Source organism: Barbatula barbatula, assembly GCF_947034865.1.
Source record: "Barbatula barbatula genome assembly, chromosome: 4".
Lineage (NCBI taxonomy): Eukaryota > Metazoa > Chordata > Actinopteri > Cypriniformes > Nemacheilidae > Barbatula > Barbatula barbatula.
The window spans coordinates 26,225,638-26,297,726 of NC_136768.1; the positions used below are offsets into that span (position 1 = coordinate 26,225,638).

The window sequence follows — 72,089 nt, forward strand, 5'->3', positions numbered from 1 at the left end:
TGAAAATTCCCCCTTGTCTAAAGTGGGGAATGACCAAAAAAGTTTGAGAACCACTGGATTAAGTTAACTGTGAATTAGCTCAAACTTGATTGTATGGCCAGTCACATATGCTTTGAAACAGAAGAGCTTACTCAGATATGTATGGCTGCTCCATTAGCGCAAATGGTGTAACACACTGTTGTGGGAATTAAGATCAATATAGATCGATATAAAAATGGATGATTAATTTTGTTTTAATCAAATGTATTTTCCTACGTGACATGATTCAAGTTTAATAGATATGTTTTAATCATATAACCATTTGTGTGCTATATAACCAAATGATGTTTTGTTTAATTACATTGATATAGAAGGCAAGGAAACTTGCAAACATAGGTTAGTTTCTGAGAGTTCCCCAGTTGCCAGATGTTGTTTTGCAGAGAATGGAATGTGGTCAGCGAGAGTTCAACAGGACCTGATTGATTGCTAAGAGAGGCTACCTGGAGACGGAGGGGGGAGCACAAGACATGAACGACGTCACATTCTGTATATAATGTGTGTGTGTAAAACTTCCTGGGTTGTTGGCTCGTTGTAGAGAGGCAACCCAGCGCTGTGAAACTTTTTACATCTGATAATAAACTTCACTTATTTTTGTGACGTTAGACGGACTATCAATTTGTTCGAAAACTAACTAAACGTGGCATTTACCGGAAAAAAGAGTTTATCGATTGTATAGCCGTTTACTAGTTAAGTTTCGCTGCCTGTCATCGGTGACGATCAAACAGTTCCCCTCAGGCTAAGAGAGAAAAATGAACAATTACCCTCTGTCCTGAAATTAAATCACTTCATCATTTACAGTCTTGGTATCTTTAGATGTCATTTTAGTGGACTTGAGTTTAAAAAAAATCTAAGTAAAACTGTAAACGTTAAGTTTAAAAGAACTTACCTCAACAACACTTGCAGTACTGGGGATGTCCACTCAGTCAGTCCGTGCACGATCTGCAAGGTTTCGCGGGCATTTGTCAAAGTACATTTGTATATTTTAAAAAGTACACTTATATACACTTTCTTTCAACCTAAGCATTAATCTAACACATACTCAATTATTATTTAAAAATAGGTTTTTTTTTAATGTTATATTTGCCATTAGATGTCTGTTCTGTCGCATAATTTTCTGTACTAGTTTTGCACGTCCACAGACCCTCAGCTATACGTAAATATTGAACTTAATATCTACGTCCAAGAGGGGTCGTTGTCCGACGTCCAGATACTGACCAGATTTGCACGTCGTGTAGACGTGCAGATATGGTCCTGGACCGACCACCTTAATATAGACATGATCTGCACGTCTGGCAGACGTCACCTGTTTGTTGGGCTTTAATGGGCTGAAAGTATCCTTACTACAATGTGAATCACAATAAAAAAGAAATTCTAATGGTTTCATTACAAACAACATAATGAACCAACAGTTTCCAGTTTAGCATTTTAACCATTACAAAACGCGTGTGTTAAGGGCATAACAATTTAGTGCAGTGGTTCCCAAACTGGGGGGCGCGACCCCTATGGGGGGGCATGGAGTTATGATAAGGGGGCGCGGCAAGGCTGTGTACATACAATCAGCCGATATTTATAGGGATGCACCGAAATTAGTGCTGCACGATTAATCATATCGCAATCACGATATCAGGCTTTGCGATTACATGGCGGCAAAATGTTGCGATTATATTAAAGAAACAAGTGCATTCGTGGACGTGAAAAGACATCCATTAGAGATATAAGCCCATATATGCTATGTGAGGAAAAATACGAGTCGTCTTCTCTGGCGGTGGCGTGTGTGATTGGTCAAGTGACTTGCGGGGCTTGCACAGACCGAAACTGAACCAGTGCCCTGAAAAAATGCTTCCTCTGTTATTTGGCGATATTTTTGTTTCAGGATATCAGACACTGAGCAGAGAGGTAATGCGCAGAATTAGCTCAACTAAAGTTGTAAATTTTAAGTTTTACAGAGTGAACCACATATTTATATCCAGTTCATACAAGTATATGTTACAATCTGCTTAAATGTCTGTTTGTTAGGATTATTTTCCTAAAAATGTGTACATCCGTATTTATGTTCTATTTGTTTTATTTACCTGTACTGTTGAGAATATATATTAAGTTAATTTAATTCAGAAATGCAAAGATGTTACTGCCAGTGGCGTTGCTAGGCCCTTTTTAGGGGAGCTAAAGCCCCCCCAAAATATTGTAAGTACAAGTCTGTACAAGTAGTCCCCTTTAAAACTCTTATTATGAAATCAGAATGAATGGCAGGGAAACATATCAATATCATATCAAGTTATTTCTTTCAGCAGTTGATTGTGACATTTATTATGTGGATTTGTGACTGTTGTTGTCACTTTGAATTATAAATGTTGCAAATCGATCGATTAATGTGATATTAATTTAAATAACTTGTCTTTAATCTGCATATTCTTTCTAAATAATTTATTTTAGTAATGTAAACAGTATGTGGTGCTAAAAGAGTGGCTATGTACAGTATTATTTATTATATATCTTCATTGGAGACTGAGCCCTCCTAACATTGAAGACCTAGAAACGCCCCTGGTTACTGCTATTTAATTTTATAACATTTTATTTTAATTTGAAAACTTGGTGCAATTCTAGTTCTTGTTGCTAGTTTGAACTGTATATCTCAGTTGAGAAATAAAAATTTCAGCATTTTCAGTTATCTGTGTGTGCATTTTCCTTGATAGCAACCAAGTTGACTCATTATACCCAGTTTATCGAATCGCACATCGCAATTTTTACCTCAATAATCGCAATGTGACATTTTGCTCAAATCGTGCAGCCCTAACCGGAATTTCAAAAGAGAAAAATTGTCCAATGAGCCGAAAATATCTGCTGTGCCGGCCGGTGGCAGTATTCAGTGCACTCTCGCTTACTCACTGCTGTCGTGACGCTCCGCTGAATATTCCACTCTAACAATGGACATGTTTTTGAAAAGACAACAAGTGCCAGGAAAACGTAAAGTATATGATGATTGTTCCTTTTTTCCCAGTAAGTTGTCACACACTGAATTTGTGTTAATTACCTATAATGAATTACAATGTTTCAAATAAATCCTCCTGAAAGAGTGTTTGTGTGTATTTGTGGGGGTTGGGGTTGGGGGGGCTTACATTGATACACTGATTTAGTGTGTTCTATTGGGCCTCATCCTCCAGATAACATCTCTCCAACAAAATCTAACACAATACCAATATAGTTTCCATTAAAAACAATATGATTCTTATTGCAACCGTTAAATGAAAAAAATCTGCGATGGTTTCTGTAGTTTATTTCAGTATGATTCCACATTGTCTACATCTACATGTTCTGTAAAATTGGCACAAATTAAGAGGGACAATAATAAGATATCATATAAAAGGGGTATAATATGTTACAAGACATTTGTATATGTTTCTGTATGGATATATTCCCTCAAATAATACTGGGGTAAAGTTATATCATTACATGAAAGTATACATAAATATGAAACTAAAGCTATTTCAGTTCTGTGATTATTTTGGAGTCTGTAAGTGAGTTATTTGAAAAGCTGTGTGTGTGTATGAACACCCCTCAGCGGGTTTGCTGTAAGAGCCGGTATCAATGCTGATAGTGAATGAAGTCATCTCAGAAGCTTCAGTTACATTGTTGCAATGTTTTCTTGATTGTATCAGTTTGAATCACGCCAAGAATGATCTGGTTTAATGTTTCTATTTATAATGTTAAAGCACCTGTTGTTTCGTGTTGGTTTTCCTCGTGTGGTTGAGAATATGTGCCCCGACCAGTTTCCTCTTTTCAATAAAGTTTTTGATTCCTGTAAGAGCCGCCTGCCTCTGGGTGTTGTCTACACAACATATAACAGCTTTTTATTGACACCGTGAAAGCCTAAAAATGTCCCCTTAATAGACCTTTAACCTATTTGACATCAGCTGCGTGTACGAAGTTAATGTCTCGAACAACCTTAGCATGTCAGACCAAGGCACCAGTTTGGTAATTCACAAAATCCAGGATCTACTCTTTTCCCATGTTGAAGACACAAGGTTATGTGTATCACAAGACACAATAGTTATTTATGTTTTTAAATGCTTTTATCCAACGTAACGTATTTGACACATTTAATGCATTTTTAGTAATAAACTTAGGTTTGAGTAAAAGCGAGCTTTGCAATTTCCAGTAAAATAGAGAAAGAGGGGAGGGGGACGAGAGATAAAGAGAGAGAGAGAAACAAACGGTGAAAAGCTGTTTACTTCTTTTCTTCTGGAATGTTACGGTTCAGCCCTTGTCCCCATTTGACTTTTGCAACACAGGTTAAATATATTCACCCTCCTACAATAACCCCAAACAACACTAAAAGAAAGTTTAACAAACTTAACAAGTGCTTTGTTTGTAGATGAGAGAGTAAAAATAAACAAGTAAATAATTTTGAATATAAATGAGAAGTATATAAAGACATAGAAAACATGTTGCAGATGCTGATTTAAAAGTAAAACCAAGCGTTAAACAGCACAAACCTGTTTGCTCAGTCATACAGAACAATTAAAGAGAAACTGAGAGACCACAGAGATTCCCTAGAATAAGGTGGGCTGGATCTTAAAGACTGTTTAAGATATACAGGTAATAATACAGTTCAGTCCACCACTTGTACAACTCGGAGCTCCTGAAGTAAAATAAAGGTAAGTTGCATTTCTTTATTCTGTCTATTTATACAGTTCTGGGTCAGAAGGATGATTTTCTAGCAGTTTACAGTCAACTAATTATTACTATTGTTATTGTTTTTTTATTATAACTGTTATGATTATTATAAAAATGACAATAGTTTTCTATGAGATTTATATTGATTGGTGGTTCTAGATAATATTATGAGCTCAATGTGAAAGCCATTAGTGCGCTTTAATCATTTGTAGTGAATATGTTTATGTGTCCATTGTACAAGTTCTGACGAATATGCACAGACATTTGTTTTTCTTGAAGCTTGTAAATACTACCCATGCAAATCAGTTAAAATGTACTTAAATATATTAGGTAGCAAAGTAAACTATACTCTCCAAAAAATAGCTCACTGGATGAACTCGATATATTTCAGTGAAAATTTTTCATCCAATAAATATGTGTCGCTTCTACTCATAAAAACAGGCTCATTCAATTAATTTTATTAAGTTGAATTTTATTAATTTTATTAAGTCGTCATTTTATTAAATACAATTTAGATCAAACTCAAAGTCTATTAAAAAAAATAGACACATGCAACATCGCTCTCGTAGTTGTGCAGTGAAGAAAGTTAAACTTTGGACCAACTTAAAATATGTCAACTTGTTACAAGTAATTTTATAATTTTATCTCAAATTCTATTTTTGGCTAGGTTCAAATCTAAATGTAAACGTTTCAACACACCACCATTATTGCGATCAATTTTTGCTTTAGTTGGGCTTTTAACGCTTACATTTTAATAATAGGTTTTTATTGTATTTTTTAGACAAGATTCAACTTTATTGTCATTACACATATACAAGTACAGTGTAACAAAATGTAGTTTAGGTCTAACCAGAAGTGCAATTAGCAAGTGCAGGATATACAGTGTGCATAAATACAGAATACAATAATAGAAAAATACTATACAGTGGGCATGGACGAAGATAATACTTTACAGTAGGTATGTTCTATGAAAAATTGAAAGTTTGTACTTTGAATAATAATTTTGTGACAGTGTGTGATAATACATTTGTTGAGGCAATGCAAAATAAGATCCATTGGGATCATGTGATTGGTGACTGTAATCATTGTGTGGTTATTGAAATATTGCACATGGATGTGTTATTAATGTGTTAGATTTAGACAATGGTACAAAAACTATTTTTTTAAAACTGTTAATTAAACATCAAGAACTGTGACAACCAACAAAATAAATCTGCATTGCAGTTGATCTGTTTATCTGAATTAGTTTGATGTTTGTCACCATTGTTGAGGTTTGTATGATCTCCTCTTGTCTTATTTATGCACAAGTGTTCTTATTGAAACACTGTAGTAAACACTTAATGATGGTTTGTTGACGTGTATAAATTCAGATTTGAACCGAGACACATAGTTTACTTTGTGTGGCAAAGCAGAAAGCAGACAATACAGAGGAGGTTATGGTCTAGGTTCAAAAAATCACAACTTGTAAAGGATTGTAATAAAATGGGATTAAAAACAATTGAATTTGAATCTATGGTTGGAGTTTTTAGAGTTAACTGGGTAAAAGCTTTTTTAGATAAACCTGTTTCTATATGGTATCATATTCCCAAAAATATGTTTGATAAAGTGGGAGGCTTAGAATTTCTTTTAAAGTGTGGTTTCGAGGTATCCAAACTGCCCGTTAAACTGTCTGAATATCATCAACAAGTTCTTCATTACTGGAAGATGGTATTTACTCATAATTCTACACCACATGGCTCCACCTTGTGGAACAACAGAGTGATAACAATATTAATATACAAAGTTCAATAAGGTATGTAAAGCAATACCAATAGACTTATTAAATTTGTTACAAAACTATTTACATTTTTCCAAAAGTCAAATAAACTTGCCTAAACTGCAATTAAACCAAGTTCCCCTAAATAGCAAAAATTTTAATAATAATTGTATTAGCAAAATATTTAAAGGTAAACTATTTCATGATTTTGACCTAAATTTAAAAATAAGGCATTATGACGACAAAAATAACAAAAAAGTACATCAAATTCATGAAATGGCCTATACCTCCTAAAGTCAAAGAAATGCAAATCAAAATTTTTAATGGATATTACCCAGCAGCAGCAATGCTTAAAAGAGTGAAACGGACACAAACACAAACCCCTTCAGCTGCATTCAAACAGTTTAAAATACTGGCCCACATAAAACTGGAGGCTCACACATTCGACCGTGATTGCCCAGTGGCCGTGAAGGCAGAACGGGCAGACAGCGGTCAGTAGCATTCCATGTCTCAATGTTCAAAACCTGTGTGACCCGGAAGTATGACACACTTCCGTCACCAGCGAGCAAGCGGGCAGTCATCTTCTTCTTCTGTAAGTTTTATGGCGGATCGCAACCAACTTATTCAGGTGCATACCGCCACCTACTGTACCGGAGTGTGTAAATCAAGTCTCTAAGGAGGGCAGTCAGAAGGACTACTACCTGTATTCATGGGAGAGGCCTATGGCATAATATATATTTAAGTTAATTTTAACTGATTTGCATGTGTAGTGTTTACTACCCTCAAGAATATTTTATTTCAGTGTGTTAAAAAGTGTATTTTCCCAAAACTGAAAAAGACAAAGTTGCACAGCTGCACTATTGAATTACTGGAATATTTCTCATGTAATCTAAGCTCAACAGAAATCCAAATTTAATAATCTTCTCATTTGCCTCCAGTGAACATGGACAAACCGGTTTGCATCATTGACACGACGTCAGATGGGAAGCTGTGTGTGCAGCAGTCGGCACTGCAGATCCTGCAGAAGATTGAGCAGCCGGTGGTGGTGGTCGCTGTGGTGGGTCTCTACCGCACGGGGAAGTCCTACCTGATGAACCGTCTTGCTGGGAAACAAACAGGTTGGACCCTCACATGCAGCACCGATAGCATTTTACACAAGAGAAACAACATTTATTATTTATTGATGGTGTGCTATTATCAGGGTTTGCACTGGGCAGCACAATTGAGTCCAAGACGAAGGGAATCTGGATGTGGTGTGTGCCCCACCCCACTAAAAAAGAGACCACTCTGGTCCTGCTGGACACTGAGGGACTTGGAGACGTGGACAAGGTGAAAGAGCACCCACACTACCAAAACACAAGAATCGTCAAAGTTTGAAGGGTTGACCATGCATCCAACTGACTAACAAGAGATGATAAAAATGTGGAACTGACCTCACCAAATACTTATTTGCAATAACAAGAAGGACCATACACTGTCATCAGTTGCATTAGACAATTACTCTATTAACAAAACCCATTACTTCTTTTAAACATCTTGTAGTCCATAAACAACCTTTGATCTTTAATTGACTATCCAGCCCAATGATTGTCTCTTTGACAGGGGGACTCAAAGCATGACACCAATATCTTCAGTCTGGCTGTGTTACTGAGCAGCACTCTTGTTTACAACAGTCGAGGGACGATTGACAACAAGGCTATTGAGGATCTGCAGTATCCTTCTGACAATCCACATTCCGGTCAAATCATTTGTATATATTTTACAAATTTGTGCAAATACAACATCAGTTTGTAGTCACAGCAAGAGAAGTCCCTTTTTGTAACTTTAGTGCTGTTTATGTTTTAATGATGTTAAATTAACAAAGTTTGGGAGGAGCAGGAGCAGATAATCAGCTTGGCTGATTCGCTATCAGATATCACAGCATCCCTCCACCTGCTCCATCTTCTCTCCTCGAGCCCACTTCTCCCACAGGAACACGGGGGTGCGCTCAGAGCCCGCTCCCCGGACAGCATGCCAAATACGCATACCTTTTTCTACCCCTGCTCGATTGTTATTATCTGCATAGGCAAACTCGTGAACCTGCAGTGTGGCATGAGAGGGAGTCAAGGGTTGACCTTTCACATTTTCTTTCAATAATGAGACATACAAATGTGTTATAAAGTAAATTGATTAAAATCACACATATTAATATTTTTATCAAGGCACAATACATTAAGTTTTGTATTAAAATATTAAAGCATTGGTGTAACGGTCACCAGCTGGAGTGCCCTTGAAAACCACCAGAGGGCACTCCACATCAAACTTATCATTCACTCACAGACTACATTTCCCATAACTCACTACCCGGACTCATCAGCACTGATTTCACACACACCTGCATATCATTCTTAGGGTGACCAGACGTCCCGTTTTTCCCGGGACAGTCCCGTATGTCAACTCTAATTTTAGTGTCCCGACTTATTACGAAAAAAGCATAATTTGTCCCGTATTTCATTGTTAATATATATATATATATTGTTCCTGAGTGATAGCGTGCGTGACTAGCCTACTCCTCTCATACGGAATAGCCTAATAAAACTAGCAAATCACCTCACAGTATATTTTCGAGAAAAAAAATTCATCCAATAAGAGAAGGCAGAAGGACAATTCAATTCCATCCAATCACAATTCCCCCAATCATTCTCAACTTGCAGTTAGTTAGTGAAGGCGGAATCCGACATCAAGTGTAATGTATACGAGACGAGACCACGGATAAGCTTAATTGACTCACTCAAGTTCAAAGATGTCAAAGAAGCGTTCCTGTACATTCAACGACGATCTTCAGAAAGAGTTAAAATTTCTCAAAAGAGAGTCACAATCAGAGGCAAGCAAATTAAGATGCGACATTTGCGGGGCTCGCTTTTCTATTGCTCACGGAGGCCGAGCCGACATTACGCAGCATATGCACACAAAAAAGCACATGGACGCTGCTAAAAGTAAGTGTGCTACTCCAAGTGTCAGCGAATTTTTTGTGAAGCAAAGTTGCGAATCTGATAAAGTACATGCAAGTGAAGGACTTTTTGCATACCATTCTGTTATTCATGGCCATAGTTTTCGGTCAGCTCACTGCACTGCAAAATTGATAAAGTAATTGTATGATCCAAAATTTTCTACATTTTTTTTTTACATAGCTAACAATATTATTAAGTGTAAATACTTGTATGTGTGCAGTAGGTGTTGTGGGTCTGTGGGTTCTGTGACTGTCCCGTATTCCACTCTGAGAAATCTGGTCACCCTAATCATTCAGATTCACTCTATATATACCATGTGCACTTATTCACTCACGGCGAAGTCTTGTTTTGTTTTATACTGCATTTCTGAGCGTTTCCCTGGTTTATGGTTCTTTGGCTTTTGGATCTCTTGCCTTGCTTCCCGTTTACGCTTTTGCCTCTGGTCCCTGCCTGTTTTGTTTGTTTGTTGTTTTCTTTGTTTCTTTGTTTGGACTGCCTGCATGTGTATGACCCTTGCCCGTTATCTGGATTACGCCTTTGGATTACCCTTTTAATAAAGCTGCATCTGGATCTCACCCTCAAGTCTCAGAGCAGTTCATGACAATTGGGTTGCCTGTTAATAGCATCATGTACCATAGGTGTGTTCGATTTCATGCAGACTGAGTGGCATTTGACATACGACAAAAAAAATGTTACATGGTGTGCCTTTGTCGTGGAATTTTCTTATTGCTTAAACTAAGATGAGTCAGCTCAGACAAACGTAGCGCACAGAGAGGCATGAGGTACTTTGCAAAGTATTTTATTGTCGTTTAATCTGCATCACAAACAATGAAATGGTGCAGAGAAAAGGCGCTCTTCCCTTCTGCACACAGAGTATATATTTGATTCAAACATGACACCCTTTCCCCTCGAGCAAGATCGCTTCTGTGGTCCACAAAAGTTGAGGACCCCTTATCTTACTTGTGCTTTGCTCGAGGACAAACGCAGAGTGCAATGACGCGTATACACAAAGACATGATAAACAATAAGGAAAACAAAGATAAACACTTCATAAACAAAGAGACAAACACGTCATGAAGTGAGGTTAGAAATATTTCCACTACACCTTTAATTGCCTTTTTCTAAAGTCATGGTTTCCTACGTAGCTAGGCTTTGTAAGTTATAGTAACTGTTAAAATGTATTTACCTTAAGGAGTAACACATTTTCTTCAATGCATCTTGAGTTGTTGTTTGACAGTTGCTTTGTTTTCATGCCTTAACAAACTCTCAGATATGTTACTGAACTTACAGAGTGCATTAAGGTCAAATCATCAGGAGAGGATGCCGATGATTCAAGCGAGTTTGTGAAGTTCTTCCCTAGATTCATCTGGGCTGTGAGAGACTTTACCCTTGAGCTTAAGATCGATGGCAAAGATGCAACAGAGAATGAGTACCTAGAGTTTGCACTAAAGCTAAAACATGGTAATTAAAAATATCCCTCAAATTATTTGCACAGTAGTCTCAGCCTCAGACCTCACGCCCACGATCCGTTGGCTGAACGTCTGATGCATATGGCACACTTTTTTGGGAACACTTCAGCACATTCGAAGTCGTCATCTGATTGGTTACATTTTGCAGGATTTCCGGTAGACATGCGTGTCACATTCTTTAACGGACTGCCTGGAAACAACTCCAAGCCGTCTGATCTAAGAAGTAAGCTGTCGTGTTTACAATAGTTGCTATAAGAAATTAATCACGATCAACTAAACGTTTAATTCTTTAAAGTATGCGAGGTTCACGGCATTAACTCTTAATAATTTACACATTTCCATTGGCCAAAAAAAGTGGCGATCTTCGTTCTAGACCTTCAGTATGAAGGCTACGCGAGACTTTTTGCGAAGTGACTATGTGAGAGTAGATTTGGTCAATATATTTCCCAAAAGATTTGTTGCATTACTCAAAGTAATCATTTATGGAGGTGGTACTTTAAGACTCATAATATATGAATTCTAAGGGTCTACAGCAGCGTTTCTCAAAGTGTGGGGCGGGTGGGGAATAGAGACATGACAAGTGGGGCGAAACAAACTAGAGGAAATGTGGTCATTTTTGTGCCAATTTCTATTAATTCCTTTATTTCTTGACCATACACTCAAAACAACAACACATTTAAATGTAAGTCTTACCTAGAACAACACCAGACTGCGAAGAAAATGTCACATGGAACCATCGTAGCCTACAAGAATGATTTCATGTCAGAATGTTAATTGAAGCGGAACAAAAACTTGAATGTGGAGAGGCGGTATCGGGTATAAAGGTTATCAATGGATTAGTTTGTGACATGGAATGAAAAGAACACTGGAAATTTGGCACCAGCAGACAAAACCAAGACAGACAGTGGACCTAAAGTTTTTACCATTTTGTTGGGGCGATTGGGGACAGGTGGGGCTTGTCAGCTGGAGTGCCCATGAAATCGAGTAGAGGGCACTCCACTCAGGACTCCATTTCCCATAATCCCATGCTTAGTGCTAATCACCACCAGGTGTTCCCCGTTACCACTCCCCTATATATACTGATCCGAACGTCTCTGACTCCTTGTTACTGCCATGGGGAATGGCAGAAAAAGTGAAACTGGTCTACAGTATGTGTTCATGTTTTCTAGGCACTTCGAAAAAAGTAATGGAGCACAATCTGCCGAGGGAGTGCATCAAAAAATTCTTCCCTTCCAGGACATGCTTCACTTTCCCGTTTCCAACTGCTCCGGAGAAAGTGTCTCGTCTGGAGAGTTTGAATCCTTCTGACCTTGATACGAAATTCTTGGAGGTTACAGATTGTTTCTGCAAGTTTGTCTTTAAGGACAGCCAAGTGAAGACGCTGAAAGATGGATACACTGTCACTGGCAGGGGTAAGTAAAGAGAGAAAATATCTACTATCAACTGTTCATAGTTCAGTGGAGATTCTCTTTTCTTTATCAATGTTTTTCTGGTCTTCTTTCCTTCTCTTTAGTTTTGGTTAATCTGGCAAAAATGTATGTGGACACAATCTCTAGTGGGGCCGTTCCATGTCTGGAGAACGCTGTGATTGCTATGGCAATGATTGAGAATGAAGCTGCAGTAAAGGAGGGGCTTGAGGTCTACAAGAGTGGAATGGAAAAACTGAAGACGTCCTTCCCCCTGGAACTGAAGGATGTGTCCACTGAACACCAACATCTCAGCAGAATGGCAACACAAACCTTCATGAAACGCTCTTTCAGAGACACTGAGGGAAAGTACCAAAAATCTCTAGAGGTAGGCCAGATCTCGTTGCAGTACAATGGCATGAAGAGATGTCAGAGTTTGGTTTTATTAAATGTCCTCTGTAAATGTTATGATTGTAGGAAAACATCAATAATCTCTTTGATGAATACCTTAGCCACAATGAGCAAGCTTCAAAGAGAAGATGTGAGAATCTTCTGTCATCCCTTTCTGAAACAATGACAGAAAAACTCAAGCAAGGGTTCTTTGCCAAACCTGGTGGCTATGATATCTTCTGCAAGGATCTGAAGGACATTGTAGAGGAATACAAGAGCCAGACCAATAAGGACGTCAAGGTTCTAAATTCAATATCTATACACATGACAGAAATATGAAGACTTTCATCACTGCTGTCATAATTATCAATTGTTTATGTGTGTACATCAACAGGCTGAAGAGGTCCTAAAGGAGTTTCTGATACAGAAGTCTGTGGATTCTAAAGCCATTCTGCAGGCTGACAAAAATCTGACTGAGAATGAAAAATGTATTAAGGGTGAGTCTCGAAGCTTTCAAATCCTAATATCCCAGTTTTGTAAATTTGTATAAGGTTCCTTGTGCTGTTGAATGACGAAGGACATGTAGACATTGACAAGATGATTTAACAGCTTATACGGTTGAAAATGCTACTAAGTCATATAGCGCTGTTGCACTCCGGGCGACCCGAGTTCGAGTCCCGGCTTGAAGTCCTTTCCCAATCCCACCCCCTCTCTCTCGCCCACTTCACTTCCTGTCCTCGCTACATCTCAGCTGTCCAAATACAGGCAAATAAACACCCCAAAAACAAATCTTTAAAAAAAATTTGCTTCTAACAGTAAGACCAAATCGCCACCTTAAATTATGTGGTTCTATCTGAGAAGTTTTCAGATATTGAGCTTCAAAGTTTTTCTTAAAAAACTCCAAAATGTCCAAAACTTTAAACAACATCACATAGTCATCCAGTTGACGCAAATTAAGAATGTGAATTTTGACAAAAAACAGATAGAACTATATAATTCCAAGATGACGAAATGGTAAAGTTTGTTTCAAGGGTCAAAGGTTTGCACCCATTAGTTTAGGGTGGCTATTTATGCCATTATTAGAACAGTATCAATGTGGTCAAGATCAGTACTGCTATATTCTTATTGATTCAAAATCACTTCAATATGTAACTATTTGTAAACCATGTTTTCTATCTGTATCGTTAATAAATGACAAGAGCAACAAGAGCAAGCAGCCCTCTTGAACCAGGAGATCAAAGCTAAAGAGGAGGAGCAGCGGCAACTAGAAGAGAAGATGGAAGTAGAGAGACAAAGTAATGAAGAGAGGATGAGACAGATAAAGGAGAAGATGGATGAAGAGATTAGGCTTCAAAAAGAGGAGGCTCAGCGTGCCATGGTAAGTAAACTGAAGGAGCAAGCTGCTCTGCAGGAAAGGGGCTTTAAGGAGAAGGCAGACATGATGACACAAGAGATGGAAGAGTTCAAGAGACAGAGCGCTGAAGCTGAGAGTAACAGAGCTAAAGAGTTTGCAGAGATGATAGAGAACTCCAACAGGAGACATGAGAAGTCTGTTGCTATGATAATGCAACAACAAAGAGAACAGATGAAAGCCATACAGGAGAAGATAAATGCACGCTCAGGCATCTTGGATCTTGTGAAATCCTTAGTTTCTACTTTAGTTTCTAACATATCAGGAAAAGAGTGAAATATTTGGAAACTTTGCACCAACTTCTCAAGTTATATTTTTGCTTTTGTTCAAACTTGAAGTCTTAATTTTATATCTAAATGCCAAAAAGGTAAAACGATTTTCATTTTGAAATATCCTAATATTTAACATATATTTACCAGAGGTGGGGACAAGTCACATATGGTCAAGTCCAAGCAAGTTTCAAGTCTTAACCATCAAGTCTCCAATCAAATCTCAAGTCACAGTTTAGACAAATCAGGCAAGTCAAGTCAAGAGTTCACCCTAACCAAGTCAAGTCGAGTCAAGTTGCAGTTCTAAATAAAATACATTAATTATATATTATCTTAGAATTTAAGGAACTAATTATATATTAATTTTAAGTGATTATCACTTTATGTATGTGCTAAAAGTTTGGTTCCAGCAGTCACACATGTTCATATGTTTACATAGAGGCAGAAATGGAAATTTTTGTATCTGACAGAATGTAAGATTTAATCATTTATACAGTCTATGAACCTTATTATCTAAGTATTGTGACTCAAAAATCTGTCTATTATATGTTTTATATACACTGCTCAAAAAAATTAAGGGAACACCTAAATCACACTACATTAGATTTCAATGAACAAAATATCCAGGTTAAATCTCTTCACTTACATACTTTGCATAACTTGCGAGAACAAAATAATGTGACAATGGTCAATGAAAGCCAAAATTATAAAGACATTCAGGGCAGTAATTACAGTAAAATCACTGTAAAAAATTTAAATATTGGCTCATTCAACTTTTACCACAGTAACTCATAATGTTAGTCAGTAATGTGCATGGCCCTATGTGCCCGTATGAACTCCCCGCAATGTCTGGGCATACTCCTGATGAGATGGCACATGGTCTCCTGTGAAATCTCCTCTTAGACCGGAATCAGAGCATATGTGAGCTCCTGGGCAGTCTATGGTGCTACTTGAAGGCTTTGGATACATGAGATCCCAGAGGTTCTCAACTGGATTTAGGTCTGGGGAACATGAGGGGCCAGTCAATGTCAAGAGCACAGTGACCTTGACATTATGAATAAGGAACCGACTAACATTTATATCTGTACCCTAGATAAGGATTACTAAATATAGTATATTGTGACTTTCTGTTGACTGTATATTCTGGATCTGTGCGTACTCTCATATCCTCATTTATGCATATGTATATTGGACCCATCCCTAATAAACTGTGACTTTGAGTGAACTGCACTTCTGTGTCTGTGTCATTCTTGGTCCCCGGATCCGGATCGGCTGAGTGTTCCATCGACTAGACTTGTCAACTCTTTACCTAGACAAAGTAATTATCTTACAATTTGGGGGCTCGTCCGTGAAAGGGGGAAAACCTCTTTGAACTAAGAGACCAAAGCAGAGCTGAGGCAGGCGCGCCAACGATCGGGCACAGAAATACAATTAAAGGAGTAAGTGCTGGGAAATATTTCTTTGGCAAATTTTATTGAACGGAAATATTGCACTTGTTTCTTTTTCCACTCTAATGTTCCAATTATTCCTGCCCACTAAAAGGTGCACATTTACACTCACTGGCCACTTTATTATGTACACCTTACTAGTACCGGGTTGGACCCCCTTTTGCCTTTAGAACTGCCTTAATCCTTCGTGGCATAGATTCAACAAGGTACTGGAAACATTTCTAAGATATTTTGGTCCATATTGACATGATTGACACGCAGTTGCTGCACATCCATGATGCAAATCTCCCGTTCCACCACATCCCAAAGGTGCTCTATTGAATTGAGATCTGGTGACTGTGGAGGCCATTTGAATACAGTGAACTTATTGTCATGTTCAAGAAACTAGTCGGAGATGATTCGCACTTTATGACATGGCGCATTATCCTGCTGGAAGTAGCCATCAGAAGATGGGTACACTGTGGTCATAAAGGGATGGACATGGTCAGCAACAATACTCAGCTAGGCTGTGGCATTGACACGATGCTCAATTGGTACTACTAAATATCCCCCACACCATTACACACCCACCTGCCTGCACAGTGGTAACAAGGGAGTGCCCCTGTAGGGAGGAATCGGTCGTTACCACGACGCGCCATGGGGACGCCAGTCCGTAAGAAGGCCACTGATGACCACGGGGTTAGGATACGACGGCAGAGAGGCGTAATAACGATCCGCCTCCTGCCTGTGTGCCACGCTCTCCAGGGAACTCGTCTCTGTAGCCAGTGCAGAAGTCGTCTCATGTGCATCAACCCGAGGGGAATTACCCCTGCGGAGGACGCCATGTGTCCCAGGAGCCTTTTCAGGGGGTTTCAGGGGGACCGCTGGTTGCCGCCTGAAGAGGTTCAGGCAGTTCAGCACTGACTGTGCGCGCTCTGAAGTGAGCCGCGCCGTCATGGAGACAGAGTCGAGTTCCATACCGAGAATAAAGGAGCTCTGCGCAGAGGAAAGCAGGCTCTTTTCTCGGTTGACCCGTAACCCCAGACGGGATTGGTGCCGGAGCACCATATCCCTGTGTGTACACAACAGATCTCGCGAGTGCGCCAAATTAAGCCAGTCGTCGAGATAGTTGAGTCCCCGCACACCTCTCTCTCTGAGGGGAGTGAGGGCGGCTTCCACGACCTTCGTAAAGGCCCGTGTGGACAGGGACAGACCGAATGGCCCCTGTACTTATATGCCCGCCCCTCGAAAGCGAACCGTAGGTACGGCCGGTGACGAGGGAGTATCAAGAGTACGCGTCCTTCAGGTCGATAGCCACGAACCAATCCTGACACCTGAAGGACGTCAAGAAGCGCCTATGCGTGAGCATCCTGAACGGCAGCTTTTGAAGGTGCTTGTTCAGGGTACGCAGATCTAGAATGGGACGCAACCCTCCACCTTTCTTGGGGACGATGAAATATAAAAATAAACACATTTATGTGTGTTTTCTTCCTCAAACACACCAAAATAGACCAAATAACTGTGTGAGCAATTTTTGTTGAGTGCATTTAAACCAGTTTTGCTATTGTGGCATGCCCTTACACCTCAACATTGAACACACAAACCATGGTAACAACCAAAAGCCATAATTCATTAAAAACATTCTAAACACAACCGATAACTAACAGTAACAACGATATTATAAGTAAGAGTTTAAGTAACTGATAAAGGTTTTCTTCTTGGCTGTTAGAGCCCCCTTAGAGCACTTCCCTGTCAAGCTAAAAATGGCACAGAACCTACAAATTTCACGAGACACGTTTTTGCCTCTCTCATTTGCTTGTTTTTCCAATAAATATTTTCCTTTGTAAGTGGTTTAAGACAGCAATTTTGTGTGATTGCCTGCTTTGGTGAGCTTTGAATTTCCTAATCCCTTTTTTCTAGTTCTGCTGCTGTGATGAAAGCCTGGTCTGTGTTTTTAGCAAGTGCTGACCCTGCAAGCAAGCTAGCACAAGCAATTTACGTGCCCCCAGCAAGCTGTCAGCGCAGGGCCCCCGGGAATTTGCTCACTGTCCACCATCCAGGGGCCAGACATGGAGGTTCCAGAGGTCTGGTCTTAGGTACCAAACGGTGCCCTTCCTCAGGGGAATTGGCAGGGGGGAGTGGCCGTCAGAGCGTGAGCTCCGAGAATCAAGTCTGGTTGGGGAAATTGGGTGCAACTAGTAGACTTAGATGCTCCACTTCCCTGGGTCTGCACAGTACTTGTGCGGGGAGGCTCACTAAGGGGAAGAAGTACTTCCGCTTGTCCCGTGGCCAACTGTGCACAAAGGTATCCGTGCCGAGGAGGCCTCGGTCAGGCAGCATCCATGTTGGCAATTGGAGGTGTGCAGGGAGGCGAACAGTACCACCTGCGTCTGCCCACACTGCTCCCAATGAGCTGGATTGCAGGGGGATGGAGTCGCCATCTTTCGCGGAGCGACATGTCGAGAGAGCGTGTTGGCTGTCTGATCGAAATCGTCCGGGATATGAATGGCCCGCTGGGACACCACCCACTGCTGACTCCAGAGGAGGAGGCGTCGGCGAGTTATGTCATCTGCTGTGAATGAACGCCACCTGACGGTTGACGTATGCTACGGCAGCCATGCTGTCTGCAACACGTGCTTGCCCCGAATGAGAGGCAGGGGCCTCTTCATCGCAAGGCAAGCAGCCAGCAACTCCAGGCAATTGGAATGCCACAGCAGGTGGGGGCCCGTCCCACGGCGCAACTTACCTCTAACAGGACTCCAGCCCGGAGAAGGACATGTCTGTCCAAGGGGCTAGGTTGGAGGAATACCTCTTGTGCCCATGTGTACGCTCTCCAGGGAACCAGACGCTGAAGCCAATGCTGAAGTGATCTCATATGCATCAACCTGAGCGGCATGGCTGCCGACCAGGACGGCATATGTCCCAGGAGGCTCTGAATGTTTCAGGGGGACCACTGACTGCTACCTTAGACATCTCGGCCAGAGGGTCGGGTTCGATTGACCCCTTCTCCCGAAGAGTGGCGACCTCGGCCTGAAGCACAGGAGCGATCTTGCCTCTGCTGAGGTAAGAGAATGTCCCGAACTCTTTAAAACCACACATCATAATCACCAGTGTTAAATTACCATGCCTGTGTGTCATACATCTACACTTCCTTATACCAGGCATATGGATTTAAACATCTCAGAGGTCAAGTCTCTATTTGGTTTCTGAGTCATATGTGACCCTGGACAACAAAACCAGTCAAATGGGGCAATTTTTCGAAATTGCGATTTATACAGCTAAATAATTAAACTTTCTACTGATATATGGGTTGTTAGGATAGGACAATATCTAGCAGAGATACAACCCTTTAAGTCTCCGGAATGTGCAAAATAATCAAAATATGGAGAAAATTGCCTTTGAAGTTGTTAATCAGAGGTACTGTATCAGGCCATCCACTCACAAAAAAGTATTTAAGGGTAGGAAGTATCTTCATGGAATATGATCTTTACTTTATATCCTAATAATTTTGGCCATAAAAGAAAAATAGATCATTCTGGCGCATACAATGTATTTTTGGTTTTTACAAAAAAAAATTCGGTGCTACTTAAGACTGGTTTTGTGATCCAGGGTCACATATTAGAGTAAGATTAAGCAAGAAAATACAAGTTACCCCATAATTTACTCAACCTCATGCAATTCCAGGTGTGACTTCCTTAAGTTAAACCAGTCTGAATATTAATAATACTGTGGGGTTTCCGTTTGTATACCTCCAAAAAGCATTGTCTATCATAAAAGTAAACAATGGAGCCCCAGTGGGTTATTAGGGCTGCATTGCAGGTGTTGATGCCCAGATAAGATTTTTCTATGATGACCAGCCTACGTAATATTTTTAAGGTGACCAGCATTATCACTTGACACAACAATTCAAGGTCGATGTACCTACCCGGAAAAGCTTAAGCCACCAAGGAAGCAAAAAGTGCACAATATGCACAAAATTATTATTTTGCTTTCCACATTATCTTTGAATGGTCAGTAAAACATGGCCCGAAGAAATGAAAATAGTCATGAAAAACGTCATGTGATCGTGGTTGTTATCGCGTGACTTACATTAACGGGTTATTTCCGAACTTTCCCGTTACAAGGCAAACACAAATGCATGTTTGTGATTAAAATATGATTTATTTTCACTTATGAATGAGGCATTTAACAACTTCTGTGCTTTTTCCTTATTACACCTTTGTCAAATGGGTCTCATCCGATCTGCGCTACATGAAAAAACAGAATTGGGCCACTTGAAGAATGTGGTGTAAATATGGCCTAAAAGTCTGTGAGAGGAAACATTTAATATTTTAAGATTATTAAGTGGACATAGCACTTTTTTTGACACATCTAGCACATAAATGAAAACATTTACACTGTCTGTGAAAACATTTTAATGTTTATAAAGGGTTGATTTAAGCGTTTCATGCATTCTGACTTCTTTACAATGTTAAACGTGCTAGCTTCTCATGCTTAACATGGTCAACTTGGGCAATTTTACCGGAAAAACACACCCAGTGCGAAAGAAATAGCACGCCCATGCTCCAACACCATGCCACTCCTCGTGTTTTAAATATACGTTTTCTTTTGAATTATAGACACTGGTACGTGTCAATATATACAGTTAAGGTTTGAAAAAAAATGATCCTTAAACTCAGTAATTTCATTTTGTCATATCAATTCATGTATAATATGAATGTACAGAGCCTGACTCTGTCAAAAGCACCAAGTAAGGACAGAAAACACAAGAAACCTTCAACCACGCCATTGGATTCCGTCATAGGGCCAGTGAGTGGCTCTTACAAACACACACACACACACACACACACACACACATTTCTTTTCAGGCAAATAGTTGTGTTTATTTGATGCCCACATGTAATGCAATGCCAGATTTTTGATAAATAATTTTCATTTAAGCATCATGTCACTGCTTAAAATAAATGAGGAATGTCAAATAAACTTGTAGTTTTCATGTACATTACACAACAATATGCCTTTGAAATCTATTATGAATAAAGACTGTTTTACTGTTTCTGCTGTTTATTTGTAGATATATACAGCTTATTTGTGCAGTTACATGCTTCTTATGAGTTAATCATAGAAATTATGGATTTCACAAGATGCAACATACACCTAAGCGTGTAGCCATCTCCTGTATGACTTTCATCTGTTCTTTATGTTGTTGCATTATCATAGCAACAGACTTCTCATGTCTCCTGTTGGAATTCTCTATCATCTCTGCAAACTCTTTAGCTCTGTTACTCTCAGCTTCAGCGCTCTGTCTCTTGAACTCTTCCATCTCTTGTGTCATCATGTCTGCCTTCTCCTTAAAGCCCTTTTCCAGCAGAGAAGCTTGCTCCTTCAGTTTACAGTCCATGGCACGCTCAGCCTCCTCTTTTTGAAGCCTAATCTCTTCATCCATCTTCTCCTTCATCTGTCTCATCCTCTCTTTATAACTTTGTCTCTCTGCTTCCTTTTGTTGCTCTGGTCATTTATTAACGAAACAGATAGAAAACATGGTTTACAAATACACAAATAGTTACATATTGAACTGATTTTGAATCAATAAAAATATAGCAGTACTGATCTTGACCACATTGATACTGTTCTAATAATGGCATAAATAGCCACCCTAAACTAGGTGCAAACCTTTGACCCTTGAAACAAACTTTACCATTTCGTCATCTTGGAATTATATAGTTCCCTTTCTGTCGGTCTCTCGGCGTTGTGTCGAACCGACAGATGGGGTTCGCCCCTGAAAACCTATCATCTTCTGACTATTTTGAAAAGGCCAATGAAATTGGCGAATGAAATTTGCATGCGGGGCTCTGCCCCCGGATATCCGGTTATAAAGGGGGAGCCGGCGTCCGGTTGTCACCATTCTTGATGTTTAATTAACAGTTTTAAAAAAAATGTGTTTTGTACCATTGTCTAAATCTAACACATTAATAACACATCCATGTGCAATATTTCAATAACCAGACAATGATTACAGTCACCAATCACATGATCCCAATGGATCTTATTTTGCATTGCCTCAACAAATGTATTATCACACACTGTCACAAAATTATTATTCAAAGTACAAACTTTCAATTTTTCATAGAACATACCTACTGTAAAGTATTATCTTCGTCCATGCCCACTGTATAGTATTTTTCTATTATTGTATTCTGTATTTATGCACACTGTATATCCTGCACTTGCTAATTGCACTTCTGGTTAGACCTAAACGACATTTTGTTACACTGTACTTGTATATGTGTAATGACAATAAAGTTGAATCTTAAGCTGAAAACCTATTATTAAAATGTAAGCGTTAAAAGCCCAACTAAAGCAAAAATTGATCGCAATAATGGTGGTGTGTTGAAATGTTTACATTTAGATTTGAACCTAGCCAAAAATAGAATTTGAGATAAAATTATAAAATTACTTGTAACAAGTTGACATATTTTAAGTTGGTCCAAAGTTTAACTTTCTTCACTGCACAACTACGAGAGCGATGTTGCATGTGTCTATTTTTTTTAATAGACTTTGAGTTTGATCTAAATTGTATTTAATAAAATGACGACTTAATAAAATTAATAAAATTCAACTTAATAAAATTAATTGAATAAGCCTGTTTTTATGAGTAGAAGCGACACATATTTATTGGATGAAAAATTTTCACTGAAATATATCGAGTTCATCCAGTGAGCTATTTTTTGGAGAGTATAGTTTACTTTGCTACCTAATATATTTAAATACATTTTAACTGATTTGCATGGGTAGTATTTACAAGCTTCAAGAAAAACAAATGTCGGTGCATATTCGTCAGAACTTGTACAATGGACACATAAACATATTCACTACAAATGATTAAAGCGCACTAATGGCTTTCACATTGAGCTCATAATATTATCTAGAACCACCAATCAATATAAATCTCATAGAAAACTATTGTCATTTTTATAATAATCATAACAGTTATAATAAAAAAACAATAACAATAGTAATAATTAGTTGACTGTAAACTGCTAGAAAATCATCCTTCTGACCCAGAACTGTATAAATAGACAGAATAAAGAAATGCAACTTACCTTTATTTTACTTCAGGAGCTCCGAGTTGTACAAGTGGTGGACTGAACTGTATTATTACCTGTATATCTTAAACAGTCTTTAAGATCCAGCCCACCTTATTCTAGGGAATCTCTGTGGTCTCTCAGTTTCTCTTTAATTGTTCTGTATGACTGAGCAAACAGGTTTGTGCTGTTTAACGCTTGGTTTTACTTTTAAATCAGCATCTGCAACATGTTTTCTATGTCTTTATATACTTCTCATTTATATTCAAAATTATTTACTTGTTTATTTTTACTCTCTCATCTACAAACAAAGCACTTGTTAAGTTTGTTAAACTTTCTTTTAGTGTTGTTTGGGGTTATTGTAGGAGGGTGAATATATTTAACCTGTGTTGCAAAAGTCAAATGGGGACAAGGGCTGAACCGTAACATTCCAGAAGAAAAGAAGTAAACAGCTTTTCACCGTTTGTTTCTCTCTCTCTCTTTATCTCTCGTCCCCCTCCCCTCTTTCTCTATTTTACTGGAAATTGCAAAGCTCGCTTTTACTCAAACCTAAGTTTATTACTAAAAATGCATTAAATGTGTCAAATACGTTACGTTGGATAAAAGCATTTAAAAACATAAATAACTATTGTGTCTTGTGATACACATAACCTTGTGTCTTCAACATGGGAAAAGAGTAGATCCTGGATTTTGTGAATTACCAAACTGGTGCCTTGGTCTGACATGCTAAGGTTGTTCGAGACATTAACTTCGTACACGCAGCTGATGTCAAATAGGTTAAAGGTCTATTAAGGGGACATTTTTAGGCTTTCACGGTGTCAATAAAAAGCTGTTATATGTTGTGTAGACAACACCCAGAGGCAGGCGGCTCTTACAGGAATCAAAAACTTTATTGAAAAGAGGAAACTGGTCGGGGCACATATTCTCAACCACACGAGGAAAACCAACACGAAACAACAGGTGCTTTAACATTATAAATAGAAACATTAAACCAGATCATTCTTGGCGTGATCCAAACTGATACAATCAAGAAAACATTGCAACAATGTAACTGAAGCTTCTGAGATGACTTCATTCACTATCAGCATTGATACCGGCTCTTACAGCAAACCCGCTGAGGGGTGTTCATACACACACACAGCTTTTCAAATAACTTTTCAAAAAGCTGTAATTTCATATATCCTTTATTATTTGGGGGATAAATATCCACACAGAAACATATAGAAGTGATCTAGACCCTATTATTCTAAAAAATACCTTGGTCAGTCTAATCTAATTTTACAGAACATGTACTGTTGTTCTAGACAAATCAAACAGAAATAAACAAGTGTCATGATCACGGGTGGTGAGACACAGACAGAGGACCCAGGTGCAGACAGCGGGTAAGGGGTTAACAGATTTTAAATAACAAATGATAAAACAAATGTAACGGGAGGAGAACACTGATTGTTTGACAACTTGTGTGGGTTAATGTCTATCAGGTGTGCATGTGTATCTACAAGTTTTTGTTTCAGGTGTGTCCAATGTTACTGACGAGCCAGTGGCACAACGCGATCGGAAGTTGCATGGATAAAAGAACCAGCATGCAGTCTGTCAGTACACGATCCGTTCCACCTGCACGATCCGTTCACGCATGAGCGTAATTACGTATTAGAAAACGTCATGGTTTTCCTACACTATTTGTACCGTGACGCAGGCGATGAAACGTTTGACGGCAGGCGGCACAACTGGCGGCATATTCTTGGTTTACGTTTTGAAATGTCGCTTACGTTACCATGATTACGATGTGTTTATGTGGTTGCCAATCCAAAATAATAGAGTTGTTACATAAACATAGATGATTTTGGTTACATGTGGAATAAAGTATTTTTATCGACTGCAAATCTTCAGTTTCATCCAAACTCCATTTTGCGATTCATTGCTGTATCATGTCTATTAACCTTACCGTGTTTCGATCTAAGGTCAGTAGTATTGTCAAAGGCAGTTTGTGTCGTTTTTTAAATTAAAATCTGATAATACTAGTTGACTTTATGTAGTAGTTTATTAGTATGGGCCTATATATAGGCTAATATATCTATCCATTTAATCTAAATTAGTAAAATAATCCCTTCAATGTCGTTTACAGAAGCCAATAAGGAACATAACACGCATGTCTAACTAGACTGTAGTTCTTTCTTCATGTAAATTATAAAGTCAGGGGAATCATTACAGTATTTCAAACTGACTTGACAGAACGCATAGTGAAATGAGACCAGGTGGAACGAAGCGAAGTAAATTGAGTATTGTATTTTATTTAACAGTAAAAAATATAAATAAAGTAAAACAAAGCTGCGCAAGCGTGGAACAGATCGTGCAGTGTCGTAAATCGTCGCAAAACAAAATCATCAGGCTTGTTTGAGATGCCCCTTGCCTCGCCTGAAATATAGGCGAGAGTAGGCGGCTACAGTGAGGGGAGGAGTGAAAAAAGTACAGGCAAGCCGGACACTTCCTGAATCTCGCTGTGTTGTGGACTGCAAACGTCAACAATGGAAGAGATCGCGTTCGCGTTCTTTATCGCAGACGAAGTTGATGCAGTTGAAATCGTCTCCGGTTACTTTCGTAACCTCGGTTCCCTGAGAAGCGGGAACGAGACATTGCGGAGACCGCATATGAAACTCCTCCTCTTTTTCACATTTCCTGAAGTCCTATAGGATAACGCCAGTAAAAAACTGGCCAATTTTCGCAAGACATGCACAGTATGCAAATACTGACGAGTCTAGACAGTATAATTACAGTGCATGTGACGACAATCCTCAGAATCTACGATAGAACGCCCGACCGGTGATAAGCGGCGAACACGGCGATCTACGCAATGTCTCGTTCCCGCTTCTCAGGGAACCGAGGTTACGAAAGTAACCGGAGACGTTCCCTTTCGAGAGCGGTCACTTCGACATTGCGGAGACCGCATATGGAACGATAGTACAATCCCGCCGTGAGAGCCAGCAAAAACAGCCCGATAACTGGGATAACACGCACACAGTATGCGGAGCAGACAAATCAACTATTTGCGAGGTCGCCCCAAGCGTTAAACGTTGATTGGCTGAAACCGGCCAATGAACTGCTAGATCACTGAGCACGCCAATGAACTGCTAGATTGGTCTTTTGTCAAATTTGCATATCCAAACCCAACGAATGCAGCGGGCTGCGCTGAACAGGGCAGACACCACAGCAGTAGAACCAACACGGAAACCCGGGCGATATCATAGCGAACATAAGTACACCAAGCACAGTGTAAACAGCAATGCGGCAACAACCGTGTAGCACAATACATTACCAGGTAGAAGATAAAGCTTAATCAGCACCCACCGAGAGGACTTGAGAAGCCAACGAGGACACATCCAATCTGTAGAACCTGGCGAAAGTATTCTGAGAAGACCAGCCAGCTGCACAGCATATGTCCTGAATAGATGTGCCCTTAGACCAGGCCCACGAAGAGGCGATAGCCCTAGTCGAATGAGCTCTGATACCGAAGGGGCAGTTCTTACCCTGGCTTCCGTACGCCAAGGTAATAGCGTCCACTACCCAGTGAGAGAGCCTCTGTTTTGAGACAGCCCGGCCTTTAGTACCCCCACCAAAACAAATAAAGAGCTGCTCCGACTGCCGAAACCCGGCCGTGCGATCTATGTAAGCCCGCAAGACCCTTACCGGGCAGACCGCTCTCTGAGCGTTAGCATTCTGCGAGTCTGACGACTCGGAAGACAAGGCGGGCAAAGAAATGACCTGTGCTCTAAAGGGGGTAGACATGGACTTTGGCACATAACCCGATTTTGGCCGGAGAGTGACGCTGCAGTCGCCGGGTCCAAAACGAATGAAATCAGCGCCGAATGAGAGCGCTTGTAAATCCCCTATACTCTTAGCCGAAGCAAGGGCGAGAAGGAGAACGGTTTTTAGAGTGAGCTCTCTTAAAGAAGCCGCGTCCAAAGGCTCGAAAGGGGGAGAAGAGAGAGCCTTCAACACCAGCGCTAAGTCCCAAGGCGGTACCGAAGGGGTTCGCGGGGGGGAAAGTCTCCTCGCTCCTCTGAGGAATCTGACCACCAGCATGTGCCTACCAATCGATTGCCCATAAACTGGGGAACGAAACGAGGCGATAGCCGCTACGTAAACCTTCAGCGTTGATGGAAGGCCGCCGTTGTCCAGCCTGTGCTGCAGGAAAGATAAAATATCAGACACGGGGCAAGACGCCGGGTCGATATTGTTACTGCTGCACCATTTAGCAAACACCCCCCATTTTAGGGCGTATAACGTCTGGTAGACGGCGCACAAGACTCCGAAATAGTATCCAGTACACGCTGAGGGAGTGCAGTTAGAATCCCCGAAGTGGCCAGGCATGGAGGTTCCACAACTCTGGGCTGGGGTGCCAAATCGTGCCGTTCACCTGGGACAACAGGTCTCTCCTGAGGGGAATCCGCCACGGCGGTCCCGTCAACAACTCCCTCAGGTCCGGAAACCATGGTTGATTCGGCCAAAACGGAGCGAGAAACAAGAATCACCGACGCCGACTCCTCTCTGATTTTGCACAGCACTAGTGGTAAAATCTTCACCGGAGGAAACGCGTAAAGCCGAACGACCGGCCAACGCACCGTCAGCGCGTCGCTCCCCATGGGGGAGTGGATCAGCGAGAAATACAACGGGCAGTGTGCGTTCTCACTTGTCGCGAATAGATCCACTTCCGCCTTCCCGAAGCGTTCCCAAATTAACAGGACTGTGTCAGGATGAAGCCTCCATTCCCCGTGCGGAAGACCCTCCCTCGAAAGCATGTCCGCTCCACGGTTCAGATGACCGGGGATATGCGCTGCTCTGATAGAGAGTATATGCCGATCTGCCCACAGTAGGAGACCCGCCGCCTGTTTGAAAAGAGCTCCGGAACGGATCCCTCCCTGGCGATTTATGTACGAAACCACAGACATGTTGTCGGTGCGAATCAGAACATGTTTCTGCTCCAGCCTCGACTGGAAAGTATGAAGAGCTAGACACACCGCCTTCAGCTCCAAGCGATTTATGTGCCATTTCCTCAGAGAGTGTGACCAAAGGCCGGATGCCGGCATGCCCTCGCACACCGCGCCCCATCCCGAGGACGACGCATCCGTCGTAACGACTGTGCGTCTCGTCACAGCCCCAGGGGAACTCCCCGACAGAACATGCTCGGGTCGCGCCACGGACTCAGGGCGCCGAGGCAGCTGAGTGTAACCGGGACTCGCGCCCGACCCGAGGACCATGCTCTCCATGGAACCCGAGCCTTCAGCCAGAATTGTAGTGGTCGCATGTGCAGAAGACCTAGGTGGCAGACCACCGACGCCATGAGACCCAAAAGCCTCTGGAACTCCCTCAGGGGAACAGACCGGCCCGGCCTGAGCAAATGTAGAGCTGAAGAGATGGACTCCGTCCGCTCCGGGGAGAGGCGAGCGCGCATCTCCACTGAGTCGAAACATACCCCCAGATACGTTATAGACTGACTCGGCGTGAGTTTGCTCTTCTGCATGTTCACGCGCAGCCCCAGGGATATCAAGTGACAAAGCAGCATCTGCGTGTGACCGATTAGCGAGAGTGAGCTAAAATCAGCCAATCGTCCGGATAATTGAGAATGCGCATTCCGCCCGCTCTGAGAGGGGAAAGCGCCTCGTCCACGCACTTCGAGAATGTGCGCGGAGCTAATGCCAGCTCGAATGCTAGGACAGCAAATTGGTACGCTGAATCCTCGAATGCGCACTTGTGCCATGATCTGTTTTAGAGTTGTCATTCTGAACGCTCGCTTGTGAAGCGCTCGGTTAACGGGTCTCAAGTCCAGAATCGGACGCAGACCACCATCTCTCTTGGGCACTACAAAATACCGGCTGTAAAAACCCGCTTTCCCGCTCGTTCGGAGGGACACGCTCGATCGCTCCTTTCGCGAGCAGGCTGCAGATTTCCTGCCTCAACCCAGGCGCGTTTTGCGCTGACGTAAGCGACGGGACCACACCGCTGAAGCAGGGAGGTCTGCGCCTGAACTGCAGGGCGTACCCGTGTTCTATCACGTTTAGTAGCCAAAGAGAGATGCCTAGAATGGCTTTCCACGCGTCCAGAAACAGACATAATGGCCGTATCTGATCGGGGGTTACCGTCAGCGGACCGTTTAGGGGAGCGCGCTGGCCCAGCGAGGCTAAATGCACTGGCGGGAAAATAGCTCGCGCGTGAGAATCCAGCGGTCTCTCGTCCACGGGAGCGTCCGTGGACGAGGGAAGGCTGGTTATAGTTGTGACTAACTGCGGCTTCGCGCTGCACCGTGGCAGGGCAAGGGACGCAGCATTGTGTGGGTGAGGGGGAAAGAGGTCCTCTTGTTAACAGGTATGTGTTTTTATTGCATTCACACAAACAACATTGCAATAATCGCCCGCAATCGCGGGGGAAAACTGTTGCAAACAGCGGCGTTTGGGGGCCGCCAGCACGCTCACGGATTCTCTCCTCCTCTTCCCAGGTCCATCAGGACGGCGGCTTGGCAGCCGAAATCGCTCCGCCGTCGTAGCGCGGACCTCTCGAGGCAGCACCTGACTCATGGCCTTGGCGCGCTTTTGCGCCTCATCAAAACGCTCTACTACCGACTCCACGACGTCACCAAAGAGGCCGGAGGGAGTGATCGGTGCGTTCAGAAGGGACTTACGATCAGCGTCCTGTAGATCCACCAACGTAAGCCACAGATGACGGTTGAGGACGACCATGAACCCCATAGACCTGCCGATAGCTTGTGCGGTGCGCTTTGTAGCCATCAGAGCGAAGTCGGTCGCCGCCATCAGATCCTTCGTGGCGTCGGCCTCCAGGCTGCAGCTATCCAGTGACGGAAGGATCTTAGCCTGGACCACCTGCAGCACCGCCATAGAGTGCAAAGCGCAGGCGGCCTCGCCTGCGGTCGTGTAGGCTTTACCGGCAAGATGGGCGGTAAACCTGCACGGTTTCGAGGGCAGGCCTGGGTCCGAGCCCAACGAGGTGGTGGAAGGGCACAGATGAGCAGCGAGGGTCTCCTCGACCGGTGGCATGCGCACGTAACCGTGGGCGAACATGGCCGGCGTAGCAGCGTGAACGCGCGCCGACCGAGGTGCAGACCAGGATTTCACCACGTGCTCGTGAACGTCTGGGAAAAACGGCGCACTCCTCTTTGACGTGGTCCGGCGGCGGCTCGCCTTAAAGTCCAGGAGTCGAGCCTACTTTTTGCCGGCTCTTCAGGTGGATCCCAGGCAATATCGAGCTCGCTTACGAACTCCTCGTGGAGGTCCGGGGGGCTCTCTGGATCGGAACGATCCCGCTCCGATCCTGCCCAGTCCTCGTCCGAGACGGACATGGAGTCATCATCCTCCTCGCCGCCGGAGGAAACGGCGTCCGCGATGGAAGGCGGGGGACGAAGGCTCTCGTCCACATAGAGGACTGGGGAAAGAGGTGACGGCAGAGGACGGGGGCCCGGAGCCGGGTCGTCGCCGCCACCACCTCGCGGGGTGGGTGGACTCACCAGCGGCTCGTTGGCGGCGGTGAGCCTCGACCCTATGAGTCCACGAGCGATGTTCCTACGAGTCCTTAAGACACGCGCCGGCAGGTCCGCACAGTGCGCGCAATCAGACTCGCAGAATGCATTCTCCGCGTGAGCGAGGCCCAGGCAGGTAATGCAGTGCTCGTGAGTATCCTGCGGGCCAATGGTGCCCGCTCAAAGACGACAGAATGAAGCCATCGGATGCGGTGAAAGAAGTTCTAGTTGCGTCTTCAACGATGGCAGCGTGAAAAAGAAGATTCTGAGGATTGTCGTCACATGCACTGTAATTATACTGTCTAGACTCGTCAGTATTTGCATACTGTGCATGTCGTGCGACAATTGGCCAGTTTTTTACTGGCGTTATCCTATAGGACTTCAGGAAATGTGAAAAAGAGGAGGAGTTTCATATGCGGTCTCCGCAATGTCGAAGTGACCGCTCTCGAAAGGGAAACCACTGTTTTTACACCAAGATGGTTATGATGAGGAGAATCACCGAAGGTGAACAGTGCTCATTACTTAAAATGGCTTATTCAGTAAATGGTAGGGATATCAATCTATCTGATCTAGAGTGGTATTGCAACTTGCATCTAATGAAATTAATGTCGAGTAAAAAATAAACAGTCCTGACTGCAGATAATTCAGCACCAAAGAAAATTGTTTTTATTATTATTAAAGTTATTTGGGTGAACTATCCCTTTTTTACATGACAAATATTCCATATAAATATATTACACAATTGTTTGTCACCTTAATGTAATGTAGTAGGGTTAATTGAGCATGCCATAGGTCGCCAGCTGAATCCATTTAGGGATGTGGGTGTGTGTGTGTATATATATGGGCGAATACAGACAAACTGGATGTGCGTCTTTGACACCGCCGGTTTCTGGGTGACGTCATCTCTTCTCGTCGCAGGTAGGAAAGGCGGTCTGTAGCGGGTGGGTTTGTTTGTATGGGGAATAATTGTTGTTTATTATTATTATTCTTAGGAGTTGTTGTGTGGTTGTTCCCTTTGGCTGGCTGCCTGCTGGTGCTGGTATGTCATTTATATTTGTCTATTTTATTCTAATAAGAGTTGTTTTAGTGTTTCATGATCCAAAGTTTTTAGGCTTATGTGCTTTACTGCTGGCCTAGTGCCCGCTATTAAGGACTTAAGCTGCAGCACCTTATAAGTAAATACAAAATTGTTTGTTTCTGTTTTGCTTTTTAGGACAATGTTTACTATTTTTTTGGTTTCATACTTTATAGGTTTTTGACCATTTTAGGCGTTACGGTTCTTCGGAGCTAAGGGTTAGCTAACTTAGCTACCTGACTGCTTTGCTGTTTTGTCCTGAGTGCATTGATGCAGCGACTTTCGGCGCACGCTGTCGCCTGGTGACTGTTCTGTTCGCGAACGCAGTTCGCTGAAGTAACTGTGGTGCATTGTCTCACTAGCGACTGTCTCAAACCCTCAACACTATTCTGGCGCGTTGCTTCGCCGTGTTGCAGACTGCGTGCATCTACCGCTTGCATCAAATTCATTGTGACGTTGTGTGTAGAGCTTTGTGTTAATCACTTTGATTTCTGCTCATTTTATTGCAATTGTTTAGGTTTGTTATTTGTTTCTTTTTTTGTTTCCGGTATCTTTTGTGTGGATGCTGTTCATTTATTTTTCTTATAAATATTATTTGTATCTTTCGTTTTGCCTTGCCGGTAGGCATTATCCCACATACCCCTTTAGCATTAAGGTCTGCCATGTATATTCTCGTATTGTGAATAATTGTTTCGTTGGTTTATTGTTGCTTTCGTGATTTCTCTATCCCTGTCCTTTGGGTAGCCTATATGTGGAGAGAGGGTTGCTTACTTTGTTATAATTTAAGTTTACACGAAGTGCTGTGTTTATTATTGATTGGTTTTGTGTGTGCTTTGGGTTTCTTTTTATTTTTGTAACTAGCCAACTGTTGCACTCTCCCAATTCTGTTTGTTTTCTTTGTTTACTCATGTTATAAACCAACGTTGCCATTAGATCTCTTAATTATTTAAACAAACTTAAAAGATAATAAAATAATTTACATTTATACCCACGTCTGTTGCCTGAATTGTTCACTCTAGGTGTTTGAACCTGTGTGCCCTAACTAGGGTTGTTTCCCCAAATTGTGGGGTGGCGTAGTCGATCTAAACTAGAGTATTGGGCTTTTCAAGCCCCTCCCCTTCGCTCTGCTACAGTAAGTTTCAATTCATGTTTAATGATTAGGAAAAGTGTGTGCTGCAAATTATTCTTAAAAAATAATATGAAACAACAACACATTCTAAATTAAGAAATGAGCATGTGTGGGTTTTGTTTATTGCACTCCTGGAATCAGACATATCCAAATAAAGATATCGGATAAAAACACAAACATGAGGCCTAATTGTAAAACAGTCACATTAGATGTATGCATGTATTGATGGATTGACTAATTTATTTAATGGAATAATGTTGTACAAAAATGTCAATAAAGAGAAAATTAAAACAAACAGGACTTCACTTCAAACCAAGAAAATAAAAATAAAACATGTCCTAATTACTAAGTACTATAGAAAAAGTAAATCGTATTAGGCTATAGGTAATGGACTTCGAATTAAGGGGAAAAAAATATCAGCTGACATTAGGCTTGTTTGAGATGCGCCTTGCCTCGCCTGAAATATAGGCAAGGCAAGTTTATTTGTATAGCACATTTCATACACAATGGCAATTCAAAGTGCTTTACATAGAAGAAATTAAAAATATCCATTTGATAAAACAGTTAAGAAATAAGAAAAATAAAAGTAACCAGTTAAGAATAAAAAAAATAAAATAACATAGTTTAGAAGAAATAAGAAAAATAAAAATTAACCAGTTAATAAAATAAAATAAAATATAGTTTAGATTAGATAATCAATAAAGTACAGCGCAAACAGTCGGACGGTCAGAGGCACAGTGGCACATTAATCAAATGCAAAGTTAAACAGATGTGTTTTGAGTCTGGATTTGAATGTGACTACTGTAGGAGCACATCTGATCTCTTCTGGAAGCTGGTTCCAGCTGCGGCTCGCATAATAGCTAAATGCAGACTCTCCTTGCTTGGAGAGAACCCTTGGTATTTCTAGCTGATGCGATCCTAATGACCTGAGTGTTCTTTTGGGTCTGTATTCAATGAGCATATCTGCAATGTATTGAGGTCCTAGGCCATTGAACGATTTATATACCAGTAATAAAACTTTAAAATCTATCCTATATGTAACTGGTAGCCAGTGTAAAGACCTAAGGACTGGTGTGATATGATCGTATTTTCTGGTTCTGCTCAGAATCCTTGCCGCAGCGTTCTGTATGAGCTGCATCTGTCTTATGGTCTTTTTGGGAAGGCCAGTAAGGAGTCCATTACAATAATCCACCCTGCTGGTGATGAAAGCATGCACTAGTTTCTCTAAGTCTTGACTAGAAACAAAGCATCTAATTCTTGCAATATTTTTCAGATGATAGTATGCTGATTTAGTTATTGCTATGACATGACTACTGAAGCAAAGGTCTGACTCTAGAGACACACCGAGATTCCTGACTTGATTTTTTGTTGTTTGACCTTTAGAGTGAAGGTACGCGTTCACCTTGAGAACTTCATCTTTATTTCCAAACGCAATGACTTCAGTTTTGTCTTTGTTTAACTGAAGAAAGTTTTGGCACATCCAACTATTTATTTCATCAATGCATTTGAGCAAGGAGTCAATGGGGCTGTAATCGTTAGGCGATAGGGCTAAGTATATCTGTGTGTCGTCTGCATAGCTGTGGTAAGCAATTTGGTTATTTCTCATTATTTGGCTCATTGGGAGCATGTACAGGTTGAATAGGAGAGGCGCAAGAATTGAGCCTTGGGGGACTCCGCATGTCATGGATGTCCACTCAGACTTATGGTCACCTATACTCACATAATAACCTCTTGCTTCTAGGTATGACCTGAACCATTTTAGGACTATCCCAGAAAGCCCCACCCAGTTTTCCAGCCTGTCTATAAGTATGTTGTGATCGACCGTGTCAAATGCAGCACTGAGGTCGAGTAGGACCAGCACGGATAATTTGCCTGAATCAGTACTTAAGCGAATGTCGTTTACTATCTTAATGAGTGCTGTCTCTGTGCTGTGATGTGGGCGGAACCCAGATTGAAAATTGTCAAAGTATCCGTTTGAGCTTAAGAATTTGTTCAGCTGGTTGAAGACAACTTTTTCAATGATCTTACCTATGAAGGGAAGATTTGAGATCGGTCTATAGTTGTTTAATATGGTCTTATCCAGATTGCTCTTTTTCAGGAGGGGTTTGACAACAGCAGTTTTCAGGGAGTTTGGGAAACTTCCAGAGAGAAGTGAGGCATTTACCACATCTAGGAGATCTGCTTCTAAACAGTTTAACACACTTTTGAAAAAAGATGTGGGAAGTGCGTCAAGGGCGCAGGTTGATGTTTTAAGGTATTGAACGGTTTCTTCCAAATTTTTGCCATCAATTTCTTCAAAATCAGACATTGTAACTACTTTCTCAGGTTGTGGTGTGATCTGCCTGACCCCAGCGCTACTCAAGGATGTGCTGATCACCTTTCTAATATTATTGATTTTATCAGAGAAGAAAGAAGCAAACTCACTGCACTTGCTGTCTGAGAGCATTTCACTGGGAATCTGGCTTGGGGGGTTTGTCAGTCTGTCTACAGTAGCGAAAAGAGTCCGGGTGTTGTTTAAGTTGCTATTTATAATATTTGAGAAGAAAGTCTGCCTAGCTTTGCCTAGTTCCATATTGAAAGCATGGATGGTGTCTTTGTAGATGTTATAATGGACTACAAGTTTTGTCTTCCGCCACAAGCGCTCTGCTTTTCTGCATTGTCTTTTCATATTTTGCACCGCTGTTGAGTTTCTCCAAGGTGCTTTTTGTCTACCACTCTTCCTGATTTTCACAGGGGCAATATCATCAATTACACTTTTAACCTTCGAGTTAAAAGAATCAAGGAGAGAATCAACAGAGTCAGCAGATATGCTTGGTGTTAAGGATATGGCCTTCATAAATAGTACACTAGTGTTCTCATTTAAGCATCTCTTCTTGACAGACACAGATCTAACTTCAATGGCAGGGGAGATCAATACATCAAAGAAAATACAGAAATGATCAGATAGTGCTACATCCTTAATAACAATAGATGAAATGTTTAGACTAGAGCTGCAACTAACGATTATTTTAATAATCGATTAATCTGTCGATTATTTGTTCGATTAATCGATGAATCGGATACAAATTTTTAAAAGCATTCATTTTCAACCCTTTATTGAAAAATAGAACTGACATTGCAAAACATATTTCAAAAGCTTTATTATTACTTATTATATTATTATTACAGCTGGCTGTGGTTTACATGATGCATTTCCCATCAAGAAGCCTCTCATGGTTTGCTGTTTTTTTCTGGAATTTTTTCGGGTCTGTCTGATGGTCTTTCCTCTACCTCCGCTCTGCTTTTTTAATTTATTTTTTCTCCGCTATGCTGCGCGGCGTGATCAACTTTTTTTGGTCCTGTGACACAATAGATGCGTGGCGTGAGCTTCTCAGAAGCCTGGCGTGACCGTTTTTAAATCGGCTCCCATGTTAACAGGTTAGAGCTTGCACACTGCCTGCGTGAGACGAGCCGCACGGAAAACGCGTGCATGCTAGGAATTGAATCGACGCCTATTTTTCACGAGACACGCAAGCGTGTTGGAAGCGTTTCCAGGCAAAATAGAATAGGAAAAGATGTTTATATGTAATTTTGTACACGAATACATATTAATGAATGCCATTTTGATGTTTGAAAGCTAATCATCATTTATTTGAACGTATTTTCAAATTGAATTTCATTAAACCAACATCTACACGTTACGGGGTTTAAATGTCCACTGTAGAAAACATCAGGACTTAAATCATGTTTATAATGCATTTTTGGAGAAACAACAAGTGAATATTGAAATAAATTATACATTAATATTCCTATTAAGTATGAGATATTATTACTAAAATGTTGCAAATGAATACTCCAATTAACTACTTTTTTCCATAAAATCTTCCTCCAAGAAAATGCTTAGGCTATATCCAATGAAAAGATACATTGCATTGAATGGGAATATTAATTTATGTCCATCTTAAACACATATTGCATAAAGTAAACTCGTGCATCAATTGATTACGTTACATCTTTAATAACATATCTGAGAATCATCTTAATACGAATTGTGGTTCGTATTAAACCCCAAAATGTATTGGTGACTGAATTATTTTTGTTTTTTATGCTCTTAACAATGTGATTAAAAATGGAAAAAAATATGACACACTACAATAACAACGTAGTCTAGTGTGTCATCTGAGTGACGGTCCAACATCAGGTAATAAAGCTACAAAACATTTGGAAATGTTATTTAAATAAACAGACAGCCTACTTACTCATTTTTCGGATTTTGGAAGGTGTAGGTTATGTGAAAAAAGTTTAAACATGTCGTGAATACAAGACCCTTGTCTGTCGGCGGCCTCCCTCTATGTCACCTATAGCAGGAGCAGCAGCGCGCCAGCGCCGCGTCAGGCACGGTGCTGGTGTGCAAAGATACAGAAAACACGACGCAGCCGCCACAGAGCTGACACGCAACAGAAACGCCACGCTCACGCCACTCAAACATGTGGCGCGCGTTATAGTCGCGCGATACAACGAATCGATAATGAAATTCGTTGCCAACATTTTTAATAATCGATTTTTATCGATTTTATCGATTCGTTGTTGCAGCCCTAGTTTAGACCCTTACTGATAAGTAGATCTAGAGTGTGTCCACGATTGTGTGTGGGTCCATGTACATGCTGAGTCAGGTCAAATGTTTTTAAAACAGTTTTGATTTCTTTTGCCATATTGTTTTCTGCATTATCTACGTGAATGTTAAAATCTCCGGCAATAGAGAAACAGTCAAACTCTGAGGAAATTGTTGATAACAGTTCTGTAAAGTCCTCAGCAAAGGATGAAGAGTATTTAGGAGGCCTGTAAATAGTGATTAGTAAAATGCGAGGAGCACCTTTTAACACAATACCCAGATATTCAAAAGACGTGTAATTTCCAAATGATATTTGCTTACATTGATAGACATCTTTAAAAAGAGCAGCTACTCCCCCACCTCTCCTAACTGATCTGCAGACACTTATAAAAGTAAAGTTAGGAGGGGATGCTTCATTTAGGACTGTTGCACTGCAGCTGTCTTCTAGCCAGGTTTCATTTAGAAACATAAAATCCAGGTTGTATGTGGTTATTAAGTCGTTGACTAGAAGTGATTTGTTTTTAAGTGAGCAGATGTTTAAAAGTGCTAACTTAACGGTCTTGCTTTTTGCCCCCATAGCAATCTTGGTTTGACGTGCAATGGGCACCAGATTAGTCTGGTTTGATCTACGACTATTGAAGTCCTTAGACTTTCTGTCGTGTGATAGCACAGCAATAGAAAAAGATACAGGCACACTGGATTCCCGCTTGTTCTGTAAACATTTGATAAAGTTACTGTTATCATAGCGGGGACCCGACACATATCACTTAGAGCTGGTATTAGTTGTTTTTGGTTGACCTCGAGCGGATGGAGGAGGGTGTGGGCCCTGGCGTTGTGGTAGAGGCCGAAGAGCTCTCACAGGAGGAGGGTGAAGGCGAGCTGGGCCTGCAGGCTTTGGTGGCCGTGGGGCTTGTCGTTTTTTGGTTGATATTTGGGGGCTTCCAGCAAGTTTGGTTCCAGCATACACCAGTTTTTCCATTTTCTCTGAGAAGCACAGAAGTGGAGATGCTGGTGAGAGAGATAACGTGTCTGGTGAGAGGGGCTGTGTCTCTGGTGTTATCGGAGGCTGTGATACGCTGTCCTGTTTTCCGTGGTTGTTTTCCAGGAAGTCGTCCTTGGGTGCTGAATCTTGGAGCAGGTCTAATATGTCACAGTCTGTCTGTGTTGAGCTCGGTGGGCAGGGCTCAGCTGAGATGGTGTCTATGAACTGAGTGGTGTTATCATTGTGTGACGTGTCAGCCGCATGTCCAACCAGGTGCTGAGGTGAAGACATGTGGTCATTCACACTGTATTCGGGTGTGTGTGTGGCATTCTGGTTGAGTGGATTGGCAGAAGGATGACTGAGGGAGAAGAAGATATTGTCCTTAAGCACTCTTGAACCCAGTTTATTTGGCTGGTGGCCATTTTGTTGAAACAGTTGCCGCTGACTCCAGAAAATATTGAAGTTGTCAATGAAGTTCACTCCTTTTATATTGCAGGTTTTTTGCAGCCATGTATTAAGCCCAAGCAAACGTGAAAACCTGTTTGTTCCTCTTGCTGGAAGTGGTCCACTGATGAATGTTTGAACATTCAGTCTTTTTAGTGTTTCAAAGAGTTCATTGAAATCCTTCTTAAGAAGTTCTGACTGTTCTTTATGAATATCATTTTTCCCCACATGAATGATGAGTCGATTTACAGTCTTATGTTTCATCATAATGTTCTGAAGTTCCCTGTTTACATCAGTAGTTGTTGCTTGTGGAAGGCAGCACGTAGTTGTATCCCTGCTACTAATGTTTCTGATTATGGAGTCACCCACTATCAGAGTCCTGGGCTCAGCTGCGCTTTGAGCTGAGTGCCGCTGTCTGTTCGACCTTGAGCGCCTGGTAAAATCAGAGTTAGCTGCTGGCTGATTTAGTCTGTGTTCGGACACATTCATCAAATTTGGGGATTCCTCATTGAATAATACTTCAAATCTGTTCTCAAGATGTATGGGCGGTGTTCGGAGACCAGTGTTTGCAATCCTTGTAGCTGTATTTGGGGTAGAGGATGCTGCTGCGGCAATATGTGATACTCGTGACAGTCTGATGTCTCGAGTGCCTTTAGGTCTCGCTCCCTGTTTATGCCATCTATTTGTAAGTCGATCGGCTTGTTTCTCTACACTCAGAAAGGCCGGTCGAGGAGTACTAGATTTATGGGACTCACCGGCTGTGTGCTGAGGGCGTCCATGACGGAGCTCTGATTTCTGTTCCGTCTGGTTTGGTGGTCCCACAAGTAACTTTGTTTCAAGAACTGCAATCCTTTGTAAAAGTTTGTGGCAGTTTATGCAGCAAGTAGATTCCAGAGAAGGCATTTTCTCTTATCCTTATGAGTGTAGACAGTTGTGTTTTCTCTTCCCTGGAATGTAAGCTTTCAGTTGGAGGCTGGTCAAATAAGATAATTCTGATTTTTGTAGTAATACGTTTGTGCACTGTGCCGAAGTTAAAATTAGGTGATTAAAGGAAATAAAATATAAAAGCGACAGAGTAAGCGCAGAGAAGTAAGCAGGAGCGTCCGACTGCGACTTGACTCCTCCTCAGTCAGTCAAGAAAATGGAAGGCGAGAGTAGGCGGCTACAGTGAGGGGAGGAGTGAAAAAAAGTGCAGGCAAGCCGGACACTTCCTGAATCTCGCTGTGTTGTGGACTGCAAACGTCAACAATGGAAGAGATCGCGTTCGCGTTCTTTATCGCAGACGAAGTTGATGCAGTTGAAATACCACTGTTTTTACACGAAGATGGTTATGATGAGGAGAATCACCGAATGTGACCAGTGCTCATTACTTAAAATGGCTTATTCAGTAAATGGTAGGGATATAAATCTATCTGATCTAGAGTGGTATTGCAACTTGCATCTAATGAAATTAATGTCGAGTAAAAAATAAACAGTCCTGACTGCAGATAATTCAGCACCAAAGAAAATTGTTTTTATTATTATTAAAATTATTTGGGTGAACTATCCCTTTTTTACATGACAAATATTCCATATAAATATATTACACAATTGTTTGTCACCTTAATGTAAGTTTCAATTCATGTTTAATGATTAGGAAAAGTGTGTGCTGCAAATTATTCTTAAAAAATAATATGAAACAACAACACATTCTAAATTAAGAAATGAGCATGTGTGGGTTTTGTTTATTGCACTCCTGGAATCAGACATATCCAAATAAAGATATCAGATGAAAACACAAACATGAGGCCTAATTGTAAAACAGTCACATTAGATGTATGCATGTATTGATGGATTGACTAATTTATTTAATGGAATAATGTTGTACAAAAATGTCAATGTATAAAGAGAATACACATCTCTCAATAAAGAGAAAATAAAAAACAAACAGGACTTCACTTCAAACCAAGAAAATAAAAATAAAACATGTCCTAATTACTAAGTACTATAGAAAAAGTAAATCGTATTAGGCTATAGGTAATGGACTTCTTAGAATTAAGGGGAAAAAAATATCAGCTGACATTATCAGCCAATGAGCACGAAGCTGTGTCGTCAGTCAGTCGTTTCCCATCATGCTTTTGAGTAGCGCAGTCGGTGGAGAGCAACTGCGCTCGACTGCTCAATCCGACACAGCCGCCTCGCTGTCGCGAGAGTTTTTGGGCACACGTCAGCATGAGGTCAGAGCAAGGCGGACGTAACTCGGACACTTTTCTAACCGGCATGCAGCTCGCGGTGATCACCGGTGATCGGTTCTGCGCAGATTTTGTTCATCTCAAACAAGCCTATTCTCAGCCAATGAGCACGAAGCTGTGTCGTCAGTCAGTCGTTTCCCATCATGCTTTTGAGTAGCGCAGTCGGTGGAGAGCAACTGCGCTCGACTGCTCAATCCGACACAGCCGCCTCGCTGTCGCGAGAGTTTTTTGGCACACGTCAGCATGAGGTCAGAGCAAGGCGGACGTAACTCGGACACTTTTCTAACCGGCATGCATCTCACGGTGATCACCGGTGATCGGTTCTGCGCAGATTTTGTTCATCTCAAACAAGCCTATCATTTGCGCATGAGCGGTTTCTACAACGTCGTTGTGCGCATGCGTGAACGGATCGTGCAGGTGGAACGGATCGTGTACTGACACAGTCCTTACTGGGGTGGTTGACTATGGCGTTCCAAAGGGTCCAAAAATATGACTAACCAGCACACACACGTCTCACTGACCGTCTAACTCCGCGTCTTAACTTTTGTTAGATTCTGCTATTTATTGCATTGAATTCAAGACGCAGACGAGACGTTGACGTGACGTAGACGTCACGTAAATCACGTGTATGGCGGGAACTCCGTGCCAAAACCTAACGTCCGATCGACCGACCGTCCGTCTGTCTAACCGAACGTCTGACCGGACGTCTTGAACGTTTGTGCGGGTGACCCACGTGACGACCTGACGTGACGTCAACGTCTCAAAATAAGTGTTATATTTACTTAAAATTGTAATTGTCAACTAGTTTTGAAGACAAGTTGTTGTTATTCAAGCAATTAACGTGGTTATCCAGTATTCTGCTGTACTTCCTTAAATAAAAGTTTAGAGAAATGTGTTGTGTGTTATTCTAGGCACTTCTGATCTTTCTCGGTGTGTTTTTAAAACTGCTCCAAAACATGGAATATCCAAATCAGTTGTTCTTGTGGGGACATTTTTTGAGGAAACAAGCCTAAATCATACAGAATGATCTTTTTAATAAATGTAAATGGATTTTCTGTGATTATTGGGTTTAGGGGAGAATATACAGTTTTGTTAGTTCCATTATTAAAGACTCACCCCAACACAAACTGTCCTCTGACAAGAGAAGTGCGAACTGAAGTACATTGGGACTGTTACATTGTAATGTTAAATGGGTTAAACAAGAACTGAACCTAGCATATCATTTTAATCTCACTTAATTTAATACACTCATGCTAGTTTTAAAATAAGAATTTAACTGTACAGGCAATTACACATATAATAATTAATTCATTTTACTTCAACTGCAGTTTTCATGTGAGGATTCATCATAATTTATTCCTTTACAAAAATGTATAGTTTAAAAAAATGTATTCTTATCGGTGTAAAAAAAAGAAACAGTACATTACAGGTTTTCTCAGTCCAAATTGCTTAATTACTTTAACTATAGTTTAACCATGGTAATTTGTATTTTACTAAATGTAATCAATCCACTAAAATGAAAATATTACCACACTTTTACTATAATAAAATACGGTTTAAACAAGATGTAATTTTGACTTTATTAAGAAGAGCTATAGAAACATAGAATACATATTAATCAAATTGTTTTATTACACAGTGCCTCACAAATAAAAATCAGGAACAAAAGTGTTATTTTATGAAGCGCTGATTTTAATTTAAACCTGTAACAGATAAATATGCTGTGTTATGAATTTACCGTCACCAAGACTTGTTTGTTTTCATATCAGCCACAAACAACCAATTGGCCAAACAATCTTGTAATATTTCTTTAAATAAAATCCTATAACACGTTCCTGCGTGTGTTTACATGTTGTTAACACGTACCAATAGCGCCCGGTCGACAGAGCCGGTATTCTATCGTCTTAATAACGTGTTTTCCACCTGTAAGAACACGTTTAAACACGTTTGTGTTTGCTTTGCCTTTATTTAACATCGTATGATTCAGTATCCTCCAGCTAATCCGCTTTTCATTGATTTAATGTCTGGTTTAGACGGTTATATGATGTAGAATGTTTTTAAAGTAAAATAAAGTGTAATCCTTCTTCGGGGTTTATTTTGGTTGCGGACCGATATTAGTGGCGCTTACCGCCATCTAGTGACGGAGTGTAAAGTCCCATAGACCCTTGATTCCATAACTGCGTTACTTACGTTTGAAATATTTATTTATTTAATAGTTTGCAGCTTCAGGTGAAAGCTTTAAATGTCCATGTTTTTAGTTTTGTAGGTGTTACAGTAGTAGACTAATACAATTGTTCCCACATGAGAAATACTCCAGTACACTTTTAATATAGTAAACTGTAGTGATATTCCTTCATACTAAGTGTTAGATCTTTACTAAAGTAAATATTAAAATATAGTATTTACCATTAACAAGTAACTATATTCTAGTATACTACAATACTTTTTAAAGACGTATATGGTGACCATACCCGAAATGTGACTTCTGCATTTAAACCATCCAGTGATAGTGAACACACGCACACACACACACGCACACACACACACACACACGGGAGTGGGCAGATATCACTGCAGGGCCCGGTGAGCAAGTGGGGGTTATGCGCCTTGCTTAAGGGCACCTCAGCCATTACCCGTCGGTGCTGGGAATAAGCAGGGGCAACCTTCTGATCACGAGTACGATCTCGGACCGCTGGGGCACGACTGCCCACTAATCCCCATACAGATTTTCATCTTGATGTTCAAATTAATAGGACTGTTTATTTTGTTCATTTGTATCAAAGACAATTCATTCATTGTAAATGCTCCTGAAATTAAAGGGTTAAATTCCGACACAAAGTGATATATATTGCACTGCACAGTCCTTTAATATTATTTTTAATTAACCAATATATGATTTTTAAGGTTATAATAAAACATTTTATTTTATTCTTCAGGCACCTTGCAATAACGACAAGACACATCCCTTGTTAAGAAACACGTAGCTAGTAGGGAATGTTGCAAGAAGTTTGATAAATTGACGGCATTTACACCAGAATTACTATTCACAAATAGACATTGTGTAGTATTATGGGATATTGTACATATTGTATACATATATTGATCTATACCATATTTAATAATTGAAATGACTATTATGACTGCTGGACACACACACACACACACATTTGGAAACAGTTAGGCTACTAGGAGGCACTAAAATTGCTTATCTTCACAAGCTTTTTTAAAGTTTCAGCATATTGTTATTGTTAAGCAAAGGAGCTGAAATATATATACATTTTTTTCATTTTTCATCAAGGTAAAGACAAAACCTAAAACAGAGAGTAAGCAATAAAACACACAGAGCAAATTGACGTATTTCTAAACATTGAAATCCATCTGAAACCCCCTGTTTTTATAGTACAGCACAAGCAGTTCAGATAGTTTTTAAGTGAAAATTAACTTAATGCTTTTAATGTCGATGTGTTATCGATTAAAATGCGCTTATTTTGAGACGTTGACGTCACGTCAGGTCGTCACGTGGGTCACCCGCACAAACGTTCAAGACGTCCGGTCAGACGTTCGGTTAGACAGACGGACGGTCGGTCGGTCGATCGGACGTTAGGTTTTGGCACGGAGTTCCCGCCATACACGTGTAGCAGTGAAGCGTCCAGTTAGGCGTCACGTGTCATTCACGTGTAGCAGTGAAGTCATTTGTTTTCATTTTTGCTAACACGGATTGTAACACGCTACTATACACGGCTTAATGCAGTGTGTCTATGGCGGGAACTCCGTGCCAAATATGGCGGGAACTCCGTGCCAAAACCTAACGTCCGATCGATCGACCGATCGACCGACCGACCGACCGACCGTCTGTCTAACCGAACGTCTGACCGGACGTCTTGAACGTTTGTGCGGGTGACCCACGTGACGACCTGACGTGACGTCAACGTCTCAAAATAAGCGCTTTTTAATCGATAACACATCGACATTACAAGCATTAAGTTAACTTTCACTTAAAAACTATCTGAACTGCTTGTGCTGTACTATAAAAACAGGGGGTTTCAGATGGATTTCAATGTTTAGAAATACGTCAATTTGCTCTGTGTGTTTTATTGGTTACACTCTGTTTTAAGTTTTGTCTTTACCTTGATGAAAAATGAAAAAAATGTATATATATTTCAGCTCCTTTGCTTAACAATAACAATATGGTGAAACTTTAAAAAAGCTTGTGAAGATAAGCAATTTTAGTGCCTCCTAGTAACTGTTTCCAAATGTGTGTGTGTGTGTGTGTCCAGCAGTCATAATAGTCATTTCAATTATTAAATATGGTATAGATCAATATATGTATATAATATGTACAATATCCCATAATACTACACAATGTCTATTTGTGAATAGTAATTCTGGTGTAAATGCCGTCAATTTATCAAACTTCTTGCAACATTCCCTACTAGCTTCGTGTTTCTTAACAAGGGATGTGTCTTGTCGTTTTTGCAAGGTGCCTGAAGAATAAAATAAAATGTTTTATTATAAACTTAAAAATCATATATTGGTTAATTAAAAATAATATTAAAGGACTGGGCAGTGCAATATATATCACTTTGTGTCGTAATTTAACCCTTTAATTTCAGGAGCATTTACAATGAATGAATTGTCTTTGATACAAATGAACAAAATAAACAGTCCTATTAATTTGAACATCAAGATGAAAATCTGTATGGGGATTAGTGGGCAGTCTGTTACGGGCTGTGATCGACAGTTGATTGTTCCTGTCTGCCAGTCCCGGGCTACGGGGTTCGCCATTAAAAACAGCTACTGAAACGCAAGCTCGTGTTTGGTCTCCTCATTAAACATTAAACATGGTGTCAGAAGATGCCTAGCTTGTTCGCTTTAAAGTTTACACTGTAGCAGCCGATTTGGACTCTTCACTCGACTATGGACGCCGATAATGCTGCGGCCACGTCTCGCCGGTCTAGCGCCGTTGCTGCTCACATACCTCCGCCGTCACCCATGAACATGAACGGAGCCTGGAGTGCTAACTGGGACTTGTTCAGAGCAGAATTTGAGGATTATGCGCTCATCACAGGCCTGGCTAATAAAACGGCAGAGGTTCAGGCTGCCACGTTGAGAAGTGTAATGGGGTCGGAATGCAGACATGTTTATCGCCACAATTTGAATCTCACAGCGATGCAACAAGTTGACGTTAAAGCAATTCTGGACGCATTGGGAGCATACTTCAAGCCCGCCAGCAACGTCATTTACGAGAGGTATGTGTTTGGCTGCTGTAAGCAGGAAGAAGGGGAATCCATAGACAACTTTGTAACTAGATTGAGAGAAAAAGCGGCAACTTGTGACTATGGGGGGTTGAAAGATGAAATGCTTCGTGACAAAATTGTTCTGGGTATCACAAATGAGGGCACCAGAAGCAGACTGTTAAGTGAAAAAAATCTAACGCTGCTCACAGCCATTGAGATGTGTCGCACAGCTGAACAAGACTGCCTTGCACATGAGAGCAATGGATGCGGCGCACATGTCTCCAGCCGAAACGGTCCACGCTGTTGCTAGGAAACCATTCAGACATAATCAGCGGAAGCAGAGTAATTCACCACGAATTTCAGACACCAGTCACGCATGTAAATACTGCGGTAATGTGCACTCAAGAGGCAGGGAGCACTGTCCAGCATATGGGAAAACATGCAGACTCTGTGGAACGGATAATCACTTTGCTAAAGTGTGCCTTAAAAGCAACAACAGAGCTACAGAGGGGAAACTGCACTGCGTTGAAGATTCCAAAGAGCAGCTGTCTGGTTACAGTGATGATGACATTTACACCGTCGAGTCTGTTAGCACAGTGAACACAAAAGGAAAGAAATGGTTTGTTACTCTGCGGCTACATGGCAAGCCACTTCGTTGTCAGTTGGATTCAGGGGCAACATGCAATGTGATGAGCTACAAGGACAAAGTTAAGGTGGCACCAAATGCACTTCTTCGCCCCAATAACATAAAATTACGTCTTTATTCAGGCGAGTCGCTGGACTCTATGGGTGTTTTCGATACTGAATGTGTCATCAATGGAGTAAGATACCAACTGTCATTTGAGATAGTAGAGACAAGTCAGAGTCCACTCCTCTCAGGGTCAACTTGTGAACAGCTAAACCTGATGCAGTTTACAATCCCAGATGATGTGCTCAAAATGGAACAAGTCAGGTCTGAGCCTCTAACTAAGGAACAGCTAATCGAGAAGTACAGTGATGTGTTCAACCTGCCTGTGGAGTCTTTGCCTGGCGAGGTTCATTTTGAACTGGATCCCAGCGTTGCACCAGTACAGTGTGCCCCCCGGAATGTTCCAATCGCTATGAAACCAGATGTCAAAGCCCAACTGGATGTGTATCAGGCAGAAGGTCATATTACAGATGTTACAGAGCCAACTGTCTGGATCAGCAACATGGTAGTAGTGAAAAAGCCGGACAAGCTGAGGATCTGTTTGGACCCAAAGTTCCTCAACAAAGCTCTGAAACGCTCTCATTATATAATGCCAACTCTAGAGGATGTGTTGTACAAACTGCCTAAAGCAAGAATGTTCACATTGGTTGATGCCAAACATGCATTTCTGCAGTGCAAGCTAGATGAAGAGAGTAGCTTCATGACCACATTCTGGACCCCATGGGGCAGAAAACGATGGCTTAAGCTCCCATTTGGTGTCTCTGTGGCACCTGAGGTGTATCAACGGAAACAGCATGAACTGTTAGCGGGCCTGACCGGGATTGAGCCCATCGCTGACGACATTCTTGTCGTTGGCTGTGGTGACACAGACCAGCAAGCAGAAAATGATCATGATTGCAAACTTCTGGCTCTGATGGAGCGTTGTAGAGAAGTCAAGCTGCGCCTTAGCCTAAAGAAATTGCAATTTAGGGTCAGCGAAGTGAAGTTCCATGGTCATATTCTTTCATCCATCGGCTTAAAGCCCGACCCAGAGAAAGTGAGGGCTATCATGGACATGCCCAACCCTATGGATGCGAAAGGTGTACAGCGCCTCATCGGCTTTGCCAACTACCTAGCCAAATTCATGCCCCATCTGTCTTCTGTTTGTGAGCCACTGCGACGCTTGCTTGACAAAGACACTCTTTGGCACTGGCTACCCAAACATGATGCGGCAGTGCGTGAGCTTAAATCCTTGGCCACATCAATGCCTGTGCTGCGCTACTATGATGTCACTAAGCCCATAACAATACAAAGCGACTCTAGCCAAAGTGGTCTCGGGTGCTGTCTAATGCAAGAAGGACAGCCTGTCGCCTTTGCTTCAAGAGCCCTGACTCCTACTGAACAAAATTATGCTCAAATCGAGAAAGAGTGTCTCAGCATTGTTTTTGCTTGTCAAAGATTTCACCAGTACTTGTACGGACGAGAGTTGGTAACCGCCGAGACTGACCACAAACCCCTGATCTCTATATTCAGCAAACCACTTCTCGTTGCACCAAAGCGGCTTCAAAGCATGCTCATGACACTTCAAAACTACAGTCTCAATGTTGTCTACAAGCCAGGGGAAAATGTATATCAGTGACATGCTAAGCAGAGCAGCTGTTGATGGCGCAGGAAAGGAAGCAGTCTACCAACGACATGCCATATGTCATCTCCAGAAAGAGTTGAACGATGTACAGCACATTAACCAAGCAGAGTATCTCAACGTGACAGACCAGCGGCTAAAGAGAATCAGAGAACACACTGAAAAGGATGATGCACTACAGGCGCTTAAAACCACTGTTTTTGCTGGCTGGCCTGAGGCGAAAGAAAACACACCGCTCATCATCCGAGAATTCTGGCCTTATCGAGATGAAATTAGTGCCCAAGATGGTATCTTATACAGAGGACAGAAAGTCATGATCCCCAAGTCATTGCGTCAAGAGATGCTCAAGCGGATTCATTCAAGCCACATTGGTGGTGATGCATGCTATCGTCAAGCCCGTGAGACATTGTACTGGCCATGCATGCAAGCAGAAATCAAGGACTTTGTTAGCAACTGCTCTACTTGCAATGAATTTGCACACAACCAGCAGAAGGAAACAATGTTATCTTATGACATTCCCATTAGGCCATGGAAATTGTCAGCATGGACTTGTTCAGTCACCGGCAAAAAGATTATCTTCTACTTGTGGACCACTTCTCAGATTTTTGGGAGATTGAACTGCTATCTGATCTATCGGCAGAGACAGTTATCAAGCGCTGCAAGGCTCAGTTTGCTCGACATGGTCAGCCGGACAGAGTAATCACGGATAATGGCCCTCAGTTTGGTGCTCTGTTTAGGCGCTTTGCCTCCAGCTGGGAATTTGAGCATGTCACTTCTTCACCACGATATCCCAAATCGAATGGGAAGGCAGAGTCAGCTGTAAAAATTGCAAAAAACCTACTGCGCAAAGCCATGCATGACAGAACAGACCCTTGGAAAGCAATCCTTCATTGGAGAAACACCCCAACGGAATACATGGACAGCAGCCCTGCCCAAAGGTTAATGTCAAGACGACTGAAAACGTCTCTCCCAGTGACAAACAAGCTTTTGGAGCCAAGTGTTGTGACCGGGGTTGTGGAGCGTCTTCACCACCGGAAGCAGTTGGCAAAATCCTGTTATGACAAGTCAGCTCGTGATTTGCCGGAGCTGGACATAGGAGAAAGCATTCGTATGAAGCCACTTCCAGGGGAAAACCCAGCTTGCTGGAGGGTCGGCACCTGCCTTCAAAAAGTGGCACCACGATCTTATCTTGTAAACGTGGGTGGATCAATATATAGACGCAACAGAGTACACCTAAGAGTGGCAGAGTCGACATCCACACAGGCAGTGGACAGTACGGAACCAGAGTTGCCACATACACTAGAAGGGAGTGTTGCAGAGGCCCCCTTGGCAGCTGATGAAACTCTTATTAAGCCCATGCCACAAGCTACACCTGGCACTGTCAAAATCTCAGAATGCCATGCATACACCAGGGCTGGCAGATTGTCCAGGCCACCTAAGAGACTTAATTTGTAGAAATGAGTTGATAGTTTTGTGGAAAGAGCTGTAATCTCACAAGGACTTAACACTCAGTCACAGTTCCAGTTTATTGCAGTTGTGTTAGTGGTTATGTGACTTAAGTTTATCTATATATGTATATATTGTCATATTTGGTTCTTTAAAGGGGATTCACTGATTCTTGTTGTAAAAGGGGATGTTACGGGCTGTGATCGACAGTTGATTGTTCCTGTCTGCCAGTCCCGGGCTACGGGGTTCGCCATTAAAAACAGCTACTGAAACGCACGCTCGTGTTTGGTCTCCTCATTAAACATTAAACACAGTCGTGCCCCAGCGGTCCGAGATCGTACTCGTGATCAGAAGGTTGCCCCTGCTTATTCCCAGCACCGACGGGTATGGCTGAGGTGCCCTTAAGCAAGGCACATTACCCCCACTTGCTCACCGGGCCCTGCAGTGATATCTGCCCACTCTTCTGTGTGTGTGTGTGTGTGTGTGCGTGTGTGTGTGTGTGTGTGTGTGTGTGTGTGTCTGTGCGTGTGTGCGCGTGTGCGTGCGTGTGCGTGCGTGTGTTCGTGTGTTCGTGTGTTCACTATCACTGGATGGTTTAAATGCAGAGGTCACATTTCGGGTATGGTCACCATATACGTCTTTAAAAAGTATTGTAGTATACTAGAATATAGTTACTTGTTAATGGTAAATACTATATTTTAATATTTACTTTAGTAAAGATCTAACACTTAGTATGAAGGAATATCACTACAGTTTACTATATTAAAAGTGTACTGGAGTATTTCTCATGTGGGAACAATTGTATTAGTCTACTACTGTAACACCTACAAAACTAAAAACATGGACATTTAAAGCTTTCACCTGAAGCTGCAAACTATTAAATAAATAAATATTTCAGACGTAAGGAACGCAGTTATGGAATCAAGGGTCTATGGGACTTTACACTCCGTCACTAGATGGCGGTAAGCGCCACTAATATCGGTCCGCAACCAAAATAAATCCCGAAGAAGGATTACACTTTATTTTACTTTAATAACATTCTACATCATATAACCGTCTAAACCAGACATTAAATGAATGAAAAGCGGATTAGCTGGAGGATACTGAATCATACGATGTTAAATAAAGGCAAAGCAAACACAAACGTGTTTAAACGTGTTCTTACAGGTGGAAAACACGTTATTAAGATGATAGAATACCGGCTCTGTCGACCGGGCGCTATTGGTACGTGTTAACTATGGCGTTCCATTCGGTCCAAAATTATGACTAACCAGCACACACACGTCTCACTGAACGTCTCACTCCGCGTCTTAACTTTTTTTAAATTCTGCTATTTATTGCCTTGAATTCAAGACGCAGACGAGACGTTGACGTGACGCAGACGTCACGTAAGTCACGTGTAGCAGTGAAGCGTCCAGTTAGGCGTCACGTGTCATTCACGTGTAGCAGTGAAGTCATTTGTTTTCATTTTTGCTAACACGTATTGTAACACGCTACTATACACGGCTTAATGCAGTGTGTTAAGCGTCACTTTGTTAACTTTCACTTCACTCATTCCTCTCAATGAACGTGACGTCTGCGTCTGTCCTAGAAACTAACGATAATTTGTTGTTTTATTGACATTCTGTTAATTGTGTTACACACTGGTAAGGACCAGCTGTCAATCTTAGTTTATGCAGTTTGTAATGCTTTGTGTTAAGTGTTCGTGAAATACATTTAAGTCCAAAACCGTGTGATATCATTATATGTTTGGCATGTGTTTATATTGTTCTGATGCGATCGATTATTGCTGCGTTTCCGATATAATTCACTATAACAAATACACACCAATGTGGTGACCACTGCTGTGTACAGTTTATTAGTGCTTTATAAATAAATAAACGCTTGCATTTATTTGATCTGTGTTTCACTTTATTTCCAGTAGGTTGCATAAATGCAACATTAAATGGTTTGCCAAGCCATATATGTTTTATGTTAAATAATAATAATAATGTGTGTGTGTGTATTTGCAAGGTTTTACTAATTTACTGGACAATGTCATATTATAGTTTTTGTGTTTTATTTTTTACTTATTTGTGATGCCAAGAAAATTCTGGCAGGATAAATAAAAAACTGAAGCAGCAGATTTCCTCCAAATCTGCTAAAACAGAAATAAATATAACACAATATTCTTATTTCAGGGATTTTAAAGTCCAGAACATCTTCAAATCTACTGTAGTCTACATTGTTTTCAACCATAATTGAATTCAAAACAAATGCAAAGGCTGCTTTTGCCATCTGATAAAATGACAAAACTGGTGGTGCAAGTCATTGAACAATTCAAAGCTCTCATTTTAAACCACACTTAGAAACTATAATCATTACGTATTTTCAACCTAACATTTGTCACAGTACTGAATTTATTATTACATAAATAAGTAGTTTTTTGGCACCCTCTGATTTTGATAGTTGTATCTCAGCCAAATATCATATTATTAATTTAGCTAATTACTTGAATTAGTACTTATTTGTTTAGTACTAATTAAACTGCATGAAAGGTGCGTGGGTGGAAGAATGTAGAACTGGTTTAGAAATTGATTTGTATTTTATTGTGCTTCTCTTTGAGCCACTCCTTGGTGGTCTCAGCTATATGTTTTAGGTCTCTGTCATGTTGAAGGCCGATCCACTACCCATCTTGAGTGTTCTAGTTGAGGGGAGGAGTTTCTCGTACAATATTTAACAGTTAATGGAACCGTCTCTCTTATTTTGGTGACTTAGAGACACCTAGTGGTGAAAAGTACATGCTGTATATTTAATTCCATTAATGCTATTTCTTCCTGTTCGATATGTTGTCAAGAAGGATTTCCAAAAAAAACTATTCCAGAAGAACAGGATAATTTGAATAAATATATTTACCACGTTGACCAATCTCACATGTACGGAGACCTGGAGGGGACATGCTCGTTTCACTAAGTTTTGTCGTGGCCACGAAATATTACCCCTTGGAAATCTGATAATATGTTGTGAGCAAGAATAAGCAAGGGAAACGTGAGATCAGTCAAATGATTACAACATACTCAAACTTTAATTTACTATTCAAAAAAGAAAGAATACGCTTACTTTCAGTTAATAACTGTTTAAGGTATTGTCAATATAAAAACATGAAATTGCTTGTAGCCCATGTTCAGGCAGACGCAGACGTCGCGTTCAGTGAGACGCTAACGTCACGTTCGGCAGACCAACGAGTCAAGCAACAGACGCAGACGTCACGCTCGGCAGACGCAGACGTCACGTTCGGCAGACGCAGACGTCACGTTCAGTGAGACGTGTGTGTGCTGGTTAGTCATATTTTTGGACCGAATGGAACGCCATAATTTTGGACCGAATGGAACGCCATAGTTAGGTTTTGGCACGGAGTTCCCGCCATACTAACCTAACGTCCGATCGACCGACCGACCGTCCGTCCGTCTAACCGAACGTCTTGAACGTTTGTGCGGGTGACCCACGTGACGAACTGACGTGACGTCAACGTCTCAAAATAAAGCGCTTTTTAATCGATAACACTAGCAATGAGTCGGCGGCCCACCGGCGGCAGTAGAAGCGTCAGAAAGGCGTAAATGCAAACGCGTCTGACGGCGCCCGCTATTTAAAAGCGGCAGCCGGCGTTCTACCGCCTTCGTTCCGCGGATGGCCCGCGGGCCAACCGCCGTTCAGCCGCCGTTATATTGCAGGCGGCTCTGCCGCTTATTGTGTATATCAGGGCCGTGCACAGGGGGGTGGCCCGGTGGCTAGAGCCACTGCCCCTCTGCCCTCATCGACCGAGGTGCCCCTTTCCCATCCCGCTCCGTTCAAAGTATTCCGCTGATTCCAGTATTCCGCTCCAGGTTTTCCCGCTCGCTCCGCAGCATCATTCACAGTGTCTGCGGCGCGCGCTCTCTGTCTCTTGAAACTGAGAGAGAACACGACAGTTAACGAAAGCTGTCGCATTAACAGGTCGGTTATGCAAGAGACAGTGGTTGAATCTGCAAAATTTATCATTTGGTATTATTATTTTTTTGTATGTCAGTAATGTTTTGCTCTTGGTCTTCTACTAGTGCTAACAACTTGTACAACATATCCGCGTTTTTTGAATTAAAGTTAGCTGCTTGTCTAATCAAATGATTGTACTCAACGATCAGATTTAAATAATGTCCTGTTGTTTGCACACTTTGTAGACAATCCCCCCCAAAAAAACAATGTACAACAATGCCTTCACAAAAAAGAAGACAGAGAGAGAATGAGCGAAGGGAGGCTGCTAAAGGCAGTTCAACACTGCAAACAGTGATTCAAAGCTCCAGTTTAATTCTTGTAAATATATTTCCCATTGTAATCACTTGTCTTAGTTCTGACTAACACATCATAGGCTCTAAATGAGTTGTATATTAGCATAGTAGGCTATATAGATTAATGCTGTAATGCTAATATGAAATTAAATGTCTATAACTTATTACTCCATTGAAGATGAGGCAGAGGCAGGCTCAGAGAGTGAGGGAGAGCCCATTTAGCATCAGCCAAATCAATTCAATTGAATTGAATTCAATTTTATTTACATAGCGCTTTTCACAATCTGCACTGTTCCAAAGCTGCTTTACAGGGGGAAATAAGAAAAACACAAAAAAAGGTAAAACACACTACATGAATAGTTTAACTTGTTATATAAACACCTAGTAAATAATATCTAATGTCAGCATCTCCTGGTGGTTTATTTTGCATATTTGCTTTAAGTGAATGCTTGGCTGAAAAGATGTGTCTTTAATCTAGATTTAAATTGAGCGAGTGTGTCTGATCCTCGAATAATATCAGGAAGGTTTAGAGTTTCCAGGTGGTACGTATGAGAAATTTAGTTATTCTAGATGTTATCAAAAGTCCTGAGTTTTGAGATCTTAGAGCGTGATGGGTTGTAGTGTGATAGAAGCTCTGTTAGGTAGGATAAACCCTTTAAGGCTTTATAAGTGAATAAAGTTTGTTTATTGATGATGAAGGACAAACACTAAGTAGCACATTACAGTAGTCAAGTCTTGAGGTCATAAATGCATGAATAAGCTTCTCCGCGTCAGCAACACAGAATATTTCATCATTTTGCAACATTTCTTAGGTGGAAAAAGGCTGTTTTTATCTAAGATGTGATTTCGAAATGACAGGTTGCTGTCTAATATAACGCCTAGATCTTTTACAGTATGAGTTGGAGTAACAGTACATCCTTCAACTTTCAGTTTATAATCAGAAATATTCAGTTTGCGTGTCTTTGTTCCTATAAGTAATATTTCTGTTTTTTTAGAATTTGGAAGACAGGAAGAAATGGAGAGTGAGGCAGTCACAGCCATGTACACAAGGGAGAAAAAGCCATAAGACTGAGTTTTTGCTTCAGTTACAAAATCCATCAGATCCTGCGTATTTAAAAAAAAACACAATATAATGTACAATGTGGTACAATGAACAAGTACGTTCCTTTCAGGGACAGTGGTATGAAGAACACCCCTGGTTAGAGTATGTTCTATCAAAACATCTACAATAAAGTCTAAAATGTATTTGAGCGTGTGCTGAATTCTTTTTTAATTGTATATTTTCTAATAACTGGATAATTTGTGTTAACAAGCAACCACCCCCTTGGTGCCCCTTTTTTTGGTTTAGGCCACTGCCCCTCAAAATGTCTGTGCACGGCCCTGGTGTATATATATATAAAAAAAATACTTATATATTTCTAGCGTGCAGTTTATAAAGAATGAATCATCAAACCAGTCAATTTCCATTTGGCGTTTTAATTCCACATTTCAAAGTACAGTAACTGTGTAGAGCACTGAAATGTAAATAACTGAAAAATAAAATAAAGTACTAAAGAACATGCAGGTTTACAAAAACAATGTTGGTAAAAAAAACATTACAGTCAAATTAGAACACTTACAATAATTGTTAATTTAAAGAGGTCAGCTCTGGGATGAAAATAATTAGGCTACCAGTAAACATTATATCAAGTAATGAGGATATTTGGCACCAAATAATTTGAGGTATAACATCACATTTACAAGTAATTTCTTACAAAAGGATAGTAAGGTACAATGGTCTTCAGGAACAGGTCTCTAAAACATGTTATATTCTCTACACCGGTCCAGGTTGTATTAATGGAAAGGTGATTAGAGAAGATACTCTGAAGCATTCGCCACACGGTTGTCTTTAGGTCCCTCCCACATTTGATTGCCAAAAACCGAAGCTGAAAATTCAAGTGTTACAAATTAAATTTCTCTGAAGTTTCTCATACATAAATATGTGACAGGCAGTGTACAATCTTAATTTTACTTTTTAGATTAACCTACAGCGAAATTAGCAAACTTACCAGTCGTTCCTGGAGCTCTTTATCCTGCCTCAAAGTGTTGTCAAGCAACACCAAAATCTTCCTGGGTGTCTAGGGGGAGTTACACCCTGGCAGGGATATCTCTCCAACAGACACATTGGCACTGAAATGTTGCAGCATAGTGTCCATTTTGTTGTCCATGCTACGCACAACATCACCAAACTCTCCAAGACGTCGCAGCATTAGGGTCTGATCTGCACCTACAGGGGTTCCCAGAATAAAATAATAAAGTAGTCAGTCCTGGTTCATCAACTACTGAACTATGACATTTATATCTAGGTCTACAACATGAACAGGTGGCCCCAATGGGAATTAAATCAACAACCACAGGCGTTGTTTGTGAGTTGTACCTGATTGCCCAGTGCGAGCAAACGTCTTCAGCATTGTCTCAACTTGCTTCACCTGCTCTTGAAGCGAGCCGCTGTCATCCGAAGCTACAAAATGAAAGGCATATGACAATTTTGGACCTACATCACAGACAAAAAAAGTTAAATTTAAGAAAGAGTGCATGTTCTCACCTGCTTGTGCATCCCCCGGGCTTGGTTCTCCTCCCTCAGGGCTTGGTTCTCATTCTTTAGTCTGTGAAAATCTACACATATATATTTTTTTTAAACAACAACTTAAGGCACTATTTTTAATATGCACACTAAGACAGAGGCCTACAATATACCTTCATAGCTGAAAACTTCATGCTGTACACGAGATGCCAGGGGAAAGGGGCCTATAACAGAGCGACGACTTTCTCCTATTGATAATCATTGACATGTAAAAATATGTTTGAAGTTATAGCATACATTTAATGAATTGGACTTAAGTTTAGCACAAGGTATTACATACCTCCAGCGTTTTCACCCATAAAAGGTTATGCTCTGGTCAAGTTATCTGAAAGAAACCGTGAACAAAACCACATTGTTAATGCCATTTTAGCTACAGGATTAGCAGCATACAGCAAATTAAGTTTTACTAACAACATTGCTTAACCTCAGTGTGTACTGTAACAAAGGCAAAACCGCATGTGTTAGCTAACACTTGCTAGCAACTTTAGCTAGTGGATTAAAAGCATAATTGTTCATACAAACAAAATAATATAGACATCGTTACTTTTGTAACAGAAAAAAAACTCAACGCCTGGAAGAAACCAAGTAGCTATTTCAGAAAGTTAATAGTTATAGCGACAACTTTATAAACAACGCTAATTTAGCTCGACTAGTTAGGCAAGAACAAAGATGACTAGAGATTTTATAAAGATAAACAAAAACAACGTACACAATGAACATGTACTTACTTAAACGATCGTAGTCGATGACTATTATCTGAAATCTGTATCTTGATCCTCTTTTCAAACAAAAACGTGTGACGAGTGATCTTCCAGGATTTGCACACAAGCAACACAGACAGAGAAATGTAACCGGTGTAACTTCGTCTGCTGCCCCTTTCGACCGGTGGAGGTACTTCGTTTTATGTGCTTTAACTTTCTTAACAATTAATTTGTACAGGTCGCAATTGCAAATTAATCCCTTACATTTGTTAAAGGTCAAATACATTAAAAATCGCGGTCGGAAAAAATGAGACATAAACGACATTTCCAGTCAGTGCATAAATCAAAGAAATGTAAAAATGTTCACCTAAGTGCATAAAATAATTCGATATATTTTACATATATTACTGTACTCGCTTCAAAGTTTCAAAGTAATTTAAATGTCATTTTCCAAACCTTACTTTAATGGAATCATAGTCAAGAATCTGTTATAAACCCTACTGACTTTGGAGCAAAACAACTATAGCCTGTTGGATATAATTAACATCTAGGCTATTATGATTTTATAACCACTTTAAGTGTGAAAGGTAGTTAAAATGCTGTCAGTTTTACTCTAACTCCTGCACATGGTCGATTTTGAGAAAATTTCAAAGCGGCTTGCCGCCAGCCCGCCGCAGTCCAATAGACGGAGGCAACCGCCAGAGAAAATGAAGCAGTCGGGCCGCCGGCTGCATGCCGGCGGCATCTCGCAAGAAATGGGAGTGACGTATTCGGCGGCAAACGTTTCATCCCCGCCAGCGAGACGCACCTATAGCCGACAGCTTAGGGCTGGCGGCAAAAAGAAGTCTTGCCGATATTTTTTGCTAGCTGGACATCGACATTACAAGCATTAAGTTAATTTTCACTTAAAAACTATCTGAACTGCTTGTGCTGTACTGTTTTTTTATTAACACTGGGTGTTTGAAATGTATTTCAGTGTTTATAGAATAAGTGTTTACCAGTTTTACTCTGGTTTACTGTTTGATTGTACTGTTTTATAAAATCAGGGGGTTTCAGATGGATTTCAATGTTTAGAAATACGTCAATTTGCTCTGTGTGTTTTATTGCTTACTCTCTGTTTTAAGTTTTGTCTTTACCTTGATGAAAAATGAAAAAAAATTATATATATTTCAGCTCCTTTGCTTAACAATAACAATATGGTGAAACTTTAAAAAAGCTTGTGAAGATAAGCAATTTTAGTGCCTCCTAGTAACTGTTTCCAAATGTGTGTGTGTGTGTGTGTGTGTCCAGCAGTCATAATAGTCATTTCAATTATTAAATATGGTATAGATCAATATATGTATATAATATGTACAATATCCCATAATACTACACAATGTCTATTTGTGAATAGTAATTCTGGTGTAAATGCCGTCAATTTATCAAACTTCTTGCAACATTCCCTACTAGCTTCGTGTTTCTTAACAAGGGATGTGTCTTGTCGTTATTGCAAGGTGCCTGAAGAATAAAATAAAATGTTTTATTATAACCTTAAAAATCACATATTGGTTAATTAAAAATAATATTAAAGGACTGTGCAGTGCAATATATATCACTTTGTGTCGTAATTTAACCCTTTAATTTATTTCAGGAGCATTTACAATGAACAAAATAAACAGTCCTATTAATTTGAACATCAAGATGAAAATCTGTATGGGGATTAGTGGGCAGTCGTGCCCCAGCGGTCCGAGATCGTACTCGTGATCAGAAGGTTGCCCCTGCTTATTCCCAGCACCGACGGGTAATGGCTGAGGTGCCCTTAAGCAAGGCACATTACCCCCACTTGCTCACCGGGCCCTGCAGTGATATCTGCCCACTCCTGTGTGTGTGTGTGTGTGTGCGTGTGTGTGTGTGCGTGTGTTCACTATCACTGGATGGTTTAAATGCAGAGGTCACATTTCGGGTATGGTCACCATATACGTCTTTAAAAAGTATTGTAGTATACTAGAATACAGTTACTTGTTAATGGTAAATACTATATTTTAATATTTACTTTAGTAAAGATCTAACACTTAGTATGAAGGAATATCACTACAGTTTACTATATTAAAAGTGTACTGGAGTATTTCTCATGTGGGAACAATTGTATTAGTCTACTACTGTAACACCTACAAAGCTCAAAACATGGACATTTAAAGCTTTCACCTGAAGCTGCAAACTATTAAATAAATAAATATTTCAAACGTAAGTAACGCAGTTATGGAATCAAGGGTCTATGGGACTTTACACTCCGTCACTAGATGGCGGTAAGCGCCACTAATATCGGTCCGCAACCAAAATAAACCCCGAAGAAGGATTACACTTTATTTTACTTTAAAAACATTCTACATCATATAACCGTCTAAACCAGACATTAAATCAATGAAAAGCGGATTAGCTGGAGGATACTGAATCATACGATGTTAAATAAAGGCAAAGCAAACACAAACGTGTTTAAACGTGTTCTTACAGGTGGAAAACACGTTATTAAGACGATAGAATACCGGCTCTGTCGACCGGGCGCTATTGGTACGTGTTAACAACATGTAAACACACGTAGGAACGTGTTATAGGGTTTTAATGAATGAAATATAGCAAGATTGTTTGGCCAGTTGTTTGTTTGTGGCTGATATGAAAACAAACAAGTCTTGGTGACGGTAAATTCATAACACAGCATATTTATCTGTTTACAGGTTTAAATTAAAATCAACGCTTCATAAAATAACACTTTTGTTCCTGACTTTTATTTGTGAGTCACTGTGTAATTAAACAATTTGATTAATCTTTATTCTATGTTTCTATAGCTCTTCTTAATAAAGTTCAAATTGTATCTTGTTTAAACCGTATTTTATTATAGTAAAAGTGTGGTAATATTTTCATTTTAGTGGATTGATTACATTTAGTAAAATACAAATGACCATGGTTAAACTATAGTTAAAGTAGTTAAGCAATTTGGACTGAGAAAAACTGTAATGTACTGTTTCTTTTTTTACACTGATAAGAATATATATTTTTAAACTATAAATTTTTTGTAAAGGAATAAATTCTGATGAATCCTCACATGAAAACTGCAGTTGAAGTTCAATTAATTTATTGTTATATGTGTAATTGCCTGTACAGTTAAATTCTGGAGGCACTATTGCTTATCTTTAAAACTTAAAGCAAATTGACGTATTTCTAAACATTGAAATCCATCTGAAACCCCCTGTTTTTATAAAACAATCAAATAGTAAACCTGTATTACAGAGTAAAACATAATGGTAAACACTTTTAACACTAAAATACATTTCAAACACCCAGTGTTAATAAAAAAACAGTACAGCACAAGCAGTTCAGATAGTTTTTAAGTTCAAATTAACTTAATGCTTGTAATGTCGATGTGTTATCGATTAAAAAGCGCTTATTTTGAGACGTTGACGTCACGTCAGGTCGTCACGTGGGTCACGCGCACAAACGTTCAAGACGTCCGGTCAGACGTTCGGTTAGACAGACGAACGGTCGGTTGGTCGATCGGACGTTAGGTTTTGGCACGGAGTTCCCGCCATATGTTTGGATTCAGTGTCAGCTCGTGAGAATCTGGGGAACATGAACACAAATGTGCATCTAGATGTTTTCGTTACAAATGAAGTAGTATTTTTAGACACATCGGAAGTCACAAAGGAAGTCGTTTTTAATCTCAATCTTAAACTGTCTTCAGTGTTTTTGTTTGGCAATGCCAGCAGGTATGTGTTAAAATATAAGATTGTGGCACTAAGCAACACAACAAGATGATATTTATCGCTTATTACATCCGAGATCAAAAGACACATCCAAGATGATATAATCGTGCTAATCATGATCCGGCTAATTGGGTTCTTCGAACACAGCTGTTGTTTATGATTAGTATCGCTGGATTGAGTTATCTGAGAGCATTGCGCGTTCTTGCGTTGGTTTAAATGGGGATATGTATCGATAGTAGAAATAATGATCAGCAACGCTGTGATTGGCTGTTCAGCATGGCTAAAGAACGCGCTCAGTTTTCCTCTCAAGCAGAACAAGAGCTTTTAATGGAAGGTTATGCCCAATTTGAACGTTTAATTCAAAATAATTAAATGCATAAGTGGTGTCCATGTCAGATGTTTCCATCACTTTCTACAGTATTTATTTGAGCATTTTTTATTTATTTCATATTTTACATATTTATTTACATATGTCAGAGCCACCATGGACCCAGTAGAACGTGGGAACAAGTAAAAGTGAAGTACAAGAATATTCTACAAAATGGTAGCCTTCACTTCTTATACAGTCTTTATTTTAAAAGCCACTGTTAAATGACGTGTCTATTTATGACCGCCACCAAGAAAAAGGCTGAAAGATTACAGGTGGTGGTCCTGCACCCCCACAATATACCCCAGCAGAAGAGCTGGCCCTTGGGTTGAATTCAAACCGACCCGTTGTGGAGGGCATCCCTGGGGGCAGCTCTTCCTTATACCCAAAGCCAGGGACCAGTAGCAGCAACACCTACATTACTGTTAGGCTAAATGAGCTTTTATTTCTCTTAGTATACTGTAAAATGGTTTGTTGCTGCATTAAATGAATTTGGTACAGTCATTTCAAATGTTTGTGAAAGTGAAAACTAATAAACTTTTAGTTCCTATAAAATATGTTGCCATTAGTTATTGATCACATAATTTTTTTTACAGTGTAGTTAATTGTAATGACATTATTCCCCCCCCCCCAAGAGTGCAACACTTTGTAATACCCATTTATTAGGAAGAACCTGTAAGTGCATAAATAACTTAACTCTAATTTGTATATACTTGTGTACCTATTCTTTCTGTCTGCAACATGAATTGCAGGAGTCCACACCTAGAGAAAGGTCTACAGAAAAGCTCACAGAACAGTCTGCACAAAGAACTGATACAGAGGTGGGCAGTGTTTTACTTTTGTCTTTTGTTGCATGAGGCATGTTTTGACCCTTTTTTCACAAAATTACACAGGGTGACATCCGTTTTCTTTATAAATAATCTTTTAAATAAAACTCAAGGAACTAAGCATATTTGTCTTGTCTTTTATTCAGTAAAAAAATGGTGTTCCACAATTCTGTCCCGTGCAGCTCTGCCACTAGGTTGGTTCAAGTGCAGTGGCTGGAGGTCATCATCAGGCTGCACCCCCGCCACAGGGGTCCTCTTCTTTCTGATGGTGGCAATGTTATGCAATATGGCATATGGAACAATTATGTCACAGGCCCTGTCAGGTGCAACACTCAGACTTTTCAGACACTGAAATCTTCCCTTTAGTTGCCCAAAGGTCATTTCAATGCTTGTCCTGGCTAGAGCTGCATTGTAACGGGTTTGTGGTCCAGGGTTTGGCTCAGGCAAGGACGTCATAAAATACTGCCTGCAGGCATAGCCCCTGTCTCCAAGCAGGATACCGTCACAATCCCCTGTATAATGGAAAAATGCAGTTCTGTTAGGCTCAGCATAATACTGTGTATAATACTGTGAGCTTGAAATGTATGTTCCCTTACCACGTTCAAATAATGTGCATAAATGTGACTCTCTGAAAATTCTTGAGTCATGTACTGATCCTGGCCATTTTTCTTCCACATTGGTGACGTGGAGCATAGAGTTACACACCATCGAAGAGATTTTAGTCAGTCAACTGCATACTTTTTGATTTCATTACTTTTTTTCCATGAAATAATCTGGAGTATTATAAATTGTAATAGTAATTTACCTGCACATTTACACTATGAACGCCCTTTCGCTTTACAAAATCCCCCTCATTATATTGATATTTTATAATTATAAAATTATATTTTGCCTGGGGGGGCCTTGATGGGGACATGTGTGCAGTCTATGGCACCAATCACGTTAGGGAAGCCTGAAGGACACAAACTGTTATTCATACTTATTGGTATGGTCATGATTGCATGTCATTAACAATTATAAATGTACTTGCAATAGCTAAAAAATCCTGCGGTTTTAAGTGGCTTAGAAATAACACAAAAACCCCTAAAAACTGCTTGAGCGCCAGGTAAAGTTTGCGAATGCACACAGTCTGTGCTGTTGTTAAAGCCCGACTCCTCCGTGTTAAACACGTAATGTGTGGTTCCAAATGAATGATGTAAATAACACCCTTACGAAACTGTATCTCTCAACAATGACGCTATCGCGCTGCGCTAAATGATCCTTTCTATTCATTCGAAAAGCTCTGCGAATTATTCTTGCACCTTCCGCAACAGGTTGCTGTCGTAAAAATGGACAAGACATGGCTGCGACAGACTTACCTATCTCCTCCGCTTATAAAGCCGCAATCTAATCCTGTTTACATGAAGTAAGCCTGCTCCCGAGCAGGTTCAAGCTTACGGACCTGTTGCTATGACAGCAAGTCCAGGATGAGCGTCCAAGAACCGAACAATCCAAGATCATGCCAAATCGTCAACAATCAAATCCAGCTAACCGAGTTAGCGACGTACGAAGAACGGGCCCCTGGTTAGAAATCTGGCAGCTGCATTCTGAATTAACTGTAGTTTGTTTATTGATGATGCAGGACAAACACTAAGTAGCGCATTACAGTAGTCGAGTCTTGAGTTCATAAGTGCATGAATAAGAGTCTCCGCGTCAGCAACACATAGAATATTTCGTAATTTGGCAACATTTCTTAGGTGGAAAAAGGCTGTTTTTGTGACATTTGAGATGTGATTTCGAAATGACAGGTTGCTGTCTAATATAACACTTTACTGTATTTGTTGGCCATTTTTTGTGTTTTCCTGTTTGATGTAGCTGGAAAGATCTTTACTTAATATACAGAGAGGCCGATCAAAAGCTCTAAGCAAAGATCATCTGTTTTCCTTCTAATCCATAGAACAGTGGTTAGAACCTTGGGTTTTCCAGCAACACACTCTGGGTTCGTATCCCGGTCTGACAGCAAGACTGAGCCAAAACAAGATATGGATCTGGCAGATACTGAACAGATTCGTGGAGCTATAAGCAAACAGGGAGTATTGCTTGGAACACATGAGACCCAGCTCCAGAGACTGACCGGTGTTGTAAACCAGATTGGGGAATCGCTGCAACAACTAGAAACATCCTTGCCTCGAACCTCTACAAGCACTAGAAACCCCACCATTAACTGTACCAATGTCCCAAGAACCAAAGATTCTAACCCCTCAGCGCTATGGCGGGACCTGCAAGGGCTTCCTGACTCAAGTGTCACATCTTTGAACTCCAACCAGCCACCTTTGCTTCTGAGAGGGCTAAAATTGCATCCGTTATCTCCTCGTTGAGTGATCGTGCACTGGATTGGCCCCCACCATCTGGAGACAACCCTCCCCCATCTGCTTTGATCAAAGAGTATTCACAGAGACTATTCAACAAGTGTTTGACCATCCAGTCAGTGGTTGTGAGGCTTCTAGGAGACTACTAGATCTTCATCTGGGCATAAATCTGTGGCTGACTACGCCATTGAGTTCCGTAGTCTGGCCTCTGAGAGTAAGTAGGATTCAGAGGCACTCATTTCAACCTTCTATTGTGGCCTTTCTGAAGGGATTAACCCAGAATTCTCCTGGACCTCTGGAAGTCTCCCCTGTTGGGGCTCTGCGTGCAAGGATTCTTGTACCTCTTCTGCTTTCATTGTGGTCGGGAGTAAATAAATTCTGGCAGGTATTGAAGAGGTGAGTGCAAGTTCCTTAAATAAGCCACAAGATCTAAAGCTCATGCCTCCTGATTATTATGACATGAGAGAAGTCTTTAGCAAACATCGTGCTACTAAGCTACCCCCTAATAGAACATATGATTGTGCTATTGACCTTCCTCGCGCACTCCCTCCTAGAGATCACCTATATTCCCTTTCTGCCCCAGAGACTAAGGCTATGAATGAATATATCCAGGATGCTTTGAGTTCTGGTTTTATTCGTCCATCATCTTCACCAGCTAGCGCTAGATTCTTTTTTGTCCCAAAGAAAGACTATCGTGGACTCAGTGACTGTTAAGAATCGTTACCCTCTCCCATTAATGTCATCGGCTTTTGAATTGCTCCAGAAAGCTAAAATATTTTTAAAGTCAGACCTGCGAAGTGCATATAACTTGGTACGCATAAAAGAGGGAGACAAATGGAAGACAGCCTTCAGTACCCCAACTGGCCACTGGGAATATCAATTCATGCCTTTTGGGTTAGCTAATGCCCCAGCGGTGTTTCACGCCTTCATCAATGACATCTTGAGGAACATGTTGAAAAGTTTCGTGTTTGTCTATATAGATCACATACTGATTTTCTCAGACTCGCTACAGGAACAAATTCACCATGTCCAACGGGTCCTGAAGAAGCTTGAGAATCACCTTTTCGTAAAGCTTGAAAATTGTGTTTTGCATGTGCCCCAAGTCTCATTCCTAGGCTATGTTGTCTCTAAATGGAACCTGATAAGGTATCTGCCATCAACTGGCCCCAGCCCAAATCACTAAAGCAGGTACAATGATTTCTTGGTTTTGCCAACTTCTAGAGAAAGTTTATTCGCAATTTCAGCGCCATTGCAGCACCAATCGCCTCACTTACTAAGGGTTCATCTGCTCGTATCCACTGGACTGCTGAGGCTCAGCAGGAATTCGACAAGTTAAAGGGACTGTTCTCTTCTGCCCCAATCCTGGTACACCCAGACCCTGAATTACTGTTTATCGTGGAGGTAGATGCACCAGCAGAGGGAGTTGGAGCACTGCTCTCCCAAAGGTCTATCACAGATAACAAAGTCCATCTGTGTTCTTTCTTTTCCAGACGCCTGTCGCCAGCTGAGAGAAACTGCGATGTGGTAACCGAGAGCTCATTGCTGTGAAACTTGCACTGGAAGAGTGGCGCCACTGGCTGGAAGGGGCCAAACATCCTTTTATTTTATGGACAGACCACAAAAACCTGTCCTACCTACAGCAGGCAAAGCGCCTTAACCCCCGGCAGGCCAGGTGGTCTCTTTTTTTTACCCGTTTGAATTTTGTGATCTCTTACAGACCTGAATCCAAGAATGTTAAGGTGATACCTTGTCACGCCAGTATGATTTTTCCCAGAGGCACCATTCCCCAGAGTTCATCATCCCCAGAGACTGCATTCTTGCACCGGTTCGTAATACCATTGAGGATACGGTGATTGTGGCTCTATGGGTTGTAAACCTTCCTGATAAAGTCCCAGCAGGATGCTTGTTTGTGCCCAAAGAAGCAAGATCCGAGGTCCTCCAGCGGGGTCATACTTCTGCCATTGCTGGACATTCAGGAACAGAGAGGACATTGGCCACCAGACGTGTCTCTGAATAAAATCCAGAGATGGCAAAAGAAGTCCTATCTTTTGTACAAGCCTGCCCAGTTTGTGCTCAACAGAAATCCTCTAATCAGCGCCCTGCCGGCTTTATACATAGCTTTCCTGTCCCACAATGTCCCTGGTCTCATATCTCCATGGCTTACCGACATCTGAAGGTAACACTGTTGTACTAGTGGTGGTGGACCGCTTTAAGTCCGCACACTTCATTATGTTACATAAACTCCCTTCAGCCAAAGAGACTGCTGAACTTATTCTTCAAAATGTGGTAAGAATCCATGGAATTCCAGTGGATATTGTTTCAGATCGAGGTCCCCAGTTTGTCTCGTTACTGGAAAGAATTCTGGTCTCTGTTTGGCTTTTCTGTCAGTCTCTCCTCAGGTGAGTTGGAGAAATACCTTCGCTGCTTCACGCTGCAGCCGTCCTCCTGGAGTTGTTTCTTGCTATGGGCAGAGCTGGCACACAACACCTTACGCAGTTCCTCCACTGGTCTATCTCCATTTAAGTGTCAATTTGGATTTGAGCCACCATTGTTCTTCAGCCAAGAGATAGAGGTTGGAGTCCCTAATGCTGAGAGATTTGTCGAGCGTTGTAGAAGGACATGGAAAAGAGGTATGCGGACAAGAGATTACTAAATTGGTGTGAGAAATAAAACGTATTGGGTGTTTAACTTTTAGTATCAGTATTAATAGGCGTTTTTTTTTTCGTTAAGAGGGGAGAAAGTGAATCATACGTTTGTGTGCGCCAGGAACGGCGAGACGCCTTGAGAGTGAGTCTTTTCAATGTTTATTTCTCTAAGAAAAAACTGTTGGCGTGCTTGTATGTTCTTTGGAAATGTGTACAAAGTGGTGTAATCTGAATGTTATCGGGTTCTAAATGTTCATACAGTTTTTACTTTGTTTGCTATGCTATATACAGGAAAGACGCGAGTCTGTCACATGCTGTGCTAGTGTGTCTGTGCACCAGTGTGAAGAAACAACAGTGAGTTGAGTTATTGGTATGGTTGTGTAATATGCTTGTGTACAGTGTCACTGAGACAATTATTAGTTTAATGGGTAAATTATGTTCAACATGTACGTAATATATCGACCATTCAGAAAAGTTTAAAATGTTATGGAGATTTTACTTTCATTTATTTCTTATAGAATTATAGCAGCTTAATTTGCTTTGTTTTGACACTCTTGTATTTGTTTATTTTCCAGCTGCTACCGTTGTCTATGTTAGCCATAAACATTTCCATTGTTGTGTATAGCACCCCTCGCTAAATCCCAAATTGTACACTAATTAATGCTGCACTGATTAAAGTGTAGTCTGGAATAAAAGACCCCTTTTTGACTTTCATCCTCTGTCTGGTGCCATTGCTTTTGCACGGTCCCGGCCACACAATGTATTTTTGTTTTTGACAAATGTCCCAGTGCTACTTAAGATTTCGCAAGAATTACAAGTTTCCCCACAAGTTACCCCATAATTATGAACCTCATGCAATTCCATGTTTGACTTCCTTCAGTCAAACCAGTCTGAAATAATGTCTATCATAAAAGTAATCAATGGAGCCCCAGTGTGTTATTAGGGCTGCATTGCAGGTGTTGATGCCCAGATAAGATTTTTCTATGACGACCAGCCTACATAATTTTCTACAAGTGACCAGTTTTATCACTTTACAAAATAATTGAAGGTCAATGTACCTACCCGGAAAAGCTTAAGCCACCAAGGAAGCAAAAAGTGCACAATATGCAAGAAACTCAGACACAAAATTAATATATTGTTTTCCACACTATCTTTGAATGGTCAGTAACACATGGCCCCCAGAAATAAGACAAGAAATTAAAATAGTCATGAAAAAGGTCATGTGATCGTGGTTATCCCGTGACTTGCATTGACAGGGGACTTTCCAATCTTTCCCGTTACAAGGGAGACACAAATGCATGTTTGTGATTCAAATCTGATTTATTTCCACATATGAATGAGGCTTAAACCAACTTCTTTGCTTTTTCCTTTGTCTTATCCGATCTGCGCTACATGATAAAACGGATTTGGGCCACTTGAAGAATGCGGTGTAAATTTGGCCTAAATGTATTAAGTCTGTGAGAGGAAACTTTTAATATTTTAATAGCAGATTTGTCACTTTTTTGTCACATCTAGCACATAAATTTAAACATTTACACTGTCTGTAAAAAGGTAAAAAAGGGGTGATTTAACGATATCGATACATATATAGTTAAGGTTTGAAAATAAATTATCCTTAAACTCAATAATTCAATTTTTCATGTTTAATGTGTAGGTACAGAGCCGACTCTGTCAAAAGCACCAAGTAAGGACAGAATACACAAGAAGCAATCAACCACGCCACTGGATTCCCGTCATAGGGCCAATGAGTGGCTCTTACACAACACATTTTTTCTGCAAATAATAGTGTTTATTTGATGCCACATGTAATGCAATGCCAGATTTTTTATAATTCATTTTAATTTAAGCATCATGTCACTGCTTAAAATAAATGAGCAATGTCAAATAAACTTGTAGTTTTCATGTACATTAAACAAAATTATGCCTTTGCATTAATAAGCTGTAGAAATCTACAAATAAACTGTAGAAACAATAAAAGATTTCAGTTACATGCTTATGAATTAATCATAGTAATTATGGATCTCACCGGATGCCACGACTGCCTGAGCGTGCATTCTTCTTCTTCGTCTTCTTCTTCTTCTTCTTCTTCTTCTTCTGTATGGCTTTCATCTGTTCTCTATGTTTCTGCATCATCATAGCAACAGACTTCTCATGTCTCCTGTTGGAGTTCTCGATCATCGCTGCAAACTCTTTAGCTCTGTTACTCTCAGCTTCAGCGCTCTGTCTCTTGAACTCTTCCATCTCTTGTGTCATCATGTTTGCCTTCTCCTTAAAGCCCTTTTCCAGCAGAGAAGCTTGCTCCTTCAGTTTACAGTCCATGGCACGCTCAGCCTCCTCTTTTTGAAGCCTAATCTCTTCATCCATCTTCTCCTTCATCTGTTTCATCCTCTCTTCATTACTTTGTCTCTCTGCTTCCATCTTCTCCTCTAGTTGCCGCTGCTCCTCCTCTTTAGCTTTGATTTCCTGGTTCAAGAGGGCTGCTTCCTTTTCTTGCTCTGGTCATTTATTAACGAAACAGATAGAAAACATGGTTTACAAATACACAAATAGTTACATATTAAACAAATTTTTTATCAATAAGAATATAGCAGTACTGATCTTGACCACATTGACACTGTTCTAATAATGACATAAATAGCCACCCTTAACTAACGGGTGCAAATCTTTGACCCTTGAAACAATCTTTACCATTTCGTCATCTTGGAATTATATAGTTTTGTCAAAATTAAAAAACATCACATAGTCATCGAGTTGTCGCAAATTAAGAATGTTAAAGTTGTGAACATTTTGTTACTTTTTTAAGAAAAAACTCAAGTCAACTGGAATGCAGAAACTTTGAAGCACAATATCTGAAAACTGCTCAGATAGAACCAAATAATTTAAGGTGTTGATTTGGTCTTACTTTTAGTTGTATTTTTAACCGTATCAACTGTTACATCATCTTGTCAATGTCTACATGTCCTTCTTTCTTCCAACAGCACAAGGAACCTTATACAAATTTACAAAACTGGGATATTAGGATTTGAAAGCTGGAGACTCACCCTTAATCATTTTTTCCTTCTCAGTCAGTTTTTTGTCAGCCTGCAGAATGGCTTTAGAATCCACAGACTTCTGTATCATAAACTTCTTTAGGACCTCTTCAGCCTGTTGATGTACACACAGAAACAATTGATAATTATGACAACATTGATGAAAGTCTTCATATTTCCGTCATGTATATAGATATTGAATTTAGAACCTTGACGTCCTTATTGGTCTGTCTATTGTATATCTCCACAATCTCCTCCAGATCCTTGCAGAAGATATCATAGCCACCAGGTTTGGCAAAGAACCCTTGCATGAGTTTTTCCGTCATTGTTTCAGAAAGGGATGACAGAAGATTCTCACATCTTCTCTTTGAAGCTTGCTCATTGTGGCTAAGGTATTCATCAAAGAGATTTTTGATGGTTTCCTACAATCATAACATTTACAGAGGACATTTAATAAAACCAAACTCTGACATCTCTTCATGCCATTGTACTGTGATGAGATCTGGCCTACCTCAAGAGATTTTAGGAACTTTCCCTCAGTGTCTCTGAAAGAGCGTTTCATGAAGGTTTGTGTTGCCATTCTGCTGAGATTTTGGTGTTCAGTGGACACATCCTTCAGTTCCAGGGGGAAGGACGTCTTCAGTTTTTCCATTCCACTCTTGTAGACCTCAAGCCCCTCCTTTACTGCAGCTTCATTCTCAATCATTGCCATAGCAATCACAGCGTTCTCCAGACATGGAACGGCCCCACTAGAGATTGTGTCCACATACATTTTTGCCAGATTACCCAAAATTTAAGAGAAGAAAAGAAGACCAGAAACACATTGATAAAGAAAAGAGAATCTCCACTGAACAATGAACAGTTGATAGTAGATATTTTCTCTCTTTACTTACCCCTGCCAGTGACAGTGTATCCATCTTTCAGCGTCTTCACTTGGCTGTCCTTAAATACAAACTTGCAGAAACAATCTGTGACCTCCAAGAATTTCGTATCAAGGTCAGAAGGATTCAAACTCTCCAGACGAGACACTTTCTCCGGAGCAGTTGGAAACGGGAAAGTGAAGCATGTCCTGGAATGGAAGAATTTTTGGATGCACTCCCTCGGCAGATTGTGCTCCATTACTTTTTTCGAAGTGCCTAGAAAACATGAACACATACTGTAGACCAGTTTCAATTTTTCTGCCATTCCCCACTTTGCGTGTAGGGAAGGGTTCGGAGCCCAAGCTGTCCCCAATCGCCCCAACAAAATGGTAAAAACTTAAGGTCAACTGTCTGTCTTGGGTTTTGTCTGCTGGTGCCAAATTTCCAGTGTTATTTTCATTCCATGTCACAAACTAATCCATTGATAACCTTTATACCCGATACCGCCTCTCCACATTCAAGATTTTGTTCTGCTTCAAACATTTATTGATGGATACCTTATCCTTAGCCACACGCCTGTCAAAAGATAACATTCTGACGTGAAATCATTCTTGTAGGCTACTATGGTTCCATGTGGCATTTTCTTCGCAGTCTGGTGTTGTTCTAGGTAAGGCTTACATTTAAATGTGTCATTGTTTAGTTTTGAGTTTATGGTCAGAAATAAAGGAATTAAAAGAAATTGGCACAAAAATGACCAAATTTCCTC

The 72,089-nt window shown here is 40.8% G+C and overlaps 2 protein-coding genes across 3 annotated transcripts in view; one reads left to right on the forward strand and one right to left on the reverse strand.

Moving 5' to 3' along the window:
• Nucleotides 1-4,606: 4,606 nt before the first annotated feature.
• LOC306893009 (guanylate-binding protein 4-like) lies at nucleotides 4,607-15,633 on the forward strand. Of its 2 annotated transcripts, XM_079454452.1 has the most exons (11): nucleotides 4,607-4,694; nucleotides 7,408-7,587; nucleotides 7,671-7,798; nucleotides 8,072-8,181; nucleotides 10,730-10,920; nucleotides 12,098-12,340; nucleotides 12,442-12,722; nucleotides 12,812-13,024; nucleotides 13,119-13,221; nucleotides 13,924-14,102; nucleotides 14,555-15,633. In XM_079454452.1, the coding sequence occupies exons 2-11, from the start codon at nucleotides 7,413-7,415 to the stop codon at nucleotides 14,603-14,605; spliced, it is 1,674 nt and encodes a 557-aa protein (XP_079310578.1). In that variant the 5' UTR covers nucleotides 4,607-4,694; nucleotides 7,408-7,412; the 3' UTR covers nucleotides 14,606-15,633. The 2 variants fall into 2 exon arrangements, with proteins under 2 accessions (XP_079310578.1, XP_079310577.1); XM_079454451.1 differs by having other exon boundaries at nucleotides 13,924-15,627.
• Nucleotides 15,634-62,562: 46,929 nt separating this feature from the next.
• Nucleotides 62,563-72,089, reverse strand: part of LOC306893026 (guanylate-binding protein 4-like) — a 14,416-nt gene continuing 4,889 nt past the window's right edge. The window contains exons 6-11 of the mRNA XM_079454475.1: nucleotides 71,357-71,599; nucleotides 70,975-71,255; nucleotides 70,673-70,885; nucleotides 70,476-70,578; nucleotides 69,461-69,929; nucleotides 62,563-62,953 (exon numbers count right to left, since the gene is read on the reverse strand). Of these exons, the coding sequence (XP_079310601.1) occupies nucleotides 62,944-62,953; nucleotides 69,461-69,929; nucleotides 70,476-70,578; nucleotides 70,673-70,885; nucleotides 70,975-71,255; nucleotides 71,357-71,599 (1,319 nt within the window). The 3' untranslated portion in view covers nucleotides 62,563-62,943. The remainder of the gene's footprint in view (nucleotides 62,954-69,460; nucleotides 69,930-70,475; nucleotides 70,579-70,672; nucleotides 70,886-70,974; nucleotides 71,256-71,356; nucleotides 71,600-72,089) is intronic.

Excerpts from the sequence above, each read along its gene's own strand:
- LOC306893009 (XM_079454451.1), top strand. The coding sequence starts at position 7,413 with ATGGACAAACCGGTTTGCATCATTGACACGACGTCAGATGGGAAGCTG. Across the intron at positions 7,799-8,071 it reads GACTTGGAGACGTGGACAAG|GGGGACTCAAAGCATGACAC; the intron begins GTGAAAGAGCAC and ends TCTCTTTGACAG. Across the intron at positions 10,921-12,097 it reads TGCACTAAAGCTAAAACATG|GCACTTCGAAAAAAGTAATG; the intron begins GTAATTAAAAAT and ends CATGTTTTCTAG.